This window comes from Aptenodytes forsteri, unplaced genomic scaffold (genome assembly GCF_000699145.1).
Source record: "Aptenodytes forsteri isolate BGI_AS27 unplaced genomic scaffold, ASM69914v1 Scaffold80, whole genome shotgun sequence".
Lineage (NCBI taxonomy): Eukaryota > Metazoa > Chordata > Aves > Sphenisciformes > Spheniscidae > Aptenodytes > Aptenodytes forsteri.
The window spans coordinates 3,656,430-3,721,059 of NW_008795026.1; the positions used below are offsets into that span (position 1 = coordinate 3,656,430).

The 64,630-nt window shown below is 47.0% G+C and overlaps 1 protein-coding gene across 1 annotated transcript; it reads left to right on the plus strand.

Annotated features, from left to right (window-relative positions):
- Positions 1-38,433: 38,433 nt before the first annotated feature.
- WNT9A (Wnt family member 9A) lies at positions 38,434-56,787 on the plus strand. The gene is made up of 3 exons (XM_009275958.1): positions 38,434-38,696; positions 42,658-42,920; positions 55,881-56,787. Exons 1-3 carry the CDS (start codon positions 38,483-38,485, stop codon positions 56,352-56,354), a joined length of 951 nt encoding a protein of 316 aa, XP_009274233.1. The 5' UTR covers positions 38,434-38,482; the 3' UTR covers positions 56,355-56,787.
- Positions 56,788-64,630: the final 7,843 nt, after the last annotated feature.

Consider the following 64,630-nt stretch of genomic DNA (forward strand, 5'->3'; position numbering starts at 1 on the left):
GGGGGCTGAGCTGGAGGAGCCGGATAAACCCGCTCACCCCCTCTCTTTAAAGCCCCCCCACAACCGCGGCCACGTCGCGAGGCTTCAAGTCCGCTGGCTTTCCATCTGCGCGCCCCCCCTTTGCTTTTTTGGGGTGTCGACGTAGCTGCCTCTTGTCTTTTTTTTTTTAAGACTTGTCCCAAAATGGGGGCGGTTTGCGAGGGGAGTGGGATGCGAGCACCCGATTGAGAGGTTTCGGTGCAAGTTTACTCAAGAGTGATGGTTCTTGCTGCTTTTTGGGATGTTGTGTTGTGACCGCTGGTAGGAGCCACTGGACCGGCCCTGGAGAATGTTTTAGCAGACTTGAGGTTTCCCCCCCCCCTTTCCAGTAAAACAAATCCTGGTGTTGAGGCTTGTCAATTGCTTGTGGTCTGGCAAAGTTTTCCAAACAGTGCTACTTACATCTTCTGTTTCCAACTCAAGAACTGTTTAACTTCCTGCTTCTGGGGCTGGTTTTGTGAGGCAACGGCCTGTCCTGTGTGCCTCGGGTTTTAGGAAAAGCCCCCTTCTCTCCCAGCAGCACACAGAGGGCTGTGCCGAGCCCGTTAGCCTGTGTGTCTGCTGAAGACCACCGGCACTGTGCAGTTGTACTGTGCCTTAGGGACTGACAGGGCTTGTAAGGAGTTTGGCTGTAACTCTCCCGTTAATCCATGCGGTGTTGGTATCTGCTGTAGCGCAGCAGGTAACTCATTTCAGTTGCTTGCTTCTGGGATTTCTCTTCTGGCCTGGTGTGGCTGGTGTAGATTTTAACTTCAGAGTGAACACGTCGAGCTGAGGGAAGTGTGCTGCTAGGTCTGTCCTGACTACTTTGGGTTATTCCCTCTGTCTCAGTGCGGCTGCTGTTTCTGATTTGAGACTCCCTCTCTGGCAATAAGGAGGGGAGAGGAGATGCTGCCAGATGTGCACCCAGCCAGATGTGCACTCCAAGTGCTCCGGGGCTGCTGCGGTGTGCAGTGAAGTTTGCTTATGCAAAGCATCTGCTCTCTGGTTAGAGCCACAGCGAAGGAGCAGCATCTGCTGCTAATCTCCTCTTTGTTCTTCCGAGAGGCCTAAAGCAGAGATTGCACTTGCTGAGCTGCTGGGGACATGGGGGAATAGTCAGTGCTGAGGTCCGGGGTCCCCGCTAATCCCCAGCGATACGTGATCTAACAAGTGTGTGTGGAAGAGCTGAGCCCTCCTTGCTGCGGGCTTCTGGATATTGATAAGGAAAGAAGTCTTACCTGGTAAAAGCTGTATGTTCCTGCAGGGCTCTTGGTGCCTCTCTAAGTGCCCTGTGAAGGCTGGCGTTAGCCCTTCTTGCTATGCCTAGAAAGGTGGCCACATGCATGGAGGAACTGCTCCAGGTGAGGAAGCACATCTGTATTCTAATACAAATCTTTCCTAAAGACCTGGATGGGTCCCCCTTTGCTCAGTGAGCCACTCAGAAGTGGGCTTAGTTAATGCAACGCCCTTTCTAGGGAGGGGAAGGAAAACCCCTTCCCGGTCCAAGGCGTCATCAGAGCCACCCTGACACCTTTTGGTGGCCTGCTAGACCCTCTGCTCCGGGTGCTAACATCCCTGTCGGAGGAGGTGGGTGGGGGGGGTGCAGAGGGCAGCAGGCGGCTGTGTTAAACAGATGTCACGCTGTAGCTGCAGCTTAGCTGCTCTGTTCCACGGTCTGGTGGGGGATAGGGACAGCTGTGGATGATCCCTTCCACCCCATCCCCAATGTCTTATTTCAGGGAAAGAATTCAGTGTCTCCAAATGTGTGGCCTGGTGGGGGAATTAGTGCATGGGGACAGAAATCGGGCATGGTTACATGATAACAAGATTGTGTCAGCATGTAGTTATGTCTGTGTCTGCCCCACAGGGGCAGCTAGGGAGTTGGGGGGGGGGATACTGGGGCGGGAAGGCCATGGCTGGAGGCCGCTGCTTCTCTGTATGTCTGGCTCCGGTTTCTTAGAGGGTTGCACAAGCAGCCAAAAATGATAAATGCCCTCTGGAAGTAGAGCTTGGTGTATGTGAGAGAAAGCGTTGGTGCAGATGGGGGCCCTTGCTGCTGTTTTGCTCCATCCCCAAGCTGCCTGGTTAGGACATGAGCTGAAGGTAACAGTTCACTGTCGGGGGTGAAAGGAGGGGCGGGCTCGTCCCTCGCCTAGGGTTAAGCTGGCAGCCTCTGTGCTGCTCCCTGGGTGTTGCTGACCTCCTCCCTGGTGCAGGAGAGAAGCAGGTGCCAGCTTGACCAGCTTGGAGCTGGTGCACAGCAAAGGCAGGACCTGAAGTGATGCTGATGTGTAGCAGTGAGCAGAGCTGAGTCCCTGTAGGCACCTACTCAGGAGGGGTCTGTTAGCACTGATTACTGGAAGGCAGCTGAAAGAGCCTGGCTTCAGGGATGTGGTGATGCTACAGCTCCTAAACCTTGTCTGAGAGGAGACTTCTTGATGCCAGAGAGGAAAAAGCATGCCTGCAAAACTGAGCAGGACCTGATGGCTTGTGGGAGGTTTAGTTGCCCATCAGGATGTCTGATGATGAAGGGTGCATTTTAGGGTAGGAGTATGTATGGGAGACTATTACTGGCTGAGTCTATACCAGAGGGGGAAGCATTGCCTTGAGATAAGCGTCAGCTGAGGCTGGCTTGTTGAGATGCCCTGGCTGTTCTAAAAGTGAGCCTGCTTTTATGTTCAGCCATCTCCTGTGCAGCTGGGCTGTCTGAAAACTGATTTGCACCATATTACAGCTGGCTGATGGGGGTAGCTTGGAGCAGCCCCAGACTGCCGGGATCCCTGAGAAAGCATTGCATTTCACTTTCCTCCCCTCTCCGCTTTTCTTGTGCCTTAAAGCTTTGGGTGTACCTCCCCTCCCTCCCCTTCTTCTCTCTAACGTGGCTAGGTCCTTAAAGCTTTGGGTGTACCTCCCCTTCTTCTCTCTAACGTGGCTAGGGGGTGGTGGAAATGCCATAGCGGCATCTGGGAATTGTGTTGGGTCTTGCACTACCGGGCTTTGGAAGTGGCAGATGACAAGATTAGCCATGCTGGGGTGACAGGCAGGCTGGTTAACTTCAGTCCTGCTGTGCCCCCGTGCTAGTGGGATGGCAAACTGACCTGTAGGAGCTTGCTGCTTTCTTGAGCTGCCTGGTCTGTGGCTCTGAGGTTGCAACCTGTCCAGGCCATAAATCAAAACCCCTCTATTTCTTTCCGAGTGTTCTGATTTATAGTCTGACTCAGTTTTGATGCACCCCCTCCTTTTTTCTTGCTGGAAGAAGTGTTGGTTTCTGCAGCTTGGGGTTTGCTCCGCTTTCCTCCAGCGGCAGCAGGAGCTGGGCAGCTCTGCCCCCTCTGCGAACACTTGTCAGGACAGTAGTAATGTTACAAGTGGCTCATGCTTACATAGTGTTTATATTGACAGATTGCAATGTTCTTCATAAATGTAACTGATCTGTACACTGCACGCAGGCAACAGGAACCCTTAAATGCTTCTGCGGGGGGAGAGGGAGGGAGGGGAAGCATAGCTTGCCCTAATTTACCAACACATCGCTAGTGAGAGCAGGTTCCTTAATGCATGGTGGGGCTTTTTGGTGTGGGAAGTGCAATATGTTTTTGTTCCCGTTGGCAGGTGCAAAATAGGTACCCCACTATGCTTTAGGTGCTGCTGGGGTAGAAATATTACATAATCTGCAATTCAGGGTGTGGTTCTGCTAAAATTACTTAGAAAAGATCTGAATACTGGACTTGGAGGGGTATTCGGGGGTTGTGACCACCCCGATGGGGTGGTGGGCTCTTAAGGGGGCTGAGAGTTAGCATGAGTTTCTGAACTCTGACACTACAAGCGCGTGGCATCAGCTTGAATGTCATCTCCAATAAAAGCAAGCCCACTGGCGCTGGCAGGCTTTGCTGCCTGTTTTTTCCAGCCTGTGGGCTATGCTAGGTGCTAACATGGCTCTTGCATGTCAAGAATTTCTGTACCTGTCACTTGATGGTAGTGTGGGGCCACACGCTTGCGTTTGCAGCTTCGGCCGAAGGCGTGTGAACTTCTCGGGAAGCTGTTGCCTAGCCAGGCCGCAGTGTGTTGGCTTTCCAGACGCGCTGGTCGTCTCTGGCGTGTGTGAGATGGAGCAGCTGGTTCTCAGCACAACCCAAAAAAACAAAACCTGGACTCGGGTGGCGAGGGAGGAATGCGGCACGCAGGCAAACACAGCTGGAGCGTAAGGAGGCAGCTCCTGGGGCTGGGAGGGCGGCTTTGCCATCCCACCCTGGGGTGTTTGGCTTTTTCTAGATGGCGATGCTGGTTTTAAGGTGCTGGATTTCTGGTTTTCCTTGGAATAGGAAGGGTGTGCCTGCCTGTTTCTTTTTCTTGCTCCTTTTGAGCTGGGTGAATTGTCACGTAGAGACTGATCTGTCTGAGTCCTGACTGGCTTCTCTCCCAAAGTTGGCCTCTCTGGGTCAGTTGAAAGCAGCGTTTAACCTCCATTCCTTTATGAAGGGGAATCCCATGCCCAGAAGCAGCATTTGCTTTGTAGGTGCTTGAAGGTGGCACTGGAATTGAAGTGCCATAAGGGCGGTGACAAACCCAGGAGCATTTGGAAAAATAACTGCATGCAGCTAAGGTCCACCAGACCTGCATCTACAGTCCTAGGGACTCAGATCTGTCCCAAATTAGGGTGTGAGGTACCTGAAAGCTTCCTCCGTCTGCAGTGTGCTCAGAGGATGGAGCAAAACTTTATTCAGGCCTGGATTTAGTATGTTTTGGACTCATGTACTGGACTGACCGTGTTGCTTGAGGCTTGGGAATCACTACCTTGTGCCTCAGTTTCCCTTACTTGGAAAGATATCGGGGCCATCTCTCTCTGAACTCAACTTGTTAATGGACACAGCGGCTGCATACAATGCTCACCAAATACTGCATGTTTTATTGCAGGGGTCACCAGTGCTACAGATAACTCCCTAGGGGGAGAAGATGGCTTGTTAGGAGAGTATTAAGTGATACTTGGCAAAGCAGGAGGAGGCCAGTGACTTTCTTTAGTGTGACTGGTGATGCAGAACTGGAGGCCAGGAATCTATAGGACTCTGGTCGCCTGGTGAAAGGCCCGGTCAATGATTAACTTGCTTTCTGGAAGCTGCTAACAACAATAAAAGGGAGTCCAGCCCCACAACCCCAACACAAAAAGCCCATGAGTGTTTAATAATTAAAGGCCTTGTGCTTTATCGCAGGGTAATGAGAATTGCCTTAAGGCTTATTCAGTGGTAGGTAATTGAATTAGGTTGTGGGATTGGGAAGGGGGAGGGTTAAGTGGAAGGTCTGGAAGACTGCAAGGAGAAGCAGATGTGATGCTCCTTAGTTTGAAACTTTCTGACTGGACTAGGTTTTGTCAGTCTTTGCTGCTTTCTTCATTTTTCTGTCTGTTTAACCTGCTGTGCTTGCAGACTTGGTGTAATTGCCTCCTGGAGAAGATGTTCCTGTCCCAGGGATGCTCCATTCCCTTCATTTTGGGGAGATGCTGACGGTGTTTTTATTCCTGTGTTTTCCTTGGCAAAACATTGATATTTAAAGGCTTCTTGATTTTTTTTTTTGGTGGAAAAGCCAGAAGGTGCTGCTGAACTAGCATCTGTATTCTTGGAGTCTCAGTAGCCAGAGGAGGTACTGAACCAGTGAGCATCACTGAACCAGTGCTTCCACTGCATGAGGCAGCTTCTGATGTAGAGCTGACCAGAGCTGCACAGGGGTGGTGGGACCTAGAAAGCTCAGCTCATAAGAGCTAAAGGCTAGATTTGCCTGCCCTGTCTCCCTCTTATGTCTCTGTGCATAGCTGCTCTCTAAGAAGAGGGACTTAAGTTGGATAGGGATTTTGAAGCTTTTTTTTGGAGACCACTGAGGAGATGCTACATTGGAATATCCCCATGGAGGAGACTGTCTTGAACATGTAAGGACTTCTGCTGCCAGAAGCTCTGTATTGATCCTCTGTTCCCATCGCATGGAGCAATGTGGCAACTTCAGGGCTTGGGTTCTCTGGTCACTTGAGTTCTGTAGAGTACAAATGGGACAGTGTTGTGGTTTAACCTCAGCCGGCAACTGAGCACCACGCAGCCACTTGTTCACTCTCCCTCCCCCAGTGGGATGGGGGAGAGAATTGGAAGAGTAAAAGTGAGAAAACTCATGGGTTGAGATAAGAACAGTTTAATAATTGAAATAAAATAATAATAAAAGAATATACAAAGCAAGTGATGCACAGTACAATTGCTCACCACCCGCCGACTGATGCCCAGCCAGTCCCCGAGCAGCGGCCCCCCCGGCCAGCTTTCCACAGTTTATGTACTGAGCATGATGTCCCATGGTATGGAATGTCCCTTTGGCCAGTTGGGGTCAGCTGTCCTGGCCGTGCCCCCTCCCAGCTTCTTGTGCACCTCCAGCCTGCTCAGTCGGTAGAGCATGGGAAGCTGAAAAGTCCTTGGCTAGTGTAAGCACTGCTTAGCAACAACTAAACCATCGGTGTGTTATCAACATTGTTCTCATCCTAAATCCAAAACACAGCACTGTACCAGCTACTAGGAAGGAAATTATCCCAGCTGAAACCAGGACAGACAGCTCTTACCCTAATGTTTGCTGCCAGAGGCATTTGAGAGGAGAGGGCTCAATGCATTAAAACTGTCTTGATCTGCTGTATATAAAGGCTCCCTCTGCCTAACCATGCAGCTACAGCTACCTCCTGGAGAAAGCACTCTTGGGTGGGATGGCACTTGCTTAGTTCATACCAAGTCTGTTAGACACAAACTTCTTTACCCCAAGTTCCCTGACTGTCCAGGTAGCAACCTGCCAGCTTCCCAGTGCTTCTCTGAGGGTGTGTGTTGAAGCAATCCAAGGAGTCTCATGTACCTGGCTTTCCAGACTGCAAACATGCTGAGCCTCTGGCTTCCCTCCATAATGAAGCAGCCTTTCTCTCTGCAGCCAAAAAAAGCTCTCTAGTGGTTTGCAGCATGTTAATGCAGTTGGTTTCTCAATCCGAGCAGCCCTCAAGCAGAGGGCCTGTTGCTTGCACTGTTAAATGCTGATGGGAGGCTACTGCCCCTCCTGCAGAATGTGGCTGCGGGGAGACTGGTGCTGCAGGTTCTGGACCAGCACACGGTCTGGCTGCAGGCAGGACAGGTAGGATATGTTTTCCTGGCTTATTGAACCCAGAGCCGGGGAGCCAGCTCAGGTCAAGCTGAGTCGGAGCTAGAAATTATGGTGCTGGGTGGAAAGGGTTAACCCTTTAGAAGATGTCTTTGACATCTAGTTGCAATTTTTTTCCTCTTCTCCTGTTTGTAACCCTGCTTTTTAAGGTTCCCTCAGATCGTGGCTGTAAGTGCTAATGAGTCTTATCTCTTGAGATACTGTCATAAAATACACTTAAGAAGTTTATCAGCTCAGTAAGCTTTACATTTTATTGTAATGCGTGTTTGCACTGCGCTAAGTGGAACAGGGAGTATTTTGACTACATGGATAAACATAGCAGTTACGGGTTTTGCTCTAGCTGATAGAAAAATCTATTCTGACTTTTTTCCCTTGGCTGTTGCAGAGAGCTCTATTTCAAATGGATCAAGCAGCTCCTGCATGTGCTATGTGGTCTTCCAGTCTGCTTGTGACCTTAAATCATTCTTCTATAAGGTGTGGGGAGTATTTTGTTAATTCAGTTGCTGAAGGATTTCTTTTGGGGGAAGGGGAAATGACAGGTTAAAAAAACTTGAACTCTTCCTTTGGAAAGAGCACAGAGCGAAACAGCTCTTCTATACATCCACTGTAGAACATGCAAACTCAACAGTATCTGACATTAATGCTGAGTCTGTGCTGGCTTGGAAGGTAGCATGGAGTGTTCGGTTGATGTTGATGGGATGTCATGCTGTATGGGAGTTGGCATGAATTTTATGAGCGGATTCATTTGGCCTAGCTCATTAAAATAGCATTAATTGGATAGCCAGATGTTTACGCAGTTTGGGGAGAAACTAGCTTGCTCTGACTTTTGCATTTGCTGTGTGCTGGACGGACAAGTTTCACAATTGCAGCAAAAGTTTCCTTTCTTGGAAAAAACTGTTCTGAGTCTTCCAGAGACCGAAGTAGCATAATTGGCCATTTACTGTGCATAGTAGGAGGTAGCTTCTTGTGCAGTGGAGCAACATGTGATTTCCCCTAGACGTGAATGAAGTACTGAGATGCCCATAGGAATATCTGAGCTTTGCTTAAAAACCTGTCGAATGGCCCTGTCTGGCTAAGGAGGTCCTGGGAGGAACGGGCAGAAGTTTAGCCAGAACCTTGGTCTGATGTTGACCTTCTCTGAAACCAAATTGTAGAGCAGCCTCCCAAAGCAAGTAGGGTCAAGCAACTGTTGCTCTCAAGACCAAGTCCTTTTGGAAGAGGTCAGCTGATGAGCAAAAGAATTAGCTTCCATCTGCTCTTGGTCTACTTAATTTTCTTCTCCATTGTTAGAGTCCAGCAAAATTAAGTTTCCTTTGAGATACACAAGGGTGTGTCTTGAGTCTGACCACTGGGTGATGCCTTCGTGTGTAACGTGCAGGTAGGTGAGACAGGCTGCCAGGGTGAATTACTTTGAAGCACAGAGCCCATGGCTTGACACTGGGTTTCCTGCTTCTGTACGTTAAGCACCTCTTAACTTCTTCCCAAAAGGTCATGGCCCTGCTCCAAAAGCCTCAGCACTGCCAGATGAGCATCTACTGAGGTAGGCTCACCCATGTCTTCAAGAATACCTGCTCTAACTTCCAGTCAGAGCAAGTTATTACCCTTTAAATTCTACCTCCACGAAGTGCCTTATTTACGTTCCCTGCTGTCATCAATCAGCTGTATGTGACAGCTTCCCCAGCTCTGCATGTGGGAGTGTGCTGTGTGTTGCTACAGCGTGCGCAGGAGTGCACTGGTGCTAGCTGACCCCTCCGTAGGCTTGGCTGGAGGGGCCGTCGGTGGGGGGGCTGCAGGATCACCCAAGCGCTCACGTTACAGAGGAGTGCCCATCTGCTGAGCTCTGGCATGCGCAGCCTGGCAGGTTGCTCTCATGGACTTGTTTGCTGCGATCTTTGTAGACTTTCCCCACCTGATTGCCTGAAAGAAATGGCACAGAGGCATTGCTGTGCCCTAGTCCTCATGATCCGCCTACAGCTAATTCCCAGAGTAGACCTTGCTGTGTGACCCCCTGCTGAGTTGGGTGCATTGACTGACTTTTACTATTACGGTGAGCTCAGACCTTTACGTATCCTCATTGCAATGTCTTCTCTGTGGGTTGATTATTTTTTTTAAAGTTTGGTGATCTCATGCTTGGTATTGCAACAAAACAAAGCCGGGCAGCCCTGGGGGCAATAACTGCACTTCTCTTAGAGACTGCAGCTGAAGATTGTAGGTGAAGCTAGTTTTGCATGTTGCAGAGGACCTCTCGCAGGGCTTTCCAGCTCCACCTTCTAGGATTACTGTTAGTAAGCACCTTGCTCTCTGAAGTTGCCAAGGTGAAGTGTTCAATCTTCTGGATGTTGAGATAGTGCTCCTTGGCTATGCCTGAAGCTGAGCTCAGAGGGGCTGCAGTTTACCCTGGTGACCAGCATGATGCCTCACTTTTTGAATCAGCGCTAAGACCTCTGGTAGCTGACTGCTGGTAGGGTGTGTGTTTTCTGGTGGGGATCTACCCTGCTTGGCCTTAGCACTGAAGCTCCTCACCGCCTGCAGGAAGGGTAGGTGTCTTGCGTGCAGAAGGTCTGCCAGATCCTTTCGCAGATGGCTTGCTTCCCCAAATCTTGCTTTGACTTCAGTGTCTCCTGATTCCCATGGAAAAACCAGTCAGTCCTGTCTCCTGTGGGTGTGCAGAGCCTCTTGTAAGGCAGTGCCTTTCAGCATTGTGGAGTATAAATGAGGGTGCATCAGAGAAAGCATCACAAAATACTCAGGCAAGCAAAGAAACTGTGCTTCCACTCGAGTTTAGCATAGGAAGGCCACTGTGTGTTTTGGTGTTTCTCAGCTTCTTTACATCCTACTGCTCTCTAGCCTCAAGCACAAGTATCCCAACCCAGCCAGGTCTGAGGAGGCCTGGATACCTCCTTCAGTAGTCTCAAAAGAGACTTCTAGCGTCCCTTCTCAGGCGTGGGAGCATCTGAACCCCACTGACCTGGGGCATGCCACAGCACTACACGCCTCTTGCAGTGGCACTGCTTGTAGAGCTGAACTTCTCCACTGTATGGAACCAGCTTTGGTCTTGCTCAGGTGAGAGTTATGATGTGAATGAATGAGCTATGATGTGTGCTATGACATCAGAGTGTCTGGGAGACAAGTTTAGCTCAGGGTGGGGTATTCATCTGGGAGCCAGGGCAGCTGGTGGGACTGGGTAGGTACCCAGGGAAACAGCTGAGTGATTGCACTTAGGATGAGGATCCAACTTGGCCAAATCCTTTTGGGCTGGCCCCACTGGTGCTGGTTACAGGGACCTCTCCCAAAGCAATCGGTGACTTCAGTGGAGCTTGCCCAGCTCAGTGACAGAGTTCAGCTTACTGCTCTGTTGCAAGCCCTGCTGTGCTACAGCTCTCCGGGGCTGCCCATCTCCTCTGACAAGAAACCCTATCCTGGAGCCCAAACCCCTCTGGGGACAGTTCACCAGAACTGATACTTTATTTAAAAGAACTGACTTGTTTTGCTTAATCTTGACAAAATTCTTTTCTAGCCCTAATCCTCTTCCAGTGTAAGGTGAGATCTTGAAATACCTGGCAAACTTATAGCATACCTCTCTTTCTGCATCTCTGGGCCCCTCTGTAATCAAAGGTGAAGGGGGGTAGGGATGTTTTCAGCCCCTGCCAAAGATAAATCTCCTGCTGGGAGCTAGCAGGGAGCTATTTCCCAGTCTGTGGTTAGCAAGTTGATCTGACAGGCCAGAGGTGAAACAGCCACTTGAGCTGAATTACAGGGTCTAACCAAAGATCCAACACTTCCTTTGGCTCATTAGCACGGCTGTGTTGCATCCCTGGTGACTATTTCTATCTTCTGGCTTGTCCCATGTTGACTCTGGAAATCCAGAGGCTTAGCATGAGTTTGAAGAGAGGACTGAAGCTGAAGACCTGTTCTTGGGAGAGTGTGAACTGGGCTAAACAAGGCTTTGAGCAGTCCCTGCGGTCAGTGTTACATGGCTATTCTTTGTTCTGCCTGATTGAAGCCATAATCTCATGCTGGTTTCTGTAGCTGATGAAGATGTGTTTATAGGCAGAGACCTGTCCCCGCAAGGTGCGGGACAGATGCTGGGCCAAAGAGATTTGGAGGGGAGTGGGACCAGGCATAATCCTGCATTTGTCTCCTGAGCTTGCAGAGGGATCAACAGCCATGCAGAAACAAATCTTATGATGTAGTGGAGATGCCTTAAAACTAACTGCAGTTTGCCTCTGGGGAGCTTGTGGTCCTGTCTTCCCCAAGTGCATGGACTGGGTTCCCTGTGGGCTGTCCCAGATGCTGCCTTGTGGGAGGTACCAGGGTAAGAGAAGGGCATCCTCCCTCAGCACCCTTGAGGCACTTGCTTGGGCTGCTGCAAGGCTCATGGAAAATCTGAGAGCTGGAGCTGTCACTGGGAGCGGGGAGGTGAGCTTGAAGGCTTGGCCTTTTCTGACTTGTTGGAGCTTGGGTCTGCACCAGGCTTGATGACCCTGTTACCTGGTGACACTAGCTGTATTTTTCCCATGTCCCCCAGCAGCTGGCTGGAGTTGGATGCTCTCCCTTGCAGGCCATGCTGTAGGCAGGGGGCCATCTCACGGTGTGGAGGTGGGTGGTGGTGACCCCATCTGCTCCTGGAGGCTAACTGCTCCAGCACTGAGTGTGGTACGAGGCTGGTGAGCTGCTCTCAGGGATGCTGTGCTCCAGTTGCTGTTGGACAGAGCCAGCAGCACATGGTCAGAGGCAGGGGCAGTTGGGTAGCCTTGTTCAAACAGATGCTCTTGCCTGCTTGTGTGGGGCTGTTTACTCTGTTACCAGAGCTCTTTGGAGCACTCCTTTCAAGTGCTTTCGATTGAAGTGGCTTTAGAGCTGGTGTCTGACCTGTCTGGATGTGTTCAGAGGCCAGGGGTAAGTTTTGCCTCATTGCTCCATGGGCGTGAAGAGAGGAGACTGCCAAGCATCTGTGTGGCTTTGGGCACATCCATTAACCTCAGGGTACTTCAGCTTGTAAAACAAGTCTGTTTTCAGGGGGAGCAGGCTGTGAGCTGAGTCAGGGACTTGGTGTGCATCCCTTGGCTTTCCTCAGGACCCCCAAGGGCTGTTAGATTATAGACAAGGTCTGAAAGTGTCTTCTATAGGTGCCTGATGAAGCAGAGCTGTCCAAGATCGGAGTTACTGATCCTGTTGCAACAATAAAGGGGGTTCAAAGACAAATGTGTGTGGGATCTACTGATGGCTTAGCGAGCTCTGAAATGCTAATAAGCAGGAAACCCCTAGCTTCAGCCTGCAAGGGTCTGACTTCAAAACAAGCTGTATGGTTGAACCTTCGTTTTAAGGGTGCAGTGTTGCACCCGCTCTCCTTTTCCAGAGCCTTGCTGGGAGATGCACGGCTGCATTTTCAGTGCAGCTGCTGCCCTTGCATAAAGCACCAGCCACGCATTGCTCTTGCTACTGTCAGCTGCCTGAGCGCCTCTGTTTATGTATCTAAAACTTGAAGGCCGGAGAAGGAAGAAATCTGACCAGTGCAATGGAAACCTTCAATTCCCTGCGGTCCCAGGAGGAGAAGAGTAGCTTTAGGCTGGAGCTAGGAATGAACTTCGTTTGTACACTGCCTCTGCTCTCCAGGAGGATCAGCCAGGAAAAATATCAACAGTTCCATTAAAAAGTCTGCTGGTTTGCTAAAGTAGTGGAATAAACATACCTGTAAGGCATAACGGCCTGAACCGCACAGGAAACATTAACTAGAACGAACACACGCAGACTTGCTCCCTCTCCCCCTCTATATCTACCAGATAAAAAACACTGCGCGTCCATGGTAATGTGTAAATCAAACAGCAGCTGGGGGATTATTCTTAGCTGGGGAAGAACTGGCTTGGATCAAACAGGGGCTTGGTTCTTTCCTAGAAAGGCAAAACCTGTGCTGAGCCTGCTCTGTGCTGCTGCCTGGGGGGGGACCTGCAGTAGAAACTGGGGCAGGATGGGGTTTGGGGTGGTTGTTAGCCCTCTCTTTGATTTCTGTTGCCCCTTCTTAGCTTCCCTTTCCCTATTTCTGTGGCAAGAGTGTGGGGCTGAACTGTTTTTGCTCTAACCAGTTGAAAAGCCGGTGTGGAAACCAGTGGGAAGTGGGTAACACCCTGGGAGCTTGCAGAAGAGTGGGGTGGATGTGATAGCACTAAATGGGGAAACCAACCACCCCCAGCCATTAGTGTATGGTGGAGGTGGTCCCTTCAGTCCTCCACTGAGCCCACAATACATCTCTTGACATCTACGTTACATATTTCGGTGAGGGGATGTGAGCTTCAAGCGTGGCTTGAATGAGAGATGCTGCCAGCACTTTTTTTTTGGACCAGTAACCTGGTCCCTGAGCTGCCCATAAAAACAGCTTTCCCCCTTGGCCATACCCAGCATATATGGTATGTACAGAAAAGAAATGTGGAAAATGCCTTCAGTTGCAACCAGATGGCACCTGTCAAGCACAAGTAGACGTTTCTATTAGTGTTCTTATTTGAGTGTCTTGGACCACTCCCAGCCTCTCGATAGCAAAATAGCCCTGCTGTAGCTGTCCTCCCAGAGCAGCCCCGGAGGCAGATTGATGTGATTATTGCATGCTAGAGACAGTCTCGGTGCTCCCAGGCCTCATCTGCACAGCCACTTAGCACAACTAATCTGAACTGACTTTTAAAGTGGATTAGTTCAATTACTCTTAACTAGCCCTGGTGGAAACACTCTCCTTGGGGATTAAAGATCCTTAATTCACTTTAACATACTTGATTTCAATGCAAATCAGGCTAAACTGAATTAAGGGCACTTTAGAGCCTTGTATGGAGGCACTCCTTCAAAATTGATGTGGTTTAACCACCCCACTTTGCATTCCTGTGCTCAGTTCGTTCCAGTTAGCATTGCTGAAGTGTCCCCTTACAGATGACTAATATAGGCAGCCTCTCAGATACAAAGCTGCAAACACATTACCTAGGCTAATGCGTGAACCAGCTCCTGTGAAGAGCTCCTGCATCTGCTGATTCAGTGCTTAAAATTGCCCAGCTGGGGTGTTTTAGAGGTGTTTGCTCTCTTGGTTTTTTTCACTCTTTTTTTCTTTTCCACTTCTTGCTTTTTTAATTCTTCAAACCAAGCTCTTTGCCACTCTTTTTTTTTCTTTTCCACTTCTTGCTTTTTTTTAATTCTTCAAACCAAGCTCTTTGCTTTTTCACTTAAAAATGCAGGGCAGTGAGTCACACACCAGTTTTTCTCTGTTGTCCTTAACTCGCTGGATAAAACGGGAGTACTTCACCAACAGTGCACTCATCCTCGTAGCTCAGTAATTTAACTCTCCAGTTGAAGATGAGCTGTGGTTGATCAAGATTGGCCTCTGTTTCCCTGAACCTTGAGTGAAAAATAGTCATTACATCTGTGACGCTCTGGGCAAGTGAGCAGGATAATTCATGTTTTGGAGAGAGGCGGGCAGGACAGGGGCTTTCTTCTGTGTTTTAAGTGTCAGATGATGTGTGTATTGGGGAGAAGAGGGGAATCCTGCCAGCACCAGGTGAGGGGAAGATCCCTGAGCAGGGGGGGAAAATGCTCGCAACATATTTTTTTCCTTTATATTGACTGTAAACATTTTGGCTCTGCTTTCCGAAGGGGAGAGGTGGTAGCACTGTGACCCCCTCTGCAGATGAGGCTTTCCATCCCCTTGCCTGTATCCCTGCAGTCCTTTAGCTGATTTAATACTGTCCTGACTCCTTGGGCTTTACCTGAGAGCCCTGTTTTGCTGCTCTGGGCTCAGATTTAATCCCTGCTGAGCGACTGCCAGCAGACTGGGGAAGGGATGGCTATTTGGCACGGCTTTGCCATCTTTCACAGGGGTGGTGGCTGAGGAAAGGGAGGGTTAAACCTGGTGACTGAAATGAGTGCCAACATTGCTCCTGGTACTGCTTCTTCAGCCTGCCAGAGCAAAGGTTTATTTTGCTAATAGCTCTCTAACTTCACTCTCCCTTCCTTGCATCTCCCCCTGCTTATGATGTTTCAGCTCCTCTACTTAGTTTAGCATCACTTAAGAAATAGGTGAGCAGTTTGGGTGGTCACAGGAGCAGCTGGCAGCTATATGAGCTTTTTTTTTTGGGGGGGGGAAACAAACTTTCAGTTTCTTTAGCTCAGGTTTTTCATGAAAAGTCCCCTGTGCCCTGCAGGCTGCGGAGAACGGAACAGGCATTGCACACAAACGGGACGTGGATGCTGCTGCCCTGCTGCGCCCGGGCTGTGAGACCGCTCTGTGCTTTGATGCTGCAGCTCTGAAATCCCTCAAAGGACCCACTGTGCTGCTATGCAAAGCCTGCATCTTGCTTACAGCCATGAGGATGGTGGAGGAGAGGCATGCCCAAAGCTGCCAGCGGTCCCTTTCTAACCGTTCAGGGTCTGTTGGGTTTTATTTTTAGGGAGGGGAGGTGGAAAGACAGCAGCCCACCACGGCTGGATTATAAAATGGATCTGGAAAGGCCCCTATTTGCAAGCGTCTGAACAATTGCTGGCAGACGCTTTCCCACGCCAACATTTCAAATGCTCCATGAAAGATGCTCTGCTGTGAGCCTGGCCGCTTTCATCAGTGCTTTGCTTCCTAGTAATAAAGCTTTTCCTCTAACAGGTGATGGAAATTTCTCTGGCTGAGCCATAAGCCATTTTCATCTTATTTTCTTACCACCAAGGAACTCCTCCTTCCCTCTCTCTAGCAGCTTGTGCATGGCTGAGGAACATCACCATGTTGCTCTTCAGTCCCTGGCCTTCTTCAGGCTTGGTTATGAGGTGGGCACAAACAATGACAACATGGATGTTTGCTGATGAAGTTACGCATTAAATCTGGTTTCTCTGGCTAAGTTTCCTGGAGCGGTAATGTAAATCAGTGGCCAGGTCCTGGGAGGGTTTTTTCTCTTATTCTTGCTCAAAGAATACCCTCAAAAAGCAATACTTGAGTATTCTCTACCACTATGGGGAAAAAACCCAGTCCTATACATCTATTATATCCTTAGGTTTTTAATTACCTGAGCCAAGATGTCTGTCTTGCTAGGTTTTGGTGGCAAGCCCTAATGAGTTGAGCACCATGAGGTGCTGGTTTTTCCTCCTTTAAGACATGAGGCCATTAACCTCATCTTTAGCATCTCTTAAGATTTTTTTTTCTGGGGACTATTGCTCCGGGCAGTCCTGAGAAGAACATGACTGCACATCATTTCTTGTGTAAGCAGCAAACTTGTAACTTCACTCCTGAGAAAACACCAAGATCTTACTGAAAGGAGATGTTTCACCTAGGTTTAAATTTTCGCTTGGGGATGATGCTGTCTTTCCACCTCATGATCTATGAAGAGGTGCATTAATACATCCTGCCAAACTGCCATCTGCAAAACCTCTTCCTCTCCTAGGGGTGCCTGGACAAGCGTGGGGGACCCCTCCAGGACAGCTCTTTGAAGACCTCTCTGAGGCCATGCTTGTACAAAGTAGGCTTTTCAGTAGAAGACAACAAGTAGGGTTGCAGGTGCTGGGAGAAAAGGCACCCTGATAGAAAAGGGAGGCCAGCTCCCTGGAGGAATTGCCATCCCTCTGTGTAGCAAGTTGGAGGTGAGGCTCTGCTTTAGCTAATTAGTCTCCTGCCTCTATCTTGGGGGTGTCCCCCTTACTCAAAGCTTGTGGCCAAAAGACCTCAGACTTCAGTGATTGAAGGCAGCTGGCATTTGATTGAGTTTGTAACCATCATCTAAAGGAGGGAGGCTAATGAGCTGCCTTTGTGAAGTGGGAATTGCTCGCACCAAAGAGCAACCCAGAGTTTGGCTTTCCAAGCCTTGGGGCTTCCCAGGGTGGTGGCAGGGAGCTCCAGGGCTACTCTTGTAAGTAGTCAGGAGTGCTGGAAACCTAAATGCAAAACCTGCGTAGACCTGTGAGCTGCATTTTTTTTGGACCCGAATGAAATGATTCTGCTTGATGCGACTTCTTCCATTGTGTGTTGCTATAACTGTTGGGCAGAATGGTAGAGGACCTGCTGGAGCAGCCCTTAAAATGGGTTTTCAGTAGGCGGAAGAAATCTGGCAACATCTGAACTGAATACTCCCTCCTGTGAGCTTGCAGTCTGAGGGATGCTGGCCTGTGGCATTCATGGGCTCTGTGGGGTTTCCTTGCTTTGTTTTCAGGCTGTGTAAATTGACTCCTCCTTTCTACTGCTGCAACTTGTCCATAGGGTTGGAAAGTATCTGTTGTAGAAGGTGCCCAGCTTCCGTCTACAAAAATGAGCTAAGCAGTGTCAAAATTGGGAGTAATGGATCAAGTGAGATACTGGTGTAAGAGTTTTATGGCTTTTTGTGATTTCAGGTTGGTAAGTACAAACCTCAGAAGTTGAATTCTTGCTGTAATCGAGTGGTGACTAGGCGGGGGGGGCTGGGTGGAGGAGCTGAACAGAACTAAATCTGGAGCAGTATCTAGGCTGCTACCAAGTCCTGCCTCTGTGGCTCTAAGGACTAGTTTACAGGATAACCAAAGGAGAGATTTCTTTGCAGACTAAGCTCTTCTCCAGTTAGATGAGGCCAACGTCTTCTCTGGTACTTATAAATGTACCTTTAACAGAACGATGGTGTTCTCTTAAAATCACCGAAAACTCTTAAAATCGATAAAAATCCCTATTGTGGGATCTTTATACATCCTGCTTAATGGGTTCAGACTGGAACTATTTCTTGATCTCTTGCTGCCCTGTTTTCAGCAGCCTCTGGACACCCTGTGGGTGAGGCCAACGTCTTCTCTGGTACCTATAAATGTACCTTTAACAGAACGATGGTGTTCTCTTAAAATCACCGAAAACTCTTAAAATCGATAAAAATCCCTATTGTGGGATCTTTATACATCCTGCTTAATGGGTTCAGACTGGAACTATTTCTTGATCTCTTGCTGCCCTGTTTTCAGCAGCCTCTGGACACCCTGTGGGCTATTGCATTTAGATGCCAGTATAATTTGGTAAGGATTTGTCCTTTTTAATGGTTTCTTTCCCACCTCACTTCTTAAAGCTGCTCTAATTCCATATTGCCCTAATTGTGATATGCAAATTTTAAAAGGAAAATCGCAGCCAATGTATTTTAAGATTCTTATGGGCAAGCAGCCCCCTGCTTAACGTGATAAATTTGGACAGCTTTTCTCACTAAGGAAAATAAAAAGCCTTCCAAATCAAGAAAATTATGTAAGCAAATCCGATGAGTGTGCTCTAAAATTAAACCTGCCTCACAAGCTCTGGGGCCTTCAGCGTGAAACCAGTGAAGACTATTCTGGGGAGACTGTAAAGACTTGCCTAGGGGGTGTCCAGTGGTGTCCTGAAATTCTCTCCCCTCATTGATGAACTCACCCATTTGATGTGACCAAACGTGTAGGAACATAAAACTGTGAGGGACCATCCATGGTCCCTCATGGACCAACAACCTCATGCAGCGCTACAGGCTTGGGGAAGAGTGGCTGGAAAGCTGCCTGGCAGAAAAGGACCTGGGGGTGCTGGTCGACAGCCGGCTGAACATGAGCCGGCAGTGTGCCCAGGCGGCCAAGAAGGCCAACGGCATCCTGGCCTGTAGGACGTTGAGGTGCTGGAGCGTGTCCAGAGAAGGGCAACGAGGCTGGTGAAGGGTCTGGAGAACAAGTCTGATGAGGAGCGGCTGAGGGAACTGGGGTTGTTTAGCCTGGAGAAGAGGAGGCTGAGGGGAGACCTCATCGCTCTCTACAACCACCTGAAAGGAGGTTGTAGCGAGGTGGGGGTCGGTCTCTTCTCCCAAGGAACAAGCGACAGGACAAGAGGAAATGGCCTCAAGTTGCGCCAGGGGAGGTTTAGATTGGACGTGAGGAAAAATGTCTTTCCTGAAAGAGTGGTTAAACATTGGACCAGGCTGCCCAGGGAAGTGGTGGAGTCCCCATCCCTGGAGGTATTTAAAAGACGAGTAGATGAGGCACTTGGGGACATGGTTTAGTGGACATGGTGGTGTTGGGTCGACAGTTGGACTCAATGATCTTAGAGGTTTTTTCCAACCTCAATGATTCTATGATCCTTGCCCAGGACCAGCTCACCAACATCCTAAATGAGCCACAGTAGATATTTAGCCCAGAAACTTCACAGAATCACTGGATAACTTATCCCCTACCCTCATGCAACTCCTGCCATGCAGTATCCTACTCAAAGGCATGACTCTCTAGCACAGTTGTAGCTTGGTGAGGCTTTGCTGTGGTGGAGCAAAGTGATGTATCATCATCTGTGACCAAAAAGATCTGATGTGAGCTTCCTAAGCCTGGAGTTTGCAAGCTTGTGTTATGCGCCCTCTGCAAATGATAGTTATTCTAGGATGAAGGTGGCAAACTGAGTTACAAAGGCTTTTACTTGTTGTCTTGCCATAAACCCCTGTCCTCCTCGCTCTGTGTGCATTGTGAGGATCCTTCTTGTGTTACTGCTGTGTCTTCATTCTCCCGTCTGGTTTATTACCTAAACTCTTCTCCACTTTGCAGTCACATAAAGCATGTTTTTCTGTGGTACGTGGCCAAAGCTGCTTTGGAGACCTCTGTTCCCATGCTGTGAGCTGTGTTTGGAAAGGGTCAGCAGCATCTTCCAGGGATTTGAGTGTCTCCGTGAGGTTTCCCCATGGGGACTCTAGTGCCAAACTCCCTTCCAGTTTGAGGTGGGAGAAGGGAAGAACCTCATCTCTGGATGCGGTCGCTAGCACAGTATCTCCAGCCACAGCAGGATTTAATTGACCTCTTTCTTAGCATTTGTGCTGAGATGGCTTTGGGCTGTTGATAGGCTGGGGGTGATCTTAAGGGGTTCATGGCACTTCTCCTGGCTGAAGCCAGATATAAACACCTGGAAAATCTTAGCAGGGAGCACCTCTTATGTTATGCTCTTAGTTCTTGTTTTGCCCAATAGATCTGTCAACTCAGCCGCACAAGGTTATTTCCATCTGGGGAAAAATCTCCCCTAATTTTGTTTTACTCTTTTATTTCCAGACTGATGACAGGTTTCTAGCAAACATACAAAGCATTTGTTAGCGTTGCTATCCTTTCCCTTTGCCTGAGTTGTTCTCTTTCTTTCTTGGCCTTTGGTCCTCCTGAGCTCTTGCAGCCAGGAGGCACTGAAATCACAAATGTGCAAAATACAAGTTGGATAAACATCTTAATCTCATGGATACTTCAATCTAAATGTTTTCCGAGGCCCTCCTTCAGGAAGGATTAGCCGGTAACAGCGTCTGAAAGGTCGTAGCCTTGCTTCGACTTGCTCTGCTGCTCAAGATGCTAAACGTGTGTGAAAGCTTCAGCAAAAGGCCTGAGATGCCATCACTGTTCTCTAAGGCTCCAGGGAGCATCTGTGTGTCCTCTTGGGCTTTGGACGTTCATCTTGGAGCTCTGCCTGCCTGTATTAGCCATTGTGATAGCGTTGCCTAGAGCGCCCAAATGTGACATGTATCAACTGGCATTTTGGCTGCACTAAGTGTAAGATTTTTCCAGTGTAGGTTTATATCTGTGTTTTTTTTCTCTCAAGTGTGCGCATATTACTGTTATGATTTATTTTCAGGCTGTAACTTTGGTTTTATCACTTGAAATACTTTGGAAACTTGGAGGGTTTTTTAAAATTAGTTGCAAGCCCTCTTCAACTTGGAGGAAAATTCCAGTGTGAAGAATGCTTTTGATTCACAAAGAAATTATGTTAGAGAGCTCTGGTAGAAAGGTTTCCTCTCATCTCTGTGTTATTTGGGCCTAACTTTCCTCCCTGAAGCCGCCATTTGCTTTGATAAAATTGACTTTGCTTCTTGACAGCTCCAGAATAGATCAGAGTTTGTTATTGAAATATCACGACTATCAACATGGATATCCTTCGGGAGAAAGTTGGGTGGGAAATCATGAGCATGGGAAACTAGTCTCGAGTGCTTAAACTCTTTGACAAAGGGTGGAAGAAATGAATTGGTATAAGCTTATACAAATAGTGGTTTTGATGATAAGTAATAGCAATAGCTGCGTGCTAGGATGGGTTATTCTTGCTCCCTTCTGTCCTGAGACCTGCTAGTCAGCCTGTAACAAGAAAAAAGTGAATGGCTCCCGGTTGTTCCTTTGCTATAAAAGAAAATGTCTTTCCCTGACTTTATTTTCAGTATTGCTTATTGCTCCAGCTGTGCATGCAAGTGATATGCTGTTGGGACACTTTCAACCACTGCTATTTTGGGGCTGCAGAGGGGTAAACTAGAGGGATTCCTTTCTCCACCACCGAGAAAACAAATGTCACTCTGGGGATTGTGGTGGAGAGAAAGCTGGCAAAGCAAGTGAGATCCTGCCACTCTTGTTCCTGTGGTTCAGCCTGCAGAATTGCAAGTGTAACCCATGCTCGCGGGGGGGTTTCAAGGAAGTGAGGTGTGAGACTTGTGGGTTAGAGTCCCTTGAGGATGCAGGTCAGGGGATGCTGGATGCCTCCATAACCTCAGGGAGGGCTGGAGGGAGCCGGGGAGGTCAGTGGAAGGCTTGGCAGAAGGCACACGCTCTTGCAGGGATGAGAGACCAAGGCTGGGGGTGGGACAGTTTTCTTGACACGGGGCCAACTGGAAAGTCTCAAGTGCAGATGAAGAAAGGGGAAGGGGAATGCGACACCGTCTACCAGGGAAGGACGCAAAACCTAAGAGAAGGACGTAGCCAAGTTTTTGTCGCAGTGCTATAGGGTTTCAGCTGCTGCTTCAGCAATGCTGTTTTGCAGTGATTTGCTTAAAGCGCTGGGAATTCTAGTTCAGGTTTGTAGAAGAGGCCAAAGAGATCTTATCTTGGCTTATGTATCTGTTTAAACTTAAAACTTCCTTGAATCTCCTAATTATTTCCCTTTAACTTGCATTCATACCCCTCCTTTCAAATATGCTTTGCCACAGGATTCAAGGGAAAACATAACTCACGCTTGGAGTGAGCTCCAACTCCGACTCACAATTGGAGTGCAAGCAGGGTACAGTTGGTGGCTCAGCCAGCTAGCTTTTAACTTCTTTTGCCCTGACTTTTGTCTTCTGCATGTTATCTAGCATTGAGCAGACAGCTCTGGTCCTGCTTCTTGCGTACGGTGAGAAAATCTGCTGGTTATTCATAGGCAAGTTGTTTCTTTCCTTGGGAACACAAGCCTGTACTCTTGCTCCAGTATCACTGTTTATAGTTTGAGATTTCACTGAATAGCTGAGCACCTTTGACACTTGGAAGTTAAGTTAGATCTTTCTGATTTTTTTTTAGCCTATTGGCTCTAATTCTGATAGGTTCCATGTAGTTGTGCCCTGTATCATCCTGGGGATGATGACTCAGTCTCCAGACCCACTGCAAGAGGTGGGATGTGGGAATTGTAAAGCAAGCCCACGTGCGTTTTGAAGACAGATGGAAACTTCATTTCAGGCTGGAGCCGCTGTGGTTGTGAGTAGCTCTAATGAGCATCTGTTGATGGAGTAGTTCAGGGAGGGGGTTCTCAGTGTTCTTTATTACTGATCATGTTGGGATATGAAGGGCTAAACTGAAAAGGAAGATACAGGTTGTTCATGAAGACTTACAGCAAAGCTCACAGAATATGCCCAATGTAGTCTTTAATTTTTCTTTTCCTGGTTTGTAGTATTTCCATGTCAGACAAATTCCACCTGCGCTAAAGCATTGTCACAAACAGATTTATTATCTGATTGTTTATACGTGCCACAGGATTTCCCTGATGTATATACCCCCCCAGGTATAGGCTGGAGTCTCTGGAATTTGCTTGTCCCTTGTAATGCTGAACACAGTTTCTGGCAAATGCATGTGAAAACTGAGCTGGACTACTGAAATGCATCTGCCTGTGAATCCAGAAGCAGTGTGATTTAACGCCAGCACCTAAAGCATCTGGAGATACCTTTTAACACACAACTACTGCTAATGTAAGGCTTCATAGTTTAATTTGGGAAACTTCAGAGGTGAGCTGTATGAGTAACCTAAATCATCTCCTCTGTGCACGCACACTGCAATAGAGTTTTGTTTTGTGACTGCATGCAAGTTTTGTTCTGCAAAATCCTTGCCTCTTTCAGTGAATGGGCAATTACTAAATATTTCTCTTTACCATTCTCATTAACCGCATGGCCCTGAGGCTTCTCTAGAACACATTATCCAGGTTCTGTACTCGGAAGGAAAACACATTTTGTTCTTGTGGGTGTTTTCAAGATGCTGTCTGAGATGCAGAGCTCAGAAAGCCATCAAGAGTCCACTTATCTACAACATCCCTTCTGATGCTGAAAGTCAGCTGTCTTTTTATTACTTCTGAGTATTTAGAATTATTATAGGTCATCCCATGTTTTGTCGTCGTCACTAGGGGAACCCAAAGACTCAGTACCTGGAAAATGAGGCATGCTAATGACTTGTGAACCACTGTAAAAGCTGTTTGACTGAATTTGCCTTCTAGCATGGCCCTGCTAGAATGGATTTTAATTCTCCAACATGATACTTATAGGATCATAGCTTGCTCTTCCCATGGTCACCTGTCTTCTTTCCATCTAGTTGTCCTGAGGGAATGAAGACAAGGTGGGAATTTGGAAAAGTATCTATCTCATGCAGTGCGCCTTTGCGGAATGTGGTCACAACTCTTTTAGATAGAATTGATTTCCTAATGCATACACATAATTATGCTGATGTTTCCTGGCCCTTGAGTGGCTGAATTGCAAGTCATTCGTATATAACAATTTTGTTCTTTTCACTTCTTCCACTTCTAGCTCTCAAAAGAGTTCACAAGGAATAATTTAGATACAAAACTTTCAAATCTCTTCATCTGTTTCACCTATGGACTCTAAAGCATTCTGAATTCTAGAGGAGTTCAGGGATCATAATTATTTGAAATGAGATGTCAGCTAAATGCCTTTGTGAATCTGGGGAAAAACTGATCATCTGGCCCTGGACTGGGCGATGGATCATGTATTTTCAGGCCACACAAACAATTTATTCTGTAAGACAGGGTATCAACCTGGGTCATTCTTGTAGAGTTGAGCGCAGAAAGTACACTGGTTTTTGTTCTTTCCTGTTGGTTTTTCCCAAATGTGTAGATTAATGGGACATCGCTATAGTTTTTTACAGTCAGCTGAGACCTTATGCCATTCATTCAGCTGTAACTTGATAAGCTTTCTAAAGGAAAAGACTCAAATCCTGCGCTGTAGATTTGTTGAGGAGAGTGGACCCAATGACATCTCTGGGGTCTAAGGAGTAAAACTATTAAGACAAAGGGAAATGGGAAGTATTTTCCTTTTTCTGCAAGTTCTCTGGGGCTGTAAGCTGCATTAGATACGTGGCCACCATCTTCCCCTTCAGTCCTTGGAAATGGCCATTATATGACATACTGAAATGGCATACTCAATGTTACACCATGGCATCTTTATATATCTCTTAATGCTATTCAGTAGGTGGAGACAGGGCATCATGTAGTAATGCACCCACAGAGCTCATAGCTTACCTCCAAGGTATTGTGGGTAAATCCAATGATTTAAGGACTGTCTTTCTGCTCTGCTTGTTTTGCTAGCTGTTGGTGGGTGGTTTAGAAAATGGAAACTTGCACAAAGTGGTTGATGATGTCTTGGATGATGTTTGCATGCTGGGATAACTCTAAGCCTGTAGATCCTCTTCCCGTGAGACAACTTTTCCTCAAGATGCTTTCTAGCGTGTCTGCAGGCACTGGGAAAGCACGGTGTAGGGATTGGTGTAGGAATAACATTGTGTAGCTCTGCATTTGTTTGGACTTCCTTATCAAGCATGAGCAACTTGGAAATCAAATGGCACCCTCACCTGGCTTGCTACTTCTGAGGTCATGTTTTACAGGCAGCAGTTGTAACTCGAGGCCTTCTCTGAGTTTCCTGGAATCAAGGTGAAACAGTCCCAGCTTCATGAAGCATATGTCTCATGGAGCTGGGGAACTGTTCTGTTGAATTAATACGGATATATGCATCCCACAATGCTGCATCTTTATGTCCAGTCTTAAAGTGAGGCTCTATTCCCCCTAAAGTAACTTGGAATCTGTCAAAATGTTGTGAAGAACAGCTTTCACATTTGGTGAGGATTGGGCTGGCGAGGTGCAGTGTGACATAATGTCTTTTTCCTCTGTAATCTTTTACCCCTTCCAACATCCAGGCACACAAGAGCCGATTCAATTCTTAATCTTGGTGTAACGAAACCACCTCGTGGTTTCTGTATTTCGGTTGATCTAAATTGGGATTGCAGGAGTTCTTGAATCCAACAGCTTTAGGCTATTTTAGGTGGTGAAAATCTGCCATTGGCATTATGGAAGGCATTTATAAGTAACAAGCTAATTATGTAAAATGCACACTGTCCACTTGTTAAGATCTTCTTAAAGTTTCATAATCTAATCAGAATTTGCTATGTATAACACTTGGCTTGTTGTCCTCCCCCCTGCCTTTTTAATGCAACTTAGTTGGATGGATGGATGGATGATCAATACAGGACTAAAATGCTTTCCTTAATACTGGTTGGTTGACTGTGCCCCACATGCCTTTTTAATACAATGCATAAAGGATTTTTTTAATTACTGAGCACAGATGCGTTGCTTTGAAAATGGATGATGTGCAGTCCTGTCTGCTAAGCAGCACTCGGAATAAAGCTTTGGGTCTCCCTGGGCTGTAGTACTTTAGTTAATATGACTCTTTGTTCATATAAATGCTATATAATATCATAAAAAAGATGTATATGCTGAAGTCGCCAAGTATTCTGAGTGTGTTCACCTGAAGTGTTGGCAAAGGTAGGTCTGGCTGAGGTCTTTGCCGATATTCTGTAGTCCAGTCACCTTCAAAAGGTAAGTGAGGGTCCTGCCAGCAGCACAGGTCTGTTAAAGACATCTTGGCTAGGAATATCAATTTATTCATCACCTGTGATTAGCCACTCTTACAGCATCTGCTTCCCTTCCACAAAACTCTGCATGGATTCAGTCCTTTGGGGAAGGGTTGCACCGTTCCTATAATGGTGTGGGACCTTGGTCCTTTCTTGATGGTGGTGTATGGGCATCGGGAGATTGATGGCAGATGTTCACATTGTCCTTTCCCTCTTCCGCTTGCTGGGATAAATGGTGGTGTGAAGGAGTGGTGTTCTGGGGTGCTGGGGGAGATTGAGGGAAAGAGCAATGTTGATCAATGGATGGAAGTGAGGGAAGGACCATGCAGTGCCCTTGCATCTGGAGCAGAAGACAGTAAGGTTTGTGATGTTTGGCTTCATGGGAACCTGTTCTAGGATACATAGAATCATTAAGATTGGAAAAGACCTCTAAGATCATCGAGTCCAACCGTCGACCCAACACCACCATGCCCACTAAACCATGTCCCTGAGTGCCTCATCTACACATCTTTTAAATACCTCCAGGGATGGGGACTCCACCACTTCCCTGGGCAGCCTGGTCCAAGGTTTAACCACTCTTTCAGTAAAGACATTTTTCCTCATGTCCAATCTAAACCTCCCCTGGCACAACTTGAGGCCATTTCCTCTTGTCCTATCGCTTGTTACTTGGGAGAAGAGACCGACCCCCACCTCGCTACAACCTCCTTTCAGGTAGTTGTAGAGAGCAATGAGGTCTCCCCTCAGCCTCCTTTTCTCTGGGCTAAATCATCAGTGAGAATGTAATCTCCTGCACTGGTGGCTTATCCTTATCTGAGGTTTGAAACCTTTGCCAGAGCTAGTTTGCTTAGCTGGAGATCTGACCATTGAATTTTCATCTGAGGCTTGTAAAACCTCAGGACTGCAAAGCTCCTTCAGAAAGACATTAATGAGACACCTTTTGTCATGGGATGACCCTTATGCGAGAGCCTTTGAGTATCCTTCTGTTGAGTTTTGTAAGGAACCAGCCTCTATGTTCATAGTTCATTCTGTTGGGGCTCAGAATGAGGATAAACTTGTACCATCCCATCACCATAATCTCTCTCATGCATCTTGCTCTCTCTGGTGCCCAGAAAGCTTGTTTTTTCACCTGTTTAGTTTTTAAACCTGCCGTGAGGATAATATGACATTAGAGTGGAAAAGCTATCGCTGTTGTGCAGGGGAGGAATTGCAGAGCCGTAAACTGCTCCCAAAATAGATCAGATGATGTGTCAAACCGCCCAACCATCTAAACACTCCATGAGCTGACCTCCGTGTGATATAAAATAGGGGCTGGGTAAAATGTTTTGAGGGGAGGGGGAGGTGAAACCCCCCTTCTGCCTGAATCTGCATGCTTGTTTCTAGAAGCTGTCATTTGTCCAGAAGTGGATTTTAGGAGACAATCTCTGCCTCTAGCTGGGACCTCCAGGTCCTGAATATAAAAGCTAGTGCTGGGGAAGCAGGAGGAAGCTCATTCTCCAGTTGTTTGTCTGTCCCAGCGAACTCGAGGAGCTCTTTGCATTCACTGTGCTTCCTTCAAAGGTTCAATTTCAACCCCCCCCCCCCCCCCCCAGCTTCTGAGATTTGTGTTGTCTGGAGAGTAACCTTTACTTTTCTCTTTAGCTGCTTGAGTGTGTGTGTGTGCGTAGGGATATCTCCAGGCAGTGAGGGAAGCTGCTGCCTTGGTTCCAAGGAGTTTCTTCCCTGGCTGCCAATCTCTGCGGTCTGGGCAAGGGCAGCTATGTAACTGCAGCATCTGCAGAGAACAGACAGGGCAGTGTTCGGGAGGGACAGCACGATTTATCTGACAGACGGGCTGGTGGAGGGGGGAAAGGGAGAGGCCAAGTCCCGCTGTATGATGCGTGCTGCGGAGCTGTTAAATTTGGGAGATAAAGGTTTAACAAAAGGGCTGGCTGAGGTGTTAGGGAGACAAATGGGTGATTCATTACAAAGTCAGATGCGTTCCCTGGCAGGGGCGGGTGGGAGGGACTGACACTAATACATGGCTGGCCACGCTGTCGCTGGAGCCGTGCGAGGCATGCCCACGTCCCGGAGTGCTGAGGGCTGCCGTGGGTGGGAGGCTTGCTGGGGACGTGGCAGGATTGCTGCTGGGACCGCGGAGATGGGGTCGCTGAGAGGGAGCGTGGCAGCAATAAGCCTTTCCGAGGAAAGAGCGGGGTGCTCTGGCTCCATGAACCCATCAACCCAGTGTTGCAAAGTGTTAGTGTGTGGGGTGTGCTTGACGCTGCTGGGTCGGTTCTTGCTGTCATCCAAAGGGTTGGAGAGTGCAGGTGGGTTAAATGCTGCAGCCGAAGCAAGGTCCTGCAGTGCATCTTACAGGTGCCTGTCTCGGTGCTGAGAACATAACTACTGCCACGTGGGGTCAAACCAAAGGCTTCTTCAGCCAGGCACAGACATCTGGGGAAGCCAAGGAGAAGTGGGACAAGTGATGTGTCTCCTGGTGTCCTGCTCGCTCCTGGCAGTCAGTGGTTTAGAGGCTTCCTGAGCCAGAGGCTGCGTTCAAGCCCTCATGTTTCATCACCCACCTTGGTGAACCTCCCTTTCCTGAATTTGTCTAATCCCTTTTGGAATCTTTTCCTATATTTGGGCTTCGCAACATCCGGTGGCGATGAACCTTGCGGTTTAATGATGTGCTGCTTGGAAAAAAGGCTCCATTCTCGGAGTGTCTAGCATTTATTGCTTTTTTTTTAATGCTGCTCCTGGCCGGAGTCAGCAGGTCTGATCCTTGCATCGCCCTGAGGAAAGTGCTCCCTGTGGAGCCCCCAGCCTCGGGCAGATCTGCAGGGCTTGGTTAGGCTTCGTGTCAGTAGCCTGAGCTGTAAAGAGCCAAAGGATGAATGGGAGGTGTTTAGGGAACTGGAACTGCCCTCGTGAAGGAGCGCCCTTACCCCATGTGTGACGCTTTCCGATGCTGCCTTTGTAAACCTGCTGGAATAGATAAAAAGCAGCAGCAGTGCAAAAAGCACAACGAACAAACATCTATGGGTTTTTTTGGTCTTTGTTTAGATTTCAAATGCTAAATATCCTTTGCTACATGCAACTCTCCCCAGACAAGGAAAGCTACCGAGAGACTATGAGCTTGGATTGACTTTGCTTGGAACAGAAAAACAAAACTATTGGTGCAGGCTTATAGCACAGACGGCTTGCTGGCTTTTAGGAATTCGGGCTTCATGGTAGGAGCTGATGTAACAGAGTCTGCATATGGCTCAACTCTTTGTTGCAAGAAAAATCATGTCATTGAGCACCTGGCCCATTTCCTTTGGTCTGCTGTCTTTAAAATCTGGTATAAATTCTTCTGCTGTATTCCTTTGTGTGATCCATTACATCTGTGGTCTTCTGGTCCTCAAGCCCACCAGAAACAATTCAAAAGCAAGATGGGGGGGGGACGGGGACGGTTATGTATATTTTCTATAAGCGTGATCTAGAAATGTTCCTTGTTTTCTATGTCATGGAGAGCTCTTAGGCCCAATTCTAGATTTAAATTAACTACTCTAACCTTTTGTCAGGGATGGAGCTGAGTTGTTTTTTACTGCAGCAGGGATCTGAGATCCTGGGATGGCAGGATTTTCATCAATGTAAAACAAACAAACAAAAAAACCCCAAAAAACCCTCCCCCCTCAAAAAAACCCAACCCACAAAAAAACCCCAAACAAATGAAAAAAAACCCCAAAACCCACAACAATCAAAAAAAACCCCACCCTGTGGTAGTTTTGTCTTCCTGCTGCAAGGAGGTGTTACTATAGGGCATAGGTATGTTGTGCATGTGTGCATCTCTCACCAATTTATTACGGAAAATATTCTGAAAACTTCTCTTTCCTCCCTCCACGTGACGGGGAGCTAAACAGGTTAAACCAAGCCTTTTATTTTTTTTTCTCTGAGCTTATTTCTGCATCTTCTTCCATGGCATTGCTCCCCACTTACTGCTTCCCTGCACCAAAACTCCCAGCCCCACGTTGCCTACAGTCTAGTGGGACCCATGCCAAAAGAAGTTATGTTAAGCTGAAAAAAAAAACATTTAAATAAAAATAAGCAGTGGGTGGGATAAGGAGCAGCGGTGGATTGCAGGGTGGGGGTCCGGCGGGGGTCCAGAGCTAATGCCGTCTTAAATCGGGAGTGAAAGCCCCTGTTGCCGCCTGGCCCGTGCATTCCACTGGCACCGCGGTTCACCGGCTGGTTTTAAGTTGGGTTGAAAATCCTTCGTAAGTCTCGCTGATTGCTGTTTCATTCTTGAGAGGATGAAGGGGAGAGGAAACAACCTTCCCCTCCTCTTCTCCCCCTCCTCGCTTCTTTTCCCCACCGCTGCTCGCTTATGGACAAAATGGGTTGTTCCAGTGGAATTAGGTTGCAGGCAGCTCTTGGGGCCAAGCTACCTGGAACCTCCCAGTCAAGGGCAGCTAATAGTCATTGAGTTGTAAAAACCGAACACTCCCTCCTCAAAAAAAAATACCCAGCAGTGTTTTCTAAAGGTGGTTTGGTGCTGGGAACTGTTCAGCACAAGCCACAGGAATTGCAAGGGAGTATTGCAAACGCTTATAGAGCTGGTCCTAATATTTGCCCTCTCCTTGTATCGTTTCCATGCTGGTGAATCTTAATGCTGCAACTCTGAGATATTTGCCTAAAATAAAAATGTCTTTTGCTCTGGTGGACTGGAAACTTCCTGAATAAGGTTTGTTGTAAGGAGAGGGGGGGGAAGGAGGAGCTGTAGTTCAGCCTTGTGGTTCAGGCACACCACCAAGGCTTGAAAGACCCAAGTTTGATTCCCTCCTCTGCTGTGGGGTTTCTCTGGGATTGTTCGTGCCCTCCTTACTGGGGGAAGGGAGGCAGAAGGGAAGGCAATGCTTCCTTACTTAAATGGAATGCCGTTAGCTGTAATTCATAACCTGTGCAGGTCTTCTGCCTTGCGTGGGTGGGAAATACAGCGGCAGCTTGAAGTATTTGCTTGTGGTGCTTCTGGTTGCCGCAGTGCAAAAATAGCTGTTCTTTATGGCACCTTGGTCCCATAGGTCCTGCGCAGGAATGCACCATAACGAGAACATCTCCAGCCTTCCACATCTGAACTGAGTCACGTATTCCCTGCTCATTCACTGAAGTATTTTTTTCCTTCGGTTGCTAAATTTTGCCCTCATACACTATGTGCCAAACTGTTTTTTTGGTAAGTTGTACAGGAGAAGTTGAGGGCATGTTTTGGCAGGAGATTGCATGGAAGCTTATTTATACATGCAGCAACCATCCTGTATCTGGGAGGCAACCATCTGCGTCTTGCCCCATTCACAGAAAAATCCCTTCTGACCTGATGTGACAACTCCTTTGTAAGGGTGTTGGGGTCCAGCTCTCTTCTCAGTGCAGGACAGCTGGCCTGGGGGGGATTTCATTTGGTTGGACGGCTGCGTTCAGCAGCCTGGGAGAAGTCCTCTGACTTCTGTGTGAACTTCAGCTAAGGCTAAAATGGGAAACTTGGACATAAATTATCTCTGTGGTAACACCTGGGCCTGAAAAGAGCTTAATGATTCGGGATCAGAGTGGCTGCTGTGTTAGAAGCATTCAGGAGAGAGAGCAGTGTTGGAAAGGGAAGAGCTGGAGATTTGCACCAGCAAATTCTTTCTTCCAGAAGCAGCTGTTACTTCTTTTTGCTGGATGCTGGAAGTAACTCTTCATAGGACCCGAGAGCCTGGCAGTTATGTGTAGCAGGATCCTTACGTGCCCACTCCTCCATCCTCTTGCCCGAGGTGCTCAGAGAAGAGAGCCCAGAGGAAACCGCTGTGTAGATCTATCCAGGCGGAGGAGTAACTGAAGAGAATTTGAATGACTGAAACCTACAAGAATCTACAACTTTTTGTCTCCTAAAAAAAAAAGTCTGAGCATAATTCATCAGGAGTCTGGAGACTGATGCTTCCTTCCCTGGTAAGTGGGATCTGATTGGGTTGGAAGTTCCCCCATGCTGTAGCTTTTCTCCTCTCTACCCTCTTAATTGCCACCACTTGGAAGCAGAACGAAGGACTTGAAGGCATTTCCCTCTGTGAAACACACGCCGTCCATTGGACTGTGAGCATAGGGTATGGCTGCTTTCCACTTGCATGCAGTGAGGTTGCAAGGCTCTGTTGCCCATGCCATGTGTTGGTGGAAGTGTGTGATGTCGTAGTGGTCTCCACGGTGGGGGCTGTTACTTGTTTCTTTGCAAGTAGAAGCTGCAACTGAGATTTGGGCACTATTGACTAATGAGGAAGACCACATTTGAGGGGTTGCCACCTAAAGAAAAGCTCTGGGTGTGTGTACCATGCTACTGAGAGGAAGATAAGGATCAAAATAGCAATTGGGACACACTTGTGATGAGAACAGCTGTATTCGTTACTTGAGTTTCCAAATGTGGGGTTTTTTGGCTTCGTTTAATGGTCTTCAACAGCAAGACGCCATTGTGGAGAATGACATGGAGAGCAAAAAGGAGGTGAGCACAAAGCAGAGTTTTGGTTGGGAATGACCTTGAAGGCAAAGAACTAGCATGTGCATAAGGGGCAGCAGTCTGTGGATGATGACAAGGGGAGGAAGCCTTGCAAAGTATCAGGGTAGAGTTTTAGCAAAGCTATTTTTGATTTCTAGGTGGAGTGTAGGCTGTTTAGCTCTGTCCTGTAAAGCCCTGGATGGTCTACGTTTTCCCAGGCTGGGAGAAACACTTTTCCTCCTGATGCCTTCTTTGACACCCACAATGTCACAGCACAATGCCAGAGGATATCAGTGGAAGAACTACACTGAGCAAGGGTTGAGCTAAAGTTAATACCGTTAACAGAGCGATCTTCATGAAGGGACTTAATGCTTGCTGAGATGGCAGGATGTTGTGGAAGCAGAGAAATCCTCGCTGAGGTTTGGAGAATACCTTGTGTTTTTTGTAAGGACTCAAAGGAACACGGGACTTTTTTTTTCGCGTGTGTATACATTAGCCAAAGTAGGAAACCTTTGGCTTTGTAGGTCAGTGAGTGGCAGTGGATTTTGAAACTAGTATCTGTGGCTTTGGATTTTGTGGTCTAAGTGAGGCGACAATAGACACGAATGCCTGAACGCTGGGGTGAGCACTGCGTCTGGGAGCAAAAATACTTAGTTCTGACTTTGAGGGGTAGAAAGAAAATAGAGAACTAATTACTTAATGGCAAAGAGGAGAAAGCCTTCTCTGATCCCAAATGATTTGGGGGTCCACCAATGCTTCTGAGAGCTCTGGGAAGAGCAGAAATGAGGTTGGTGAGTGCTCTTCAGATAGCTTCCTCCAAAGAATGTTGAGTGTGAGCGCAGTGATGGCACTTGTACCTGTGAACACTTAAGAAAACCAAATAATGCAGTGCAGAATGAGATAATTGATTCTTCAATGGCCACCTCTTGCTCCAAATATCAAGTCTTCATCACTCACCGTAGAATTCAGTTTTCTTGGACTTTTCATAGAATCATAGAAAGTTTGGGTTGGAAGGGACCTCTAAAGGCCATCTAGTCCAACCCCCCTGCCGTGTGCAGGGACATCTTCAACTAGATCAGGTTGCTCAGAGCCCCGTCCAACCTGACCTGGAATGTTTCCAGGGATGGGGCATCCGCCACCTCTCTGGGCAACCTGTGCCAGTGCTTCACCACCCTCAGCGTAAAAAAAATTTCTTCCTTATAACTAGTCTTTTGGCTTGTTATACTTCAAATAGCAATTATCCTTTGTGGGATGGGGGGACCATGGTAGACCAATTTAGGAAAGCTTCTTCACAGTGTGGGAGTGTGATGGCTGGGGAGAGAGAGGTGGATGCAAAAAATAATATAGGCCTGGCGTCCAGCATAACTCAGTCTGGCTCCTCAAGTTATGGAGTCATTAATTTAGGTATTGCAGTGAAGAACATTAACGTGCAAGTTGTCAACTTTTCAGAATCTTTTTAAAATTCTTAAATAAAAGAAAGAAGTGGTGGAAAGGGAAGAAAAAGGATTGGAAGAGTAGCAATACTGCAGGAGAAACATTAATGTAAAAAGTGAAAATAGAATCAATTCAGTCTTTGTACAGATGTACCAAAGATAAATCTCCCGGCAGAGAAGGAAGCGCAGGGATAGGAATGCAATATTTCAGCAGGTCTGTTATTCCAGGCGGGTATAGTCAGAGGCGTTTCCTCGCAGGAAAGCAGCTCACCTTGGCTCGCATCTCTGGCGGCACTTGCAAAGGAAAGTCTTGAGCGTGTCAAAACCGAGAGTGCACTCACAGGCCTATGCAGGCGCCTTGCTTCTGTCTCGTCCCCCTCAAATTCTCATCAGGAAAATCCCCAGTTAAATGAGGGAAAATTCAGGGACACTGATGAAAGAGTGAGCTGATGAGGCAATAAAAACTCTTGACTTCCGAGATGAGCTGAAAGCAGGACCCATCTTGAATTGCCTCTCTGGAAGGACAATAATTCCACGGTGCTACAGATAAAACTTGGCTGCAGAGCTATCGGTGTGAGTTGTGCTGTGGCAGGGGCTGTGTTTGGGATCTCTCCCAAGTCTGGGTGATTGGAGTCTGAACTCCAGGAGAGCAAAGCGATTAGCAATGTTTGACATGAAGTGCACAACCAAGGCAGCCGAACGCCACCAGCAGTGTATGTGCAAACCAGATAGGTCTTGTTATTTACAGCTGGTGATAATAAACCTTCTGGTTTCCTGGCTTCAAACTAGTGACGGATTGAACTGGAAGGAGATTTGGAAGGAAAATAGTGCAAGTGATGTTGCAAAGGTTTCTCTCAGCTAGGTGGGTACGGCACTGAGCAACTGTGTCCTTCCTGATGTCTGGACGGTGCAAGTGTGCCACTCAGAGCAGAAGTCAGGCAAGGCGCACAGAAGATTAGGTCAAAGTCTGAAGCAGAAACAGTCTCTTGACTTTGTAGATTCATATTGCTCTCATAGAGGCCAGAGTTAACTTCCAGGGAGTTAAAGCTTCCTGGGTTGTGTGCAATGACCTGTTTGGTCTCTCTCCAGGTTCCCAGTGGACAAACACACCTTCATCTCGTGCTTAGCCCCCTTGATCCAAAATAATACAATTGCACAGAGTGCTGGCTGGCAGTTTAATCGCAACAGTTGTGGATTGGGTGTGTATAAAATAAAAAAACATGCCCCCTTCCCAAAAAATTTCCTTGGAAGGAACAGCTCGGTCTTTGTGAGGAGCTGAGAAAGCATCCGACTCTGACACCGTTGCCTTACGGGACCTCACTCAGCCTAGGTTGCATAAAAGGGCTTTATAGGATTATAAAGGTTCCATGCAGTGGCAGCTCCAAGGCAGCATTTCAGGTGGGGGCACCAGCTCTCCCTGGCTCTGCCTGTGCTTGTTTATTATTGATGCCATGCTCTGAAAAGTGCCACCTCACCCTTCTTCCCGAGGCTGCTGGAACGTGCGTGCAGAGCTAAGGCTGCTGCATCGGTCCCCCCTGCTGAAATGGGCACGCGTCCAGCGCTGGGGAGGGAAAACGTGCGTGTGCATGCACGTGTGCTGCTCTCACTCATGGAGGTCTTCATCTTCACCTGGAAGAGCTTCGTTGCTTGTTGGCTAGGAAAAGCCCCTTTCCCCTAAATTTACTCCTTGTCTTGTTCTGGAGATGCTTTCCAAATTCACTTGCTTTGCTCTGATTCAAACCAGTTTGAAAGCCAGTGAAATTAGTCCGAGCGATAAGCCAAGCAGCGATGGACGTGTCTCTGCTCAGCGTGTGCATTGTAAGACTTGTTTTTCACCAGTTTGGGTGTTCTTGTCCCCTTTTCTGTAATGGGTGAGGGCAGGGAAGAGCTGGGTCAGGAAACAGGAGGTGGAAAAAGGTGGTGTTCTGCCTTCCCTATAAGAACATCGCGTTGGTGTCTTGTCTTTGGGTTGTTCTCTTGGGAAGGGGTGAAGTGGGTGTCTGCATGCTGGCCCAGCTTTTCCCAGCTCACCATGGCTGTGGCCCATCTGTCACAGATATCGGAGCTGGTGAACTTCTACCTAAGGCTTTTGTACAGAGCGGTGAAAATGGACATTGCTGACAACTGGTCCATTTAATGCTTCAATTTTTCTCTTGTTTCCCAGGACTTTCCATCCACTAGCTCTAAGTGGCTGCTGGAAGCCTGTCCTCTGGCATTGTTGCACACCACAAATCCTATCCCTGGCTCTTTACTGTATTTTTATTTAGGTGACTCTTACTGGGACCCACTTTGGAGAGACATGCAATTGGGCTGTGCTATCAGCAACTACGCTTTGAAGTATCGCAAAGCCAAGCGCCTAAGGGGGAGGGTGGGGAAGGGGTTCAAAATCACCAATTGCTCTGCAGAAGTCTTGGCCATAGGATCAATTCCTGTATCCCTCCTCACTGCGATAGCCATCTGCTACACGATACTTGGAGCTTATGTTTTCCAGAACATTTAGCTGAACAGTACCTGCTCAGTTGGAAAGGTAAACTGGGGAGGGGGAGCTGTAGAAAATGCTTTTATGCCTCCGTCTCTCCTTTGCCAGCTGAGGATATCACTTGCGCCAACTGTGAAAGCTTGCAGGAATGAACCTTCAGAGCAGAAGTATTGATGAAGGCCAGGAACGAATGTCCTGGAGATTTTCTTTACTGCTGTGAAGCTCAGACCAAGCCACCTTTCTCATGAACAAGCCTGCTCAGAGCTTCGGTTAACGAGGCACCAGGGCTGGGTGATGTCCTGTCTCCTTGGGGAGCAGTCAAGCGTAAGTCCATGCTCTGTCCCAGTCCAGACAGAGCAAAACTGTAAGGGTTAACATTTGTCAGTGCTTCAGACGGAGCTTGCTGTTTGGCCTTTTGGGTGTGTTCATCATTTTGGAGGGGCAGAATTTTGGGGGAAAATTCTACACTACATTTCCATGTTTTCCACAAATCACTCTGACTTAATTTTTACTATTGCAGTTTTCCTTCCTTGAAATCCTAACACTTTTCAAGGTAACTGAAGGAGAACATTTCCCTGCCTATATCTGTTCCCCTAAAAATAAAAAAAAACCAACAAAAAGCTACCAAACCCAGCAATTTTTTTCTCACCTCGTTAAATCATCAGTAATGGCTGGATCTACATGGGATGTTGCTGGCTGTGGCTCAGGCCAGGATTTAGTGCCCATTGTGCGAGGAGGTTTGGGAGTTAAAGCATCCTAGCTGCTTGCCCTCTGGGACTGTACTCCTGGCACGATGCATCCCGCTGATTAGAGAGAAATCCTCATTAAAAAAAGAAACAACAAACCACTGCTCCTGTAGGACAGGTGGGGTTTTAAGGGGTTTCTAGGATCCATCTGCATCCAGTGAAGGGGGTGAGCGTCTGCTCCCTTCCCGTGCCCACCACCCCATTTGCCCCGATGGTCCTGCGCTGATGGGGATGTCTGAGACTGTGACCCATCCCCGTCCTTGCCTGTGCAGGATTGCAGCATTCCAGCATATTTTCAATTCTGGCTTTAAGCAATTCTTCCTTTTTGGCTGGGGAAATGTGTCTTCAGGTCCCTCGAAACCCTACATAGTGATTCCCATTGACTGCGTGGACTGGCACCTGGCCGGGAAAGGGCAGAGCCAGGAGAGTGGGGTGCGGGCAACCCGGCCAACAAACCGCTCATGAGCCCAGCAGATGTTCCTGCAGCCTCTCTGCTCCCCGGGGCCGATGCCAGCCTGGTCCTTTTCCAGCAGCTCGTCACTTGACACCGGGAACAGTACGCTGGCTTCTTTTGTTGCACATTGTACGAGTCAAGGACCTTGTGCTCAGAGAAGGGGGGGGGAGAAAGCAATGGGACACGTATTTCTTCAGGTCATTTTTTTAGGTTTTGAGCTTGTTCTCCCTTGTAAAAGCTTTTGGCAGTATCGTCTGAAAAGTGTATCTTGCTCTTGAGCTTCAGGCTGTGCCTCGCTAGGTTTTATGTAAGGATCTCTTCTGCTGAGGGCAGGGTGGCTGTACGTGCTTTCTCAGTGTGTCTCTTGGGGTCTGGTGGGACGAATCACCCTCTATCCCTTCCCAAGCTGGTTCTGGCTCTGCTTGATGTGCTAAAATGGTCGTCTTTTTTTTGGTTTATGCACAGGAGAGTGACTGTAGTGCTCTCGTATTTTTGCTAGTTTCCCAAGTTCATGCAGTTAGGTACCTTCAATTATTTCTTCCCTATTTCAGTTTTCAACACAGTCCTGGGGTGGAGATTGCCAAGGTCTTATGTCCAAATAAGCTCTGTGAGAGCTGGTAGAGAACACAAATCCAAATATCGCTTCTTACCCTCCTCTTGCTCCCACCTTGCACACACACTGCAGAGAGCGCCTTGCTGTGAAATCAATCCTTGCCCAGGCATCGGCAAGTCCACACGGATGCTCAGCCGGGGAGAGACCGATCCCACCACGGCCCCCATTTCTACCATGGGCTGTATTTTTGTCCTCACCGCTGTACCTCTCTGTTCCTCTGCAGGCTGACGGGGAATGAACCCCTGACCATCCTCCCTCTGACCTCAGAAATGGAGGAAGCTGCCGTCAAAGCCCACTACAAAGTCTGTGACCGCCTGAAGCTGGAGAAGAAGCAGCGCAGGATGTGCCGGCGGGACCCCGGAGTGGCCGAGACCCTGATGGAGGCGATCAGCATGAGCGCGCTGGAGTGCCAGTACCAGTTTCGCTTTGAGCGTTGGAACTGCACCCTCGAAGGTCGCTACCGGGCCAGCTTGCTAAAGAGAGGTGAGCGGACTGGGGAGCCTCGGTCAGGGGTGCCGGCACCCCCTGCACCCATCGGCTTCCCTGGCACTTTGCGGAGTAGTCATCTTGGTGCATCCTTTGCCAGTGGTGGGTCACCATGTCCCCAGAGGTCCAAAAAGAGCTCGTAGAAGGTAAAGATAAAGCCAGGCTCAGTTCATCCATGAAAGTGCACAGCAGGCAGAGGATGTACTATATGGCAGTAATTTATGTGCTTGTACTAGCGAAGCAACCCCCGTCCGCCTCCCATTGCTGGCCATGGCTTCTCTCTCTGGAGCCTGGAGATGTTTGTGCATGTGTCTGCAGCCAGTAGCTACAGTTGCTCCTCGCTTCTGCTGGAAGTTGAGCTGTTGCTGGAGGGGGAGGTGTTGAAGTTCCCAAAGCTGTCCCCTCTTCTTTTAATTTTTTTTTTCCTATTTATTATGTCAGCTTTTCAGGAAAGAAATTGAGAAAATACATTGTTAAGGGAAATAAAGCAAAACAGACTGTCCTGTGCTGTCCTGTTAGGGGGGGCAAGGGGAGCCCTATCGTAGTGCAGGGCAAAACCTGCAAATGTTTGTGTCTCCTGTTACTGCTCTACCCAGGGAAAAGCTCCCTGGATGTGACTGGTGGGTAATTCCCACACCCCTTCCCTACAGGTGGAGATGAACAGAAGCTGAGAGGGGAGTATTCAAGGAGCAGGTGGTATTTTTCTCCTTCCTTTGTGCTACCTCATCTAGTCCAGTTTCCTGCACCGTCCTAGTAAAATCCAGTTCTTATTTTTGGACTGAAGCTAACGATGCAGCAGGACCATTTTAGATAGCTTGCATGGGTCTCGAGGTCTTTAGTGACTTCCAGAAAGTCCCACGCTCGGCAATGGAGCTGGACGTGGAAACCCAGGGTCCGATGTGCTCAGAGATAAGAGCAGAGGTTTGCAGAGCACCCTCCCTCGCTAATTAGCAAGAAGGAGTAATTCAGAAGCGCTGGGGCTTAACTAATGCACTGTCACTGACTGCAGTGGAAACAAGGAAAGTCCTTATGAAACCCAAGAGGTCCAGCCAGAGCTGCAAGACATTTAAAAATATCCCCGCATGCCAGAGGAGTCCCTGGATTAGTGGTGCCTTGGGAAAGCCAAGCACTTTCTCATGCTGACACCTGGAGGCCACAGCTTGTTCCTTCAGATGTGCCTGCCCCTGTGGGCAGCCCTCGGCAAGGGGTATTTCAAAGCAGCCTGAAGTTGAGTTGCCTTAAAACACCATCGAGAACCCACCCCCCTCCGCCTTGTCAGGACCCCGTGTAATAAATAGTAGCTCTGAGGGTTGCATGGCTCTGCCTGCTGTCTCATTCTTCCATGTTTTATGCCCCTGCAACATCTCTGCTCTCCGCTGATGCTGTAAATCCTTCAGATGTTGTTCCTGCGGCATAACACACTGCCCTGTAAATCTTTCCCCTCCTCTCCAGGAGCTGCTGGTTCCTGGTTCAGCATTGCAGCAAGTGATACCCCAGGGCAAAGGGGTACATGTATCACCCACTAAAAGACAGCTATTTAAATACATCATTGTGGGCTTGTTTCCTCTCCTCCAGGACCACTGCAGCTTTTTAAGGAGAGAGAGGGGAAAAAAAAGGCAACCCCCCCTATTTTGCTTAAGAAAAGTTTCTCCCTCCATTTTTTTTACACTTGGTCACCAGAACAGCCTGGCTGCTGGTTTGCAACTTGGGCTGATGCAGCCTGTTTCTTAAAATAACGAGGGATTGTTTGAGGGACTTGTTATCCTCTTTGGATACTCGCGAACAATTTTGGAAATGGCTGAAACTGGATAGCCGCGGATGGCAGGCTGTCGATGAACTGGGGGTTAGAATGCCTGCGTTGATTTAAAGCTCATTATCTTGTTACAAAATATCTTGGTGCAATCAAGTAGTGCATGGCGGAGATGGCTTTAAATCTGGCCAGAACCAAATGTCACATGGACTTGCTTGGAAGCTGCCTGCTGGCGAGATGATACCTGTGCTGATGGGCACCGGGAATTTGTGAGGCTTTCGGTGATGGAGAATGGGAGGAGCAGAGCTGAAGCTGATGGGGAGACTGATGGAGGGGGAGAACCTGGCAAACGAACCATTCCTCCTGGCTTTCTGACAAACCTGGTATGCATTGTGATTGCATGGCACTGACTTTCCGCTGAGATTTCACAACCACTCTGAATTCAGTGCTTTAAACCCAGGAGGCCTTCAAGCAGGTTGTAGATCCGAGCTACCTACTAAACTGGACCACATCCAGGCTGTTTGCTGCCAGTCGCAGTGTCTCAGACTCTCAGAGGGGAGTTTGCATGCCCTGTTCCATCGAGGACCTTCTGTTAGCACCCCGGTAGCTCTCCGTTTCATAGCACAAGTAGCAGCGGTGGCAAGAGGCCAGTTCTACAACCCAGGGGCACGGAGGCTTGGGAATATCTCTCTAGCAGTGGCATCCCTCTGACAGGCGGGTGGGCAGTCCGACCTAGGAAACATAGAAACCTAGAAGAAGCTGAACTAGCCTACAAAAGATGAAAGCTGCTCAGAAGGCATCTTCTACCCAGAGGAGTTCGGTGGTCTGCGTACCCATGAGTTTTTGTTGTGTGAATTAAGTAAAGAGTTCTCCCACCACTCTCAATGAGAGAGTTTGCAATGCTGAAGATGTTTCTGGAGTGCCAGAGGACATAGTCTCCTCTTTTCAGGGAGGGAAAAAAGAAACAAATTTGGTTTCTCAACCTTGACCACTCTTTATGGTGTCCCCAGCGAGTGTGGAGTTGATATTTTTTTTTTCATTCTAACCTTCCTTCCAGTGAGGGAAAGGTTCCTGCTCTTCTTTTCCAGGTGAAGCAGTAGAATGGTCGGACAATTCCTGCCACGATCTGGTTTGAGTCAGCCCCCTTGGGATGACCAAACCTCAGTCTTCTGGACTGGATTTTCATCTGTGTACTGCTGAAGTTCAGCATCGTGCACCTGCGAGTGCTTTGGGAAGGCAGGCTCTGGGGATGGGCCAGGGTAGCACCCCATGAGCTTGCTTGGACTACCATGAACCTCCCAAGGAACAGTTCCAAAAATGACCTGGCAGTGTCTCTGCATGTCCTTGGTTGACACACCAGCTTACAGATATATCCACTACTGTCACCATCCACTTGTGTTATTTTTGTGTGGGGGATTTCTTGAGTCGGATCCAAAGCTGTTCTGGAATTGCATCTCAAATATGCAGTCGTTCACAGCTTCCATAGCCGGAGAACGAGGAGCTATAAATACTGGCATGTTTGCTTTTTATTTCTGGCTTTTATAATTTGGACCAAAATCATGGGTGTCTCTGGGCCTCAGCTTACCTGCGGGGGGGAGCGGATGCTGTTGCATCCCTGCAGGTGAGCATGGAGATGTGTGCAAGGTTTGAGGTGTGAACTGCTTTTTGAGGCATTTGGGTGAGGTGCTGCATTGGGTGACAGGCTGGCTATTGTGTGCTTCCCAGCCCTCAGGTGCCTTTTGTTAACAGTTAGGACCCAGTGATTGTTTTTCCAGGGGAGAGAGAGAAGAACAAGGAGCCCTCATGATTTCTACCCCGACGATCAGACTGGAAGTCTATGCTGGGTTTCTGCTATTTGGTGTCTCCTTGGTAGCAGTATTGCTGTACCACAGTGATGGTACCTCCATGGCCTGTCCAGCTCTTGTTCACCTCTTTCCATTGTCAGGCACGGACTGTCTGCAGAGCGACAGCCACAGAGCCGGCCAGACTTCATTTGCATTCTTGAATCCTGGCTCATGCCACCTCTGTCCATCACTCCTTGCTCTCCACTGTGTCTTCTCCACCACCAGTGATGTGCCTAGAGCTTGGCATGCTTTGATGTTGCTCAGACTCTTCTCGTAATGGGTTTTGCCTCGATTTCCTCATTTTTTTTTTCTATTTTTAATCCTTGCTCCAGCTGCAATTAATGCTGCCTCCTCTCTCCTGCAGGTTTTAAGGAGACAGCCTTCTTGTACGCTATCTCCTCTGCGGGGCTGACGCATGCCATGGCCAAGGCGTGCAGCGCGGGGCGGATGGAGCGTTGCACCTGTGACGAGGCCCCCGACCTGGAGAACCGCGAGGCTTGGCAGTGGGGTGGCTGCGGCGACAACCTGAAATACAGCAACAAGTTCGTCAAGGAGTTCCTGGGGAGGAAGCCCAACAAGGACCTGCGAGCCCGGGTGGACTTCCACAATAACCTTGTGGGCATGAAGGTGCGTTGCAGACTGCTTGGGGTGGGAGTTCAAGCCGTTGTGGGGTTTGTGGGGGCAATAAAGTACTGCACTTGGGTGTGGAAACAGGAGCGTTGGACGCAAAACGCATGGAGGGATCCTTCTGCTGGAGGGTTGAAGTCTCAATTATGTGACTAGGCCCTGTTTTTGTCACTGTGCTTCAAGAGTTGTGCAAAACTATCGGAGGGAAGCCAGAAGGAAAGAATCAGGACTGTCCAGGTCTAGAAGACTTGGGCTGGGGGGAAAGATTGCTGGCTTTCCACAGGGAGGAGAGGGTCTTACACTGCAAAGGGCTGGAAAGGCAGGTTCTCCAGGCTTATATGAGGTAGGACAAGGAGGAAGGGATTTACGCTGCTGCAAGACAGGTTGAGGGATGCTTTTCTTGCAGTAGTTCAGTAGCACATGGGCTGTGTAGCATCTCCATAGCCAGGTTTCTTTAAAACTGGCCAGACAAACACCTGGCAGGGAACCAGGGTGGAGATTTTCCTCTCTGACTGACCTCCGTCCTAAAAGTCCCTTCTTTTTTGGCAGCCGGCAGCCTTCCACTCTGCCTAGAGCTGCTGGGTTCGCAGCTGACAGTGCTTGGGTGTATAGTGCCTCCTTCTTTTTCTTTTTTCCTTTTCCCATCCTTATGCTCTCAGCTGGAAGGCTTTCTGCTCTTTACCCCATGTTCCTCCCACGAGGCTTTACCCTCCGGCCTGGGGGCCTCCCTGCAGGACTGATGTAAAGGACATGTCTGCAATTGCTGGGTCATCCCAGCAAGAGAGGGGAAAGGAAGGGGCTTTCCACCTTCTCCTGTAATCTGCTTGGCCGTACCTAGCCTAGAGTTGCTCGAACACGAAAATCCCACAGATTGGCCAGCACAGGTGCCTAGGATCAGTGTTTCATTGCGCCAACCTCGAAGGGGGACATACTGTAAGGTTATAAATAGCCTTTGAGCCTTGTTATTGTCCGTGTGATTGGATGGAGGGTTGGGGCTGGGATGGGGGACCTGGGTCTCCAGTTTCCCAGGCAAATGCAGCCCAGCCAGTTGTGCATTCTAGGAATCGCCACCCCAGCTCAGTTGTTCCTGTGCGTATGCATAAAATGTCATTCCTCGCGACAGAGTTGGGGCATTGGAGAATGCCACCAGCGAGTGCTGGCCAGCAAAAAGTCTCCCCCTTTCCCCACCACCAGGTGCTCCTAGACAGCGCTGAGATCAGGATTAGAAATATCCTGGATTTAGCTGGTGTCTGGCTTTGGCTGACAGCTTTTCTGCCTCTGGATTAAGAGGCTCAGTGCCTCTGAACTCCTGTTGTAAGTCTTTGGCGTGTGAAACAGGCTTTGCAGGGTGATGAAATTTGTTTTAATCCTCTTGGTTGGTTGTTCCCAAGGGCTTGTCCCAACTCTTTGGAGTTGGCTGTGTAGCAGGTGAGACTAGAAATGGAGAAGGTGGTCCATGGAGGCTGTAATTTCATGCTGGAGATTGCTGTGAGATGTCCCTGCTCTCCTCCTTTTCCAGAGGCATATAATACAATCTCATCAAAACCTGCAAGGCTGTGGCTTTAGGTGCCATTGACATGTTCTTGTAACTCCATGAATATCTCCCCTCCAGCAGTGGTGGGGCTAAAAATCTTGCTCAAGGGAGTTGACCTAACTCCCAGTGCTCTCCACCCCAGTAGCTGCAGTCAGGATGCCTATATGGCTGAGACTCAGTCTTGGATTTAGGTTAGGTGTTCTTATTTGTCATCTCTACTCTACACTGTGTGACTTTGAGCTAAACAAACTCCGAGGATGGGCTGGAGGGAGTGAATCTCCCCTTTCTGCCTGCCCTTTCTTGTCCTGATCCCACTGTGAGTTAGTTCCCAGGGGAAGGGGAGATGTCAGGGACTCTCTTGCACCCTCTGCCTCCACTTTACTTGGCATGGTCAGGCTCTGGTCATTGGCAGCGATTTCTAAGCACTAGTGTAATATCTGCAGCTAAAAGGCTGAGTAACAGTTGTGACGGTTGTCCAGACACTGAGAGCCCTCACGGCAATCCAAGTCAAAGACCTTTGCTGCAGGTTAGTGATCCGTTGTTCCTATTTTTGTCCACCCACGCCGTATCTGTTGAGTTGGTATTGCTGTCTGACAGCTTTCCTTGCCTATTTGCAGCAGCAGTTGAAATGACTTCTCTGTTTATGCTCCTAGAATAATTGTACCTTAGTCTGGCTGAAAGGCAAGCCAAGCAGCCCACCAGATTCACAACAGCACCGTGAGGCCAGGCAGAGAACAAGTGAACTGCGTGTTGAGAAGGAAGCTTTTAGGAGGATGGTGCTTCGTGATCAGGAGAACATACGTCTGTATAGTCAGTATATGTGGACCTAAACTGTTGGCACTATACGGTGTCGTTAAGAAGATAAGAGATGTTCGAGTCAGAGATGAGGACCCAGGGCGGCTTTGTAATTGCAAGGTCAACACTTGCAAAGCTTGCTTAAGATTTCAAATTATTGAAACTGATTTGGAGCCTGAGCATTGAACTTCTTGGTGTGGTTGATGGTTGTTTCTGGCATTGCTTACACCTGGGTGTAGATTAATATCAGGTTCAATCTGCTTCTTTCCTCCTGGTCCCACTGCCAGTGCAGCGTTGGTGGAGGATGAGAGTTGCTCAGCAGGCAGTACTAGGTTCCCTTGCTGAATTTATTGATATTTTACTTGATGAAGGTATGGGTTAAATATGAAACTCAACATGTTTCCTCTACTTGTCTTTCTCCAAAGAAGCTGCCCATCGACTAACTGCTGCCTTATAGACTTTCTGACCACTGACTAGCAAGAGATGCTAGCCTAGTGGTTTCAGACTGCCATAGCCACTTTGAACTAACCTAGTTTGGTTAATCTAGGTTAACCAAAGCAATTTGGTTAATTTTTTAATTAACCAAAAATTTTTGGTTAATTAAAACCAAAATTTTAATTAATTTTGGGCAATCTCATACATATTTGACTTGATGTGAATCAAAGGCAATATAGGAGTGCAGATAGCCTTGATCTGTGCCATTTTGGAACGGAACGATTTTGAACTGGAGCACTCATATAACTAAGATGCTCTTATGACCTCTAATGTGTTAAATGTCCCTGTGAGTTCCGAAAAGATGATTATGGCCATTTTGAGCAGGAGCTGAGATGCAAACTGAATGCTTTTCCCAAGGTTATGCAGCAAGCTGTTGATGGAGCAGGAGATTGAAGCCAGTTCTCCTGAATTCCTGCTCGGCACCTGCTGTGTTTTTCCTCTAACCAAACCTCAGATTTTATGACTATTAGTGACATACATGCATGAACCGAAACCTTTGCTGGTGTACTGCAGACTGCTTTGGACTGGGCTGAGAATGGACAAAGACTTTCTTTTCCAGTACTTTGTTTTGCTACGGGAGCTTGCTGCAGTGCCAGCCTATGTTGGTGTACTTACAGTGTATGTATGGATGTGCACGTGTGTGTTCGCTGAGGGAGTGGAGGAATATCTATTAAAGATGTAGCACAAGCTTGGTGGTCTCTCACTGATTCTTAACATAATCCTTCCCATCTAATTACTCCCAACCATGGCAAAGTGTATAAATAGTCCCTTGAGACCCAGCAAAAAAAGGACCTGTGCTTAATTAACTGATTTGGCAACCAATGCTATACCCTCCTGGTCAACGCGGCAGTTTCTCCATGGTGTCACACTAGCAAACAATCTGTGTATTTCTGTGAGGGTGACATTATCCTATTCCGCCTAGTTTTAGTGTGTCTCGGTAAACTTTCTCATTTAATTATTATTTTACTTCTGTTTTTTCCAACCTTGATGGGCCGACTGTAATCTTGCCGCCACCAATGAAATAATCACTGAACATGTTGTGCCCGTGATGGCTCACAAAGTTATATGATATGACCTCAATCGCTAATGAAAGGGTGAGCTTGTCTACTGTGGGGATGAGGTAATTAGACCAGGACTTCTCCAGCCTTCTCTTTATTGAAAAGTAGGAGCTCTGAATAGACCACTTATTAAAAAAGCAATTTCCCTTCCTTTGCCAAATCTACTCTCGCTCATTCAGCTATTCTTTCAGAGGGGTCTTGGGTGGAGAGGGTGTGTGTTGGGGGGGCGGGGAGGTGTGTGTATGTGTCAAGGGGATGGGGGGCAGTGGTGGTGAGAGAAGTCAACTGTATTAAAGCTCTGTTGCCAGCAACGAAGTTTCTTGGTTATATTAAGTGAAGCACAGGCAGCCTTGCTAAAGCTCTCTTCTCTATATCCTCCCCCCTTTTTTCCCCACTTGTACACACAAGTGCAGCCCTCTTTTGTAACCCATTAATGAAAAGTCGGAATATTAGAGCACTCAATTAGTTCCACTGGGCTTGAGTAAGTGATGTTTTAATTAAATTTGCCTAGTTTCTCAGCAAAGTATCATTAAACATGACTTTCCAACTCCCTCTCTGGAGCGTTGCTAAGTTTCTTAATCCCAGGAGTGCTGACCTCTTCCAGAGGTATGTCTGGTCAAGCATGTCTTACAGATCCAAGGGGCACTATTAAAGGGGGCTGCTGTTACCCAAGGAAAAAAAAAATTGTCATGTTCTCATTCCCTTTTCCCTTTATCTTTCCAAAAGGAGGAGAACAAGCAAGCCTTTGCCTTCAGGACCCTGAAGTCAGGGGTATAATCACAGTCTCCTTGAGAGCCAAGAGTGTTTAGTGCAAAACTATGGGAGGGCAGATATGGAGAACAAGAAAATTCCTCCCCCAAGAAAGGTGTCTCTTTAGCTAATTATCCCCCTTTAAAACTGTTTCCTTTCACAAGGCTTCCTTAATTGTTTTCGCACAATATCGACCCATAAATTTTGGTCTGCGCAGACTATATGCATGTTTCTGAATGATCCTTGTCACCCTTGTTGCTGTAGGGTTCAAGTCCAGACCCATCCTGAGGCACGTTATGCCTGCATCTCTGAAACCATATGGGATGCTCTGGAGAGGATACTGGGAGGTGCGTGGACTTTTCCTTGCTGTTGACTTGCTTGTTTTGGAAGTCCATGCAAGGAATGGCTTTTCCCCTTAGGCGGTGCTGGCAGGGGTCTATCTCGAGGGCTGAGTGTGCCTCCTGCGCTGGAGATGGACTCTCCACATCAGGTAGATGTTTGCCCAGCTATCCTCTGTCTGAGGAATCATAGAATCATAGAATCATTGAGGTTGGAAAAGACCTCTAAGATCATCGAGTCCAACTGTCAACCCAACACCACCATGTCCACTAAACCATGTCCCTAAGCGCCTCATCTACTCGTCTTTTAAATACCTCCAGGGATGGGGACTCCACCACTTCCCTGGGCAGCCTGGTCCAATGTTTCACCACTCTTTCAGTAAAGTTCTCTTTCAGGAACTTCATGAGCTATCACATAAGATGTTATCAGAGTGTACCACCCTCTTCATTTCTGTATCTCCATTTTACAGAGGGGAAATTGAGATCCAGAAAGATTAAGCGACTTACTAAAGGTCACACACAGGTGTGGCGAAGCAGAGACTTGAAGCCTGGTCTCCTGGTGCAGAGACAGTGTTCACAAGCACTGCCCATCCTGTCTCATAAAGTTCCTACTAGCAAACGTGATTCCAGTCAAACTCCAGAGTTTGAACAGGCAAGCTTAAATGCTAATTCCTCTGTTCTTCTGCACCCTCAAAAAGTGTGGTTCCTACTAGCAAACGTGATTCCACTCAAACTCCAGAGTTTGTTGAACAGGCAAGCTTAAATGCTAATCCCTCTGTTCTTCTGCACCCTCAAAAAGTGTAATAATTGCTCTTTTTGACGAGACAAATCCATATGAGCTTACTGATACAGTTGGTGCATGGAAAAAAAGGAGGCATAATGCATCATTTAGGCAGTTTCTTTAGGGGTGTGTTTGCAGGGAGAAATCTAGCATCACACTTTTACCAAGGTACAAATCAAACCTAGCAAATAGCAGCCTCTCTGAGACTAGCTCTTGCTTTTGTATGCACAGATCAATTTGCAGGGCCACCACTAGTATGAATTGCTCCAGGTTATGACAGGTAGGAATGCATAAGCATGCTTTCTGGATTTTCCCCTCCTTCTTTCAGGCTGAAAGTCTTTCTAAGGCCTGGAAATCAACACCCTGGAAAAAATTGCTTGCTGTGTCCCATAAGTAATTGCAGTTAGTTGTTTATGTGGAGCTTTCTTAGCATGTGAAGCACACTAGGAATACTGAAGGGGGGAAAAATACTTCTAAAGTTCTCAATTTAAGTAGGGTTATGTTATTCTATGTTTAAGTATTTATATTTTAATGCCTATTTCACTAGAATGAGTGTTCATATTTTTAAAGAAGGAAGGGTAGTGGAAAGGGAAAACTGTTCTGAAAAAACAGTTTTAGAACAGGCTCAAAAGAAGGGCTTTTTTTTTAACAAGATAGAAGAAAAAACAGAAGGGAAGGAAAAAGAAAAGAAAACTTCTAACAATCTGTGAAATTTCTATAATTCAACCAATGTCAATGGCCAGTGTTAAGGGACAAGTCTGGTCTTCTAGTTGTTTGGGCATTGTGAAGAAATGGGGACCATGGCTGCTGTCCAAACAAACAATACTTGAGCTGAGAGAATAACTAAGCCTATTTAAATCGAAGGAGGATATGTCCATAGAGGATGGAAGAGATTTGATTTGTAAAGAAACATCCCAAAGCCCTTTCTGAAGTAAGACAAAGCGAGGACAGGCTTTTTCCTGGATGAGCTGACTCTAAGGAGGTTCATCTGCTCCTTCCTCTCCCCCAAACCATAGCGAATGGTTTGAAGCCTTGGAGCCGCAGACCAGCCATGACGACAGCGGAGCTATAACCGAGGAATTCCCACGGCTGCGCGTCCGCTTCGGACTGCTGCTGCCCAGACAAGAGTTGTCTGAAAACCACCGCCAGAGCCCCGTGACCCAGCTGGGAATGAATGGGAATCTGTCCTCAGCGTTTCAGCTAAAACACTGAGAAATTGTGTGTTGCAGCATGTCTGAGACTGATCATTACAGGGGCACTTAGTCTGAGCTTCGTAGCAAACCATTGTTGTGAGGAAGGATTACATGTTGCATAGCAATGCTCTGCTGTGATCCCTTTTCCCTATGGCTCTTGTAAAGCCATTTGGGCAGGCGGTCCTGCAGCGCTATCTAATTTCATCTTAGCAGCAAGCACCAATAAAGACAGTTCAGTCTTGCTCTATCATAATTGTTTTCCTCATTTTTGCCTTTGTCAGTATTTGGTATTCTCATGACAAGATCAATGGGAGTTTGTATGCCTAAGTCAAACGAACTAATTTGCTCAAAGAGCTTTATTTTCCTCCCAAATGGCTCTCCTATTTGTGAGACTGCAAGACCAGGTGGTTGTTCAGAGGAAAGTGGGAGGACGTGATTTCAATGTGTGACGCTATCCCTGATCCACTGATTGTCTTTGTTCAACTTCGCTGTCATGGTAGAAGCTCTCTACAGCATATAACACAATAAGGATTCAAATGCACGCTTGTGGTGTTACTCCGGAGTTACTATGACTCCGATGTGCGGTAGCTATGGTGTTTAGCCCGTGGGGAGCATGAAAGGTTTTGTGCTTTGGATTTAAGCTAATACATTTTGCTTCACATCTGTGACGAGCTAGAAGCATGCGTGTGGTGACTTACCATGGTGTAGATGAAATATGATTATTAAATAAGTGGTGAGGCCGTGTGTGTTCAAGAGAAGTTCAAGTTTATGTGGGATGGAGGCAGATCAGGCTCTGAGCTGTGGTGTGCCTTGAAAAGAAAACAGGAGCTACCTATGGCTCTTGAAATGATAAGCTTGTGTTAAAGTCTTATTCTGCCTCGTGTACCCTAGACTTTATTGGTAATAAAAGCTAAGTTATTCAATCCTGGAAGCCCCTCCAGTTTGAAAGCATGACCTAGACGTTTACCCATTTGTCCCAGGGCCCAGCCAGGAGAGGTTTCTCTAACGCTGCTCCAAGCAACCTGCTGACTTGGATAAGTCTTGCTTTGCTTCTTGGAGGAATGAAGTGGATTTAAGTGTCTCTGACAGGAGCCTGCAGCAAGAGGAGGAAGGTCTTTGTGGAAGCTGAGGAACGAGACGGGAAACAGAAGGGCCTTGCCAAGATTGATTTTGGCTCGTGGGTGGTTAGGGGCCCGTAGGCAGCAGTTCTCCATCACGCATCGCCTTGAGTAGCTGCATCGTGACTGACAGCAGCGGAGGAGGCTGGCTGGGGAGGAAATTTTTCTAGGATTTTCACTATAGCTGCCTCATAACATTCTTGAGCCCTTCCCGGCCCTTCAAGGAGAAGGTTTATGGAGCGCTTGGGATGCACCACACTTGCACAGTGGCCATGTGAAAAGCCACGTGCTGGATTTCATGAACTGGTGCGTTCATGAGAACAGGGACAATGGAAAGCTTTTATGCTTTGGTCCACCAGTGTGTGACACCTAAGCTGTCCTAGCCACGGCTTAACAAGGAGCTAGAAGTGGGTCAGGAAAAAAACAGACTGGGATTCATTAGGTGCTTTGTTCATCGCTATTTAAGCACAGACAAGGAGAGTAGGATTCATCTACCTGAACATATGCATTAGTACCCTTTGAGAGACCTTTATGCTCCTGAAGGGGCAGCTGGTGACAAAGTGCAATGTTTTACAGTACCTCAAATAATGCTAGGTGCTGATATTTAGACACCTGAATTCTGCCCAGAGGGTAGGATTCTGCTCACAGTTGAAGATATCTAAACTGAGGTGCCTCTGTGAGCCAGGTCCCTGGGCTCCTGTTCGTGAGTGGAGATGTGGTCAGCACAGTTGGTGGAGCCTGGGGAGCTGTTCAGCTGAGCATGTGCAGGTGTCTGCTTTACTGCAGGATCCCTTGCCTGCTTTGGCTCCGCTGAGTCAGATGGGAGTTGAGAGGTGTTTCGCAGATGTAAGCATTTAAACTCAAAAGTCTGTCTCAGTGAGGTTCAACCCTGGCTGGATGGTGCGATTCAGGTGCCTAAACCTACAGGCCTATTCCTGACTGAAGGTCTGCTGCCATCTGCTAGCTGCCAATCCATCAGGATCTGGATTTCCAACACGTGTTGTGCTGTACCTACCAGCCCCATGTGGATGCCTTGGATATACTGCACCTGCAATGTCAACTCTCCCACTGAGCTCTGGAGAGGTGGCTCCTGATGAGAACAGCCCCGTGTCCAGGTTCCCTTCCTGCATTTCATGACCATGCCTTGTTCAACCAGCTCTAAATCTAGCCAAGCCTGTGCACAGAAGCGTATCTACCAGCCGAGCCAATTCCTGTTGGTTTCTTCTTTCCCATCTCCTGTACAATGGTGGTTGTCTCCTTTTCCAGGTGGAACAGATGTGAATGGGTTGGGGGAAGTGGAAGGGTTGAGAAAAGCCTGAACTGATGAATGACTGCAGTGTGTAGCCCTTCTGCAAGTATCTCAGCGATTTTGCCCAGTTTGCTGATGGTCTGGGCGTGAAATCAGGTATAGGAGCTTTGTTTCACATGAACTCAGCTCTCACTTCTGGGCAACCAGTGAAATGTGACTTTACATGAGGGACAGTATGGGTGAGGGCTTTTTTTTTTTCCCTCGGTGTTGAAATGTGTTCTGTACGCTCCTGTCTAACATTGTGGGATTTCTTGCAGAGTTGGCTAGACACTTTGGCATGCAAAGCGTGACAGCCTCTAACCAAGCCGGCCCAGCTGAGTACTAAAAGCAGTAACACATCTCTCTCTGTAACCCGTCACTTGTTTGAATGCTACTGTGTATTATTGTATTGCATTTGAAAAGGTCTTGGCTGTCGTAGGAATGAAGTGTGACCATTGGCCAGGCTTTGCTGAAGGCAGTATTATGCATAGTGTCTTTCTAAAAATGTCTTTGTAATATCAGGATTGGGCCAGACCCCAATTCTGAGTCCATGACCTATTGCACATTTGCACATGGTGCTCAGCAGGACTCCTGCAGCCAAATAATTAAGAACCGGATGGTCAGGAAATAGACTGGAGCCAGTCCTCGGCTGTCATGAGGCCGTGATGTCGGCAGATGCCATAATGGGCAGAGGGGGGAGATTTTTTTTTTCTTTTTCAGATACTGTAGATGCCCAAAGGAAGGGCACTTTCAATAGCACCTTGACAGGAGGCAGCTCTATAAAACAGACTCTGTTCTAACTTGCTGTTTTAAGGGGTGGTTATACCTTACCCGTTTAAAATCAAAACGTAACTTATTTTTGGGGAAGGAGAGGAGGGGAGAACTAGAACTATAACTATCTGTTTATAATCTGTGGACAAAATGCAGGTTATCTGTGACTGTCCAAATAACATGTCTGCTCTCATGTTGCCCACAGAGGATTCCCAAGCATAAACCTATCTCTGGAGAAGGTTGGGGAGAGCATTCAGATGACACTTATAAGGCGATGGATATGCTTTTGTGCCATGAAGCATCTTTATTGCAGTCTAATTTGAAAAGGACAGGATCCTTTACTTAGCATCAGTCAGTTTATGGGTATGGGGTCCTTTACGGCACCTGGGGGGCTCTTTACCACCTTTGTCTCTAAGGTAAATAACTATTGATTCTTTCATTGCTTTCTTCTCTTCCCTTCCTGATACTGCTTCTCCTTCCCGTGCTGCTTTTTCTGTCGAAGATAACCTTCTCTTTCAGTTCCCTCCATCTCGTAGGTGAACACCGTGGTGCCACTGGCTCTGCTCTTCCTTCTGTATTTATGTTTTGTGGTGGTCTGAAGAGAGCTATTCCCATGCAAGCTATCCCCAAGCAAGATCTGGACACCTTTCTGCATGGAGATTGACTTTCTTTTGCTTTGGGAATAAATTAAACATATGCATTTACTTTCTGATCTCTTGAACAAGTTTTTTTTTTTCCTTTAGGGATCTGTGAGATGAGCATAGTATCTCATTACAAAACCCACTGCAAGTGTTTGGCTATTTTAGGGATCTGAGATGAACATAATATCTCGTTACAAAACCCACTGCAAGTGTTTGGCTATTAAAATAAAATACATAATTTAAGAAAGGAATGGAAACCAAGCCTTGCCATTGATAGTTGCAGTCAAGAGGCATAAGCAGGCACAAAACTTAACATGAGAGTCCTGGCGTGGGGGGGACATAATCCATGTTTCCAAAGGTTTAAGTGTCTTTCCTTTCTTTTCCACCTTGAGTTTGAAGACCTTGGTCACAAGTGCTCTGCTTTTTTTGTGGAGAGAATAAAATATACATTTCCATCCTAGTTGAGAACACCTTATAGAAGGTTCTGCCAACACATTATAGAAGTTATGCTAGCCTGGGACCTTGCAGCCTGTTCCTTCCTGGATGGTGGCTTGTGTAGACAACACTTGGGCGCAGCAGCCCCTGAATGCCTGTGTGATCCCATTTCCCTTTAGCCCCTCACCAGAATCCCTACACAGTGTTTAGCTAAGTGGCTTTTTCCACCTCTGGGTCAGGCTTTTTGTAAATGCTTGTGGCCTTGCTCACTGTCTTGCCTGGTCAAATCTCAAGATCTGCTCACCCTGAGGTGCTGCCAAAGCATCAAGGCAGCAGTTGAGGTTCCTCATCCTGACATGGGGCAGCTCCTGCTTGCTCATGATGAGGCAGATGGTGCAGCCTTTAGTGCAGGGAGTCTGTTCCCATGGCCAGAACTGAAAATTTAAAGTCCCCTTATCTCCCTGCAGAGTGACTGCCCCACATCTTTTCTCCGGTTGAAAATTGAAGACTGCTCCCCTAGTCCTCCCTGCAGCCACCAGCCCTGTCGTAGTCCCCAGGGGTTGCTGCCTGATGGGCTGAGGGCTGAAACCACTGGGATGGACGTGTCTTACTGCCGCATCAACCCAGATTTCATGTTTTCCCCTTGAAACCCTCTGCGTGAGAAGCCAGATTCCCCTTCCAAGCTGCCTACAGCTGGTGCCACAACAGAGTAAATCCTGGGGGCTGCATTAAAGCACCTGGAATTACTGAACCCTTCACACAGGGGTCTGTTTTCCATTTCTTCACATCTTAATTTTTCAGAGAAAGGGAGGGCACAGAGGAGGCTGAAGCAGCCTTGGGCTTTACCCTGCATGAAAACGTGCGTTTGGCCAGCAAGCAATGGTGCTCTTTGTTTTTTAAGAGCACATGCAGGCTTCTTTGTTGCTAGCAGAAAAAAATTGGCAGGTCCTTTTGGACGTGCTGCCGCACTCCAGAATAGGATTCTGAACACAGGTTGGAGAGGCGGAAGCTACCTGGATGCTTTTGGAGCTGATGGTTTTGGTGGTGGTGGCGATTCAGGCTGTTGTTCTTGAGTTTATATATAAAATTTAGCTACGTGAAGGTTTGTCCTCGGTCACAAAGTGAACTGGGTAGGATGCTGTACCTCGTCGCTGCTGGTGGAAACAGCACAGCTTAACCATGTTTCCACTGAGCCTGTGCTGCTAATTGGGAGCTGTGTGAGTTTAAGGTGGTATCCTGTGTGTGGTGGTGTGGAGAGTGTTCCCACTGTCCACGCTCGTGTTCTGGAGCATGTGCCACCCCACCTGCGTGTTTGCGTGTGTTACAGCAGCACTCTCCCTCTTCTCTCCACTAAACCAACTCTTTCCACTTTTGTTACATCTTATCTCCTTGTTCCTATTAAAATAGATAAATAGGTGTTAAAATATGTATTAATCTCTTAGTTGCACCACAGCTTCAGAACTCTGTCTACGTAGATGAATGCCACCACTGGACAGCCTTTGTACACTTTACTAGTACCATTAACTAGCCAATAAAACAATATTCTGGCAAGTAAATGTCATATTCCTGGAAACTGGGACCCTTCTGAAACAAGTATTTCCTGTAGCGTGTGTTTTCTGTCCTCTTCCAACAGATAGCTTTTGTATTGTCGTCAACTTTGTGTTCCAGGAGTGTCTTTTAGCAAATGTTTTGGTTTTTTTTTCTCTGTCTCTTGATCTCTTCCCCCATAACTGATTTTCTTTTGGGACCGTGTGTGTCTGCAGGTCATCAAAGCTGGAGTGGAGACAACCTGTAAATGCCACGGCGTATCTGGATCCTGTACTGTCCGAACGTGCTGGAGGCAGCTCTCCCCATTCCATGAAATAGGGAAGCAGCTGAAGCAAAAATATGAGACATCGCTCAAAGTGGGCAGCACTACCAACGAGGCCACGGGGGAAGGAGACATCTCCCCACCCAAGAAGTCCATCCCTGGTCACAGTGATCAAATCCCAAGGACTACGGATCTTGTCTACATTGACGATTCCCCGAGCTTCTGTATGATGAGTAGATACTCTCCTGGGACTTCGGGAAGGAAATGTTACAAAGACAAGAACTGTGACAGCATCTGCTGCGGGCGAGGGCACAATACGCAGAGCCGGGTGGTCACCCGTCCGTGCCAGTGCCAGGTCCGGTGGTGCTGCTATGTGGAATGCAAACAATGCACCCAGAGAGAAGAGGTTTACACCTGCAAAGACTGACGCGTCTTCTGCTTGATGGCAACCCTTGGTGACGGGCGATGGCGATCTATGAGAACTACATATGGAGACAAACAGGGTTTGATTGACCTTCTGGGATCTGAAAGCTATGTTGAGACATAAGCACTTTGTAGGGTACTGGTGACCCAGCTGTGTTGCTGTTTTGTTTTTTGTTTTGTTTTGTTTTCCTGTAGACTGAATTTTAATGAGGTCCAACCATGTGGAAATAAGTGCCTGTCACACTGGGGTTAGACACCAGTTGACCTTCACCTTAGTCGTCCACGCAGTTTGATGGATCATTCATCCTTGGAACATCTTGATCGTTTCACCAATCCTCCGTGAACTCCTGGGCTAATATATTCTCTTTGGCATAAATAACCTATACTACTTTATTCCTGAAGCTTACCCAACTGCTTAGAGAGCTAAGCAGATAGGAAAGAAAGATCTTTCTGCTTTGAATGCGATGGTACGGGAAGCGGTCATTTATGTCCCCTTCTGAAATTGGAGAGGTGCGTAGGGTAAGCAGGAACGGCCCTGATGGTTCCTCTAGTGGAGTTTCTGCACATCGAGCAAACAAGGCTCTGACAAAGAGACCCACTGGGAGGGTAAGCTTTTAAACGACAGCTCCGTATCCACATGCTTTGATCACCAAATACAGCTCAAAAAATATTGGGTCCACCGTGTTGCAGACAGAAATATATCCAAGACAGAGGTTGGGAAGAGAGTAGAAAACCAGACGTGCCTGTCCCCTTCAGTCCAATCACGTGTTCTTTTTTTAAAACAATTTCTTCAAATGCAGTTTCTTTAGCACTATTGCTGTCTTAATTTTTTTTTTTTTTAAAAAACCACTAGATTTTTGTTTTATTTTCACTTTGTGCATGATTTATTTTTCTCTCCTCTTCCCACCTCTTGTTGATCGAATTCACCCTGTGGTAACTGCTTCAGAAATCTGAACTGGAACTTTTTAATCTTACGCCAGCTGAATTTGGATGTGTGTTTCTGAGTAGGACAAGAGAAATTCCAGTGCATCTTGGAACGCAGTGCTGTCTTGCATTGTATAGCAGCCGTTTTGGACTGGATCAGACCTCTGGAGGAGTTGACTTTTCTTTTACTAGGTCATCATTCCATTTACTCTAAACCATGGCAGTGGTACATGACACAAGCTGTATGTTAAACCCTAAGACCTTAAGATTTATTATTTTTTTTTTTTTTAACCACTAGATCAAGGACTGTATTTTAAAAATATAACTGCTAAATGGTAACCAGCTATTGGATTCGGAACAACCAACCGACAAAGAGACAACTATCAAGCGGCCAGAGAAGCCAGAAATTGACTGCAGTGGTAGATCGCTCTGACGCTGTGAAATAGATGACAACCTTCAGCATTTTGTTTTTCCTTTGAAGAGGATACTTACAATCCAGGACTTGATACGGCAATATCCTTCAGTCATATAAAAGTGGTTTGGAAACAGCCAGTGAATGCCTCAACGAAGCTTTCTAAGGAAACACTGGACAGCAGAGGGCATTTTATTTTATTTTTGGTAGCAATTTTTGATTTGTCCAGTAGTAGCAATTTCCACCAATTTTACATAAACCATTGATCTGGTTCTCAAAAGAGGAAAGCTGGCTGGAGTTTTTCAAGCAGTAGTAGATGTTAGCCAAGCAAAAAGAGAGCAGTTTTCCAAGATGGACCATTATTTTTCAAGGTGTCCTTTTCTTTTCTTTTCTTTTCTTAATTTTTTCTTTTTTTTTAAATTCCGCCCCCGAATAGTAGCCACTAATATTTAAGCTGTTCATGTGCATCTACTGGGAGGAGAAAAGATATATTTTTTTTTTTTTCTTGGTAACAAATACCTGCAGTCCAGCCTGGCTCGTTGGCGTCAAATCTTGAGGTGGGGGCATGGGGAGGGACAGGATGTTACTGTTAATAGCGCTATGGTCCTGCAAAGTGAAGCGTACTGTCTCTTTTTTGATGTTTGCCTATTTGCTGTACAATTCTGGAGGTTGGGGTGGTGCTGGAAGAGGAGGAATCCACGCACGGCGTTTGTCCCTTCCACCACAGCAGAAGTGCGGTGGTGCGTTCGACGCAGCAAGTTTGCAGGAAGGTCTCGTGGCTTCTGGGAGATGCACCGCTTTGAAAGTCACCCACAAGCAGTTTATCTAATGGTTTAAAAAAATGAACTGATGAGAAACCTATTATTCAGTGTGTGCATGTGTGTATATATGTACACGCACGCTGACACATAAATATATATATAAATATTAAAGGAACATTTATTTATTGTAAAGCCCTTCAGAAGGACCTTCTTATGGTTTCAATGTGGTATTATGTTAAATTCTCTTTCTCCCTCTGTCTCTCTCTCTCACGCATATGTGCAAACTCACTGTTACATTTCTGTGTGTGTGCTAGAATAGCTCTTCCCCTCCAAAATAAGGCCGGATCCAAACCTGCTCAAAACATGAGTATTTTTGGGTCTGAATTACTATTTCTGGCCCCATTCTTTTAAAAAAAAATATTTGTTCTTAATTAAAGAATGGGCTGCAATTTATGTGCATTATTGTTATTATTATTAATTATTATTATTATTGTTATATTTAAACTATGGGCCTCATTTTCCTTCTTTTCACTGGTGTCTCTGTCTCCGTTGACCTCGCTGGAGTAACTCCGCATTGCACTGGTGTGAGAGGAGAATGAGTCCCTAGATGCAGAAGAGAGGGCGGTGTTGGCATCGATATCATTGCAGAGAAAACGCCGGGGTCGGATGGGATAGAGTAGCTTGGTGTGTTTGGCAGTGGCGGGGAGAGAGAGATGGGTGGGCAATAAGGCAGACTGTCGAAGCTTGACTAGAAGCAAGAGGCAAACAGTTAATGAACTACTGAGTGAAAGAGCTCTTCTGTGTATTATAACTCACGCACTGAAGCCTGGATGCTTTCTGTAAGTATTTAAAAAACAAACAAACAAACAAAAAAAACAACAAAAAAAAAACCCCAAACCAAATTGTATTTATGTTAATGTGGATATATTACTTGCCTGGTATATATTGTAAATAGCAAGGTTTATTCTCCTGTGGTTAAAAAAAAAATATAAATAACTAAATAGTAGCGAGGCACATGTGTTAAATGTATAGGCAGTGTATAAAGTATACTAACACTCTGAAATCAGGAGAACTTGTCTTCTTGGCCTTTTGACCTAGGGTGGTAAAACATATGTGGGTTATTTTTCTTCTCCCCCCCCACCCCGTTGTGTGTGTTTTGGGTGGGGGGGTGTTTAGTTCCAGCGTTTTCCGATGTTTGCCTTATCTCTGAAGAAAGAATGGGGGGAAAAGCCTCGTTTTGGAAAAATCCAGTGGAGCTTGAGTGGGATGAAAACAAGTAGCAGCTGGTAGAAAAGATGCCAAACTCTCTCAAAACCGTCTCAAGTGCTTGACCTGGGTTTTCTGCTGGTGATAGATGTGTGTTGGAATCGAATTAACCCATGGAGCAGGAGCTTCTGCTACTCCATACACGAATTCAGAAAACCCTAGACAAGAGACCCTGAAGTCCTCTATAAAACATTGGGTAGTGTCCTGTAAAAGCCTTTTTGTTCCAGCTGTATGAAACTGGATTTTTTCCAGAGAGGCTAATTCTGCCACCACACCATTGGATCTCCAGTGCAATTCAATGAAACTGCTCGTTTTTGTAAAACTACTACAAGAGCGGATTTGGGTCCCTGAATCTTTCATGGTGTCATTTCGTATAAAAAAAAAAAAATGTGCAAAGCAACTTTTTTCCCTTTTTCTTACCCCCAGAGAAGCAGGTTTTTGCAGCAGATGTAACTGGAGAAGGATGGATGGGTGTAGGGGAGGTCGGTTTCTGATCCCCTTTCACCCCCTGTTCCCCCCAAAAGTGTCAAAGTGTTGGTTCTCCTAAGCTGATCCAGCAAGACTTGCAAGATCAGTTTTGGGGTGGGGGGGTGCAACCATTATTTATATAACTTTTTTATTAATTTTTTAAAAAGAGAAGTTAGCTGATGGAAGAATATTTTTATTGAATAGTGCATTTAGTTATGTCAGAAATATAAAAAAAATATATATAATATTTTTGTAAACAAGGTAAACTGAGACTGTTTGCTGTTTTATATTAGCAAACTGAGACTGTTTGCTGTTTTATATTAGAATTTTCTATTAAAAGAAATAAAAACCCACACAAATAATTTTTGTACCCGTCATCTGTTTTTTAACAAGCTTCTATTCTGTGTGACTGACTCATATATGCCGGATGTGGAGACATGCAAAACAAGTCCTAAACATTACGTTCTCATTGTCTTCCAGCTCTCAAAAGACTCCAGTTGGTGAAACAAGCAGTGTTTAACCCTAGGGGGATTTATTTTTTTGATTCCTGACACTAAAAATGACTTATGAGGAATCAGTAGCTTGTAATTAAAATACAAAACCTGACCCCAAAACCTCAAGCTTACCCTTTTTAGTTGTGCGTCCTGGTCTTGAGATGGCTCTGATGGAGGAAATCCGAAACCTCTTTACAGTAACTAGATATTTGCCATTGATCTCAGTTGCCCCGGGAAGAATGACTCTTAAAAAGGTTGTTGGGGGGGAAAAAATAAATCTGAGTACGTGGGAAGGTTAAATGAAGAGGACCAAATTCCAGGTTTGATCTAACACAAGCAATTTTTGTCTATTTGGATGGGACAGTGTAAAACTGGGGAGCTGGGAACTTGGTCTGCTGCGGTTCAGGAAGCCTGTCGTTCACCTTTGGAAGCAGGGGATGAGTTATGGACCATCTGTTTTCAAAAGAGCTTTTGGGATTGCTGGTTCGGAGACTTGAGCAGGGGCGAAATAATTTCTGAGGATTTTTTGCGGTCAGCCAGCTCGTACACATCTGCCTTCCTTCAGCCCAGGTCTTGAATTTCTTTGTTAATCGTTTTTCAGCTGCCCTATTTTAGCCAACACATGAGGAGAAATTAGGTTGGTTTGGCTGTAGTAGGGTTGGATGAGAACCCAGATGAAGGGACAGATTTCTCAAGGGTACTTTCATGGAGTAGATGCTGCTTAAGGTAATTTTCTGGTGGATTATAGTGCCTGTGAAAAATTCCTCAGTTGATGTTGCAGTAAAATTAGGTCTGTTCTGTACTCGATAAAACAGGTGCAGCAAAGCTCTTCGTTCCTGGTTTATTCAGCTCTGTGCACATCTGTTGGGTTGAGTCTGGCTTCCATGGTCAGCTCGTCCTGGCTTTCGGTTTTCAGGATGCTAACTAGGTGATGACTTTTGGAGAGCAACATTTTCCCGCAAGAGAAATAATGCCTTTTATGACCATTACTGCCCGTGTAACTTGAAGGAGGCTCAGTATGGCGCAGGATCAGGCCTGTGGAAATCTGGTCATTGCTAAAGCAGTCGAGCTTAGGGCTATGGATGTTACCATTGAATGGCTTTTAGATCTATTTTTCACTGATGAACATTGGATTTGACCAAGCTATTTACATGTTCCAGAAAACAGAATATTTCTGAACAACAAAAGAGGGGAATCTCTAGTATTTGTGGGTGGGCAGGAAAAGCAAATGGGTATTGCAAGCACAGTTTAGCTCTGGCATCGTGCTAGGCTTTCTGTAACTACATTTCTTCAGGGGCAGGGAGTGTGAGTAGGGTGTAAGTTAAGACCATAAATGATTCAGACACATAAAATTCAGCAGGCTATCAGGAGACACGTCTGAACAATGCATTTTTCTCAGTTGTTGCTGAATGTTTTCAGAAACAGGCAAAACCCTTCTCGGCAGCATTGGGCAAGGCGACCCAAAGGGACAGGAGATTCCTTCCTCACCCAGTCCTCCCTTTCATCACAGGGTGCTCAGGAAAGTTGGGAGAGATGCTGACACGCTTGGCGTAATGGGGCATTTGCAATCGGCCTGGAGTCATCCCCCCTTAGATAAGGAGCCCATGGTCTGCAATCAGTGTAGGCACCTTTAGAAGGTGTTTTGGCCCATGTGGAGGTGCCAGTTTCTCCCCACTGACAATAGAAGGGGATAAAGACACAGACACCCAGATTAATAGAGGTGGGGATGAATTCAGGACTAATCAAGGTATGTGTGGATAACCCTGCCAGCTCCCCTTGAGCATGGACCCATCTGAAACAGAGACCACCAAACTAGCACAGGAATTTTCCCTTGTTCCACCCCACCCCAGTCTCTCACAATGCCCTTTGAGGCCTGAATGTAAAGTCTAGGATTTGTTTTGCACCCTTTGGATGGCATTTCCTTTTAAAGGGAGGTGGGAATACTAACATGAAGGATTAATATTTTTCTTTTGTTTTCGTTTTTTTTTTTTCCAATGTCTTATGGGAGCCTAAGTTATTTTTCTCTACCTCATATGTACAGCTTGTAGGTATAAATCTGATTCTGAGTGACTGTTGAGAATGTATTTAAGTTATTTAACATCTTTGTATAACAAAAAAAGCCAGAACAAATGAAACAATAAATGTATTTTAAATTATACTTGAAGCGTGCTCTTCTTTCTTCGCATCTGTTGAAAAAGGTCTACGTTCAGTGGTTGCGGGAGGCCCTGTGCCTCCCTCAGCGCTATTCCTGACCTCTGGTCCTGGAGCCAGCCTGTACCTGTGGCTAATGTAAGCCTTGAAAGGCTGTTAAGCCTAGTAGGGTGGCAAGTGTGTTGCCTAGATGAGTAGGATGGTGTATTTCCAGCCTGAGGCTGTGGTATGCTTTGGGAGAGGTGAAATGATCCCCATTAGTTGCTTGGGTGGTGGAGATACTCATCTATTTGGTCCCATTGCAGTCTTCCCCCTTTGAAAGCCCCCAGGCTTTCAGGGGAAGGGATGCTCACAACCTTCATAGGAGAAAGTGGTGTTCTCCTTTTCTCTCTGCAGTAATTATGCCTTCAGAAAGCAGAGTCAACAGCTTGGGAAACAGGTCCTTAACAAGCCCAGCCTTGGCAACAATTAACCCTTGCCAATTGAATTCTGAGATCTGTCCATCTTAGGTCCTTGAGCTAGCCCTCCGATCACAGCCAACGTACTGCTTCAGAAGTTTAAACGTAGTTGTCCTCCTAGTACTACTGTGAGCTGAAGAAATGTCTCTATACCAATTTTGCATGACGATGGAGTGACCTGTCTACGGCAAGGCCAAAAAACCCAGGTTCCTGCTCTCCTCCCCAGATCATCTACCCTCCCAGTGAAACAGCTTGCAATGTATGATCTGATTCAGGACTGTTACCGAGTGCTCTGGTTTGGGCCAGTTGCTGTGCCAGTGTTTTGAGCAATACAGTGTTAAACAAGCTCAGGAGGTTGATGGACTCCATCAGCTTTTCATGGGATTACATTAGTCATCATACTTTGCTGGAGAAGTCATGATACCTTGGCAGAATGTCACTGTCATGAACTGATTGCAAAGTTACTCTGATCGAGTATCTGGCAGGAGCTCAGAATAGAGGGGATGTGACCAAATTTAGTCTGGCTGAATGACAACAATTAAAAAAATTGTCTTTATCCCAGGCCACATATTGTCTTGCCTGATCAAATGTCTTTTTCTTCACAATGGCCCCCTGGAGCTATTTAGTACCTAAAATTAATTTCAGCTGAGCTTTAAATAACCAGAGCCTGTTGCTGTTCATCTTGCAACCTACTAATGACTTGAACATGGATGATTTGGATTTGCAAAGCCTCTGAGAAACAACACAGTGCCCCCATATACGGGTGCATGCAATGAGATGCTGCTTCTCTGGGCCGCAGCTGTGGGATTGTTCACAGATGCTGCTTTTTCAAGCGGATGAGGAGAAAGATGAGAAATCAACCAGCAGCCACCTGAGGCCCAACTGCTCAAGATGTTTAAACCAAACAACCAACCCAACCCAAAACCTAGCCCTGGAGTAGACAAAACTTGTGGCAGAAAAGATCTTACTGAGATAGCAGGTGGTGGGCTATTAAGTAAGAGGCTATTTAGATTACTGGGCTACTGTCTGTTGAGGCAGGCAGCCAGGCACAGGCATCCTTGTCATCTCCCTCAATGGTCAAGTAATCATGTTAACATAAAGCATCTTCAGGGGGTGGGGTAAGAAAAAGCACATAACCAATAATGGTAGTTCAGCTGGCAGGAGGAAAAGGGGAAACATAACCCCCATTTTTAAAAAGGGACAAAAGGAAGACCCGGGGAACTACGGGCCACTCAGTCTCACCTCTGTGCCTGGGAAGATCATGGAACAGATCCTCCTGGAAGCTCTGCTAAGGCACATGGAGGACAGGGAGGTGTCTTGAGACAGCCAGCATGGCTTCACCAAGG

Excerpts from the sequence above, each read along its gene's own strand:
- WNT9A (XM_009275958.1), top strand. The coding sequence starts at position 38,483 with ATGGAGGAAGCTGCCGTCAAAGCCCACTACAAAGTCTGTGACCGCCTG. Across the intron at positions 38,697-42,657 it reads GGCCAGCTTGCTAAAGAGAG|GTTTTAAGGAGACAGCCTTC; the intron begins GTGAGCGGACTG and ends TCTCTCCTGCAG. Across the intron at positions 42,921-55,880 it reads ATAACCTTGTGGGCATGAAG|GTCATCAAAGCTGGAGTGGA; the intron begins GTGCGTTGCAGA and ends GTGTGTCTGCAG.